The sequence below is a fragment of the Salvelinus fontinalis genome, chromosome 40 (assembly GCF_029448725.1).
Source record: "Salvelinus fontinalis isolate EN_2023a chromosome 40, ASM2944872v1, whole genome shotgun sequence".
Classification (NCBI taxonomy): Eukaryota; Metazoa; Chordata; class Actinopteri; order Salmoniformes; family Salmonidae; genus Salvelinus; species Salvelinus fontinalis.
The window spans coordinates 20,487,670-20,549,395 of NC_074704.1; the positions used below are offsets into that span (position 1 = coordinate 20,487,670).

The 61,726-nt window shown below is 43.7% G+C and overlaps 3 protein-coding genes across 3 annotated transcripts; 1 reads left to right on the plus strand and 2 right to left on the minus strand.

Moving 5' to 3' along the window:
• The first annotated feature begins 3,593 nt into the window (after positions 1–3,593).
• Positions 3,594–37,046, plus strand: LOC129839169 (keratin, type I cytoskeletal 18-A-like). The gene is made up of 10 exons (XM_055906460.1): positions 3,594–3,608; positions 3,892–4,096; positions 10,351–10,433; positions 12,298–12,451; positions 14,446–14,730; positions 17,940–18,074; positions 20,051–20,271; positions 29,619–29,878; positions 31,203–31,305; positions 34,875–37,046. The coding sequence occupies exons 2-10, from the start codon at positions 3,899–3,901 to the stop codon at positions 35,104–35,106; spliced, it is 1,671 nt and encodes a 556-aa protein (XP_055762435.1). The 5' UTR covers positions 3,594–3,608; positions 3,892–3,898; the 3' UTR covers positions 35,107–37,046.
• Positions 37,047–37,126: 80 nt separating this feature from the next.
• Positions 37,127–51,777, minus strand: LOC129839168 (tensin-4-like). The gene is made up of 13 exons (XM_055906459.1): positions 51,723–51,777; positions 47,822–48,091; positions 45,538–45,898; positions 44,985–45,319; positions 44,756–44,851; positions 44,370–44,501; positions 43,712–43,804; positions 43,060–43,137; positions 41,235–41,291; positions 39,555–39,726; positions 39,352–39,420; positions 39,146–39,172; positions 37,127–39,018 (listed from the first exon to the last, which is right to left on the minus strand). The coding sequence occupies exons 2-13, from the start codon at positions 48,078–48,080 to the stop codon at positions 38,886–38,888; spliced, it is 1,812 nt and encodes a 603-aa protein (XP_055762434.1). The 5' UTR covers positions 48,081–48,091; positions 51,723–51,777; the 3' UTR covers positions 37,127–38,885.
• A 3,677-nt stretch (positions 51,778–55,454) lies between these two features.
• Positions 55,455–60,188, minus strand: LOC129839706 (C-C chemokine receptor type 7-like). The gene is made up of 4 exons (XM_055907285.1): positions 60,002–60,188; positions 57,689–57,735; positions 56,843–57,267; positions 55,455–56,438 (listed from the first exon to the last, which is right to left on the minus strand). Exons 1-4 carry the CDS (start codon positions 60,015–60,017, stop codon positions 55,781–55,783), a joined length of 1,146 nt encoding a protein of 381 aa, XP_055763260.1. The 5' UTR covers positions 60,018–60,188; the 3' UTR covers positions 55,455–55,780.
• Between the last annotated feature and the right edge of the window lie 1,538 nt (positions 60,189–61,726).

Sequence of the window (61,726 nt, forward strand, 5' to 3'; positions counted from 1 at the left end):
TGTACTGGCCTGTCTCCTGGTAGCGCATCCATGCTCTGGACACTACGCTGACAGACACAGCAAACCTTCTTGCCACAGCTCGCATTGATGTGCCATCCTGGATGAGCTGCACTACCTGAGCCACTTGTGTGGGTTGTAGACTCCGTCTCATGCTACCACTAGAGTGAAAGCACCGCCAGCATTCAAAAGTGACCAAAACATCAGCCAGGAAGCATAGGAACTGAGAAGTGGTCTGTGGTCACCACCTGCAGAACCACTCCTTTATTGGGGGTGTCTTGCTAATTGCCTATAATGTCCGCCTGTTGTCTATTCCATTTGCACAACAGCATGTGAAATGTATTGTCAATCAGTGTTGCTTCCTAAGTGGACAGTTTGATTTCACAGAAGTGTGATTGACTTGGAGTTACATTGTGTTGTTTAAGTGTTCCCTTTATTTTTTTGAGCAGTGTATATAGATAGATAGATAGATAGATAGATAGATAGATAGATAGATAGATAGATAGATAGATAGATAGATAGATCAGTGACAGGAGAGATGACAGGAGAGATGGACCCAATGCATACAGTAGGCCTTAGTCAGTAGAGAGTTCAAAAGGACTAAGTGACTGAAGCTCAATGGTTCATGATGAATTAAGATTGAAAGTTCACACAAGTGGGTTTTCAAAGGTTTGTGGCCCACCAAGTGAACAAAACATGTTGTTTTCTAACCAGGACCCAGTCAGCAGCCATGAAACGCTGCTCCATATGGTTGTCCTGAAAATTCATTACCAGTTCGAAAAGACATCAATTTTCACAATGTGGTGTAGCTTCGAAAGTAAGCTATAACAACAACATATTTTACAGCAGAGACCTGTGGAGCATTGCAGGAGGACGTAGATAGGTTTTAAATGAGCCATTTGGAAGTTGGGGATAATTAGGTGGCCATGGTAATATGGTAGGCCAGTTTAGGAATTTGGCCCAGACATTATTACCCCTACTCATAAAAAGTGTGATTGTGAAGTATTGTAAATGTGTGTATGTCCCAGACCGTGTTCAACAGTATAATAATGGTTTACTGGTTTACAATGGTATGTCAGGTATGTGGAGCCAAAACGTGACCAGTTACTGAGATCATGCTAAAGCGTTTTACTGCAGTTAATCATTTGAACTGGTTTGGATTAATACCATAATAACCTACAAATCAGGGCTCTAGTCTCAGAGGTTGCATAATGTGATCATGCTCAGACAAAACCCTCTTGGCGTTAACACAGTACTGTGTGCTACAGTGTGTTTCAAATGATACCTACAGGTCCCACTGTTGGTTTAATAAAGCTTAAATGCCTAATGGAATAGGTTAAAAAAAACTGTCAGTTGTCATAATTGCTTGTGCTCTTTTGCTGCAGAAAACATGTAGAGGAATGAATGTACTAGGGGAAACAGGTTAAGGAGTATGAACTAAAGGTCTTAGGTAGCACTGTCAAGATCAAGATCAACACTTGACCTCTATCAGGTATTTACTTGTTTACTTATCCTTGCTCACTGCCTGCTTGCCTGATCCCCTCGGTTAATTGCGTGCCTCAACGTTCCCTGCAAATGTTGTGCGACGAAACTGCTTCCTTGTGGGAGCAACGCACCGCAGTGTCCTGACTGGAACCGGCTGGACCACATTCCCCGTGCGCATTCACTCACATTTTGTGATATGTTGTCCCAGGCACACACACAGAAGAGCTTGCTGCACCGTATTGTTTTCATCCTGTTAACGACGGCACTATCAATCGCCCTCATCATAGACATCAGACCATCAACGCCCTCTGGACCCGGGGGATAGGCTGCGGGCCAGCGCTGCGTGGGCGTGTGATGGTAAGAGCCCTAACAGCCCCGCGTGGCCGCTTACTTCCACCTGCTCTAGTTTTCCCTTTGACATGCTTGTTAGGTCTCACCTGGTTTCATTTTGGTCTGGTGGATGTGTGGGTCTAGCATTTCTCACCTCTCTCTCCTCCCTGTCTGAATAGACTGTCCTATGACTCTCTCTACTAGTATGCACTTGTTATGGACCAAAGCCAAAACCACAGGCACTGACTTATTGAGGGAAACACTTCAATGAGAGAACGTTCTTTTTGCCCATGAAGTGTTTCCACGGGGATATTGTACTATAGACTCTAGACGGACACAGTGTTTGTAGCAGCTTTAAGTGTGACCTCATATTAATAATCCCTAGATCCTGTCTGTGAATGGTACAATGTAGGCGTGGCTGTTTACACAGAAAGGAAGAGAAACCCTTTATTGATCCAACAAGTAAATCCCACAGTCATCTGCTGCCTTTATCACCTAATGAGGTAGATTGAGAGTGCAAAGGACTGGAAAGGACTCGAAAGTGCATACTCCAAGAGAGAGAGAGAGAGAGAGACAAATAGAGATGACTATGAGTTGTGTTACCTTGACTCACATTCCAAACACCCTGTCAGAGCGGCTTAAACTGGATGTTTTATTGTGCTTTTTCCCGTCAGACGTTCACCGGCTTCTTTCGATGCCGCACCCACACCTTAACTACCGTAACCATACGTCTTATCTTACTACCTCACCTGACTTAAAGCTTGTATTGTTATGACGTATGTTCTGGTGCCAAAATGTCTAAGATCTTGGTTAGATGAATTGATCATGGGAATAACATCCTCACATTACTTGAGGTAAAGTCATAAAAAAGTCAGTGAAAGACCGAAAGAAAGCTTGATGGTTGCCATGACGAATCAACACACATTGGTAACTCCTAAACAAGTAGAACATTGTTGTCAACTTCAAGAGGATGAAAAAGTTGTGTCCTTCGAATGTCTGGAAAATGATCTCACTTGCCCCCCCAGACAGACAAACACACACACACACACACAACATGCACACACACACAGATACACACACTCACAAAACAGGCCGATGAGAGGGTAGTGGTAGTCAAGGGAGGAATTGAGCAACCCATGCGACACATCACAAAGTTCAGTGTTTATTACAGGCTGTTTATCTGATGAGTCAGTGGATAGACATTAGTTTCTCACTATTAATTAAAGTGTAGTATTAGTGGATACTAGATATGTTGTTTATACACATACACAAGTGCAAACAAACACACACATACACAAACACAGACACACAAACAGAGAGTGTTGTCACAGTGTGTGCATGAACTTTCCCTCCACACAGGGCTCAGTAATCCTGGATCAGAGAACACAAAGGGCCTCAGAGTGCTGGTGATGTAAGCAGCAGTGTGTCCAGCGAGTGAACCTGGCCCTGTCATGGCTGACCCCATGACAGCTGACACATAGCTGGTGCGAGAGCGATAGCGAGACTAGCCCTAACCCTACCATTCCTATCTGATCTGTCACAGACAGGGGACCGTCTCTGACCTGGGACCCAGTGGGAAAGTGAAAGTTGTTCGAAGCAGTGGAGAAGAATGTGGCCCAGCTCCGTCTAGGAGGGGAAGATCAGGAGCAGCTCGCTGCCGCGACCAGGGACTACTGAGGCTGGTGCTTATCTTACTACTGCCAATACAAGGTGCTGCCTAGCCTGGAGAGAGAGAGGGGGGGGGGAGAGAGAGAGAGAGGAGGAGAGAGAGTGAGGGACGCCACGTTGCCTCACAGGTGAGTATTGCTTGGTAAATATTTACCCAGTAAATTTACCCATGGGTCCGTAATCTCACCAGTATCGGTGGCAGGCAGGGCGCCGCCTGCCAGGGTTGCAAGTGGCTGTGGTGTGGACGTATGCTGAAATTGAAGTGCAAGATGTTTTGGATGGCATAATTGTTTACTGTACGTTTGGGTTGACCCTTTGTATCGGACACTCTCCTGAGTTGGCGAGGCTGTAAGTGTTTGATAATACCCCTGAGAGGTGTCTGTGTGTGTTTTTGGGGTGTACACTGCATAGGAGCATCATGGATTTGCTGCAGGACTCTCGGTGGACCATGCAGGGCCTCAACAGCCGTCTGAAGGGCTTCCTGGAGCAGGTAAACAAACTGCAAGAGGCAAACTGGCATCTGGAGGGCCAGATTGCAGACTGGGGTCTGAGGAACGCCCAGCACCCCCAGGAATGGACGCAGCAGGAAAGGACTGTGGACGATCTTCGTTCCCAGGTGAGACTGCCATCTATTACCTTTTAAATTGGTCCAAACATTGAGCCCTGAGGGACCCCAACTCATTAAACAGTCCATTTGTTTTTCAGTGATTATGCTGAGGTACTGTAATTTCTAGATTTGATTGAGCTGGTGTGTTGTGGCCATACAGTAGCTAGTAGGACTGACTTTAAGAATCTAACTTGTCCTGTATATTATCAGTATATTTTTTTACCAGAGTAGACCAAAGCCGACAAAATGTCTCTGAAAATAGCTTGCAAAGCATTTTTACCTCAACGGTGTTTTCTTGCGTGCAGGGTTTTGGCTTTGACTGAACAAACCGGTTATTAACGATTTTCAGTCCTGGCGATGATTACACTTAATAGCAGTTTAATTAAAACTGGCATATGACAACCCAGACAATGTCAACTGTTACAGAGATTGAGAAGTATGTCAGGACATTTGGAAACAAGCCATCACTCCATTGTCACACACAAGAATGTGGATCCTTATTGCTTTAAAGGCCGTTGCCCTAGTAGACCATTAACACAGGCTGCTGTAATTGTAAGCTCGCTCGAAAGAGCTGATTGGAGGTTTTGCAACCACTCCTTGATTTATGGTCTCTGAATGTGAATGGAGACAAAGGCGAAGAAAGCACCAAGATCTGACCTATTAGTATTGAAGCCAACGGGAGGGTTGACTTTTATGCCCAATTTCACTTTCAGTGAGAGTCTTGCATAAAATATGAGCGATTGCCAGTCCATTGATCAATTTTAGAATAATAGTGAAGACATCAAAACTATGAAATAACACATATGGAATCATGTAGCAACCAACAAAGTGTTAAACAAATCAAAATACATTTTATATTTGAGATTCTTCAAATAGCCACCCTTTTGCCTTGAAGACAGCTTTGCACACTCTTTTGCATTTCTCTCAACCAGCTTCATGAGGTAGTCACCTGGAATGCATTTCAATGAACAGGTGTTCCTTGTTAGAAGTTAATTTGTGGAATTTCTTTCCTTCTTAATGTGTTTGAGCCAATCAGTTGTGTTCTGACAAGGTAGGGGTGGTATACAGAAGATAGCCCTATTTGGTAAAATACCAAGTCCATATTATGGCAAGAACAGCTCAAATAAGCAAAGAGCAATGACAGTCCATCATTACTTTAAGACATGAAGGTCAGTCAATATGGAAAGGAAGACCTAGAGTTACCTCTGCTGCAGGGGATAATTTCAGTAGAGTTACCAGCCTCAAAAATTGCAGCCCAAATAAATGCTCCACAGAGTTCAAGTAACAGATACATCTCATCATCAATTGTTCAGAGGAGACTGTATGAATCAGGCATTTGTGGTTGAATTGCTGCAAAGAATCCACTACTAAAGGACATCAATAAGAAGAAGAGATTTGCTTGGGCCAAGAAACACGAGCAATGGACATTAGACCGGTGGAAATTTGTTCTTTGGTCTGGAGTCCAAATTGGATATTTTTGGTTCAAACCGCCGTGTATTTGTGATATACGGTATGGGTGAACAGATGATCTCCGCATGCGTATTTTCCACCGTAAAGCATGGAGGAGGAGGTGTTATGGTGTGTGGGTGCTTTGCTGGTGATATGGTCTGTGATTTATTTAGAATTCAAGGCACACTTAACCACCATGGCTACCACAGCATTCTGCAGCAATATGCCATTCCATGTGGTTTGTGCTTAGTGAGACCATCATTTGTTTTTCCACCGGACAATGACCCAACATACCTCCAGGCTGTGTAAGAACTATTTTACCAAGAAGGAGAGTGATGGAGTGCTGCATCAGATGACCTGGTCTCCACAATCCCCCTACCTCAACCCAATTGAGATGGTTTGGGATGAGTCGGATCGCAGGGTGAAGGAAAAGCAGCCAACAAGTGCTCAGCATATGTGGGAACTCCTTCAAGACTGTTGGAAAAGCATTCCAGGTGAAGCTGGTTGAGAGAATGGCAAGAGTGTGCAAAGCTGTCATCAATGCAAAGAGTGGCTATTTGAATAATCTCAAATATAAAATATATTTTGATTTCTTTAACACTTTTTTGGAAACTACATGATTCTGTATGTGTTATTTCATAGTTTTGATGTCTTCACTATTATTCTACAGTGTAGAAAATTGTCAAAATACAGAAAAACCCTTGAATGAGTAGGTGTTCTAAAACTTGACCGGTAGCGTATGTATGACATTTCCTCACACTTTCGCCTGGACTAATACCTGGAATATTGATTTCTTTGGAACCCAGGACTCCCTGGAAAACAGTGACAATTGTTACTGAGTGGACTATCCTGGCTAAATAAATCAAATTACCGTAAATGAAAAATGTATGACTTGACATACGCATAACTGATAACATTCTTCAAATCTTCCTTTGACATTAATTCATGATTTATAGTAACAATTGACTTTGTTATGTGCATCTTCCTCAAGTCCGGTTTCAGTCCTAGACTACTGTTATTGTTGTGGGTTTAGGTTTTAAGACCTGGCGCCATCCTCATTCTATTTAGAGGCATTGAATAACAAGCCATAATAAGGAGTACTGGTACCCGTGTATACAGCCAAGTTATCATTACTCATTGTGTATTTATTCCCTGTGTTATTATTTTTCTATTTTTCTCTCTGCATTGTTGGGAAGAGCCTGTAAGTAAGCATTTCACTGGTAGTCTACGCCTGTTGTTTACGAAACATGCGACAAATACTATTTGATTTCATTTGAAATCAATCCGTTAATGTTCAGTTGGAGAAAGTGCCCTGCGGAAGAAAACAAACCGCAAATATCTGGTTTGTACTCTCTCAGGGCTATGAATCATCACAGTCAGAGATGAATAGCTGTCAGGGCTAAGATAATGGAATGGGTAATTGCAATGAAATTATGTTCATAACCTTTGAGGCGGTTGTGTGAGCAAAAACACAACACAAATAAGTCCAAGTTATTCCTGCCTCTCCTCCTTCAGAATGGGTGTGTTGGCCTTGAGTAAGTAGTGTGCTATTGTGATTGGCAAAGGAAGAGTCAACATTGAAACTCTGTTTGCTCAAAATGGCCCTAGGTGGTACAGCAAACATTTCAATATCAAAAATGCAAGGGATTTTGGATAACATTAGTTCCAATTTCATGTGCTCACATTGCAGTCAACGCCAAACATTTATGGTTTATGAGGTCAAGTACTAGAATTACTGTGACAGGCTCTTCGGCTTTAATAATATCTGTGCCACAACTGCTTCAGGCCTTGTCTGTCACGGTTGTCAAAGAAGTGGACCAAAGTGCAGCGTGGTCAGCGTACATATTCCTTTTATTAAGAAAATGACGCCGACAAAAACAATGAACAATACAAAAACAACCGTGAAGCACAAGGGCTATAGTGCCACAAACAAAGACAACTTCCCACAAAGAAAGGAGGGAAAAGGGATACCTAAGTATGGTTCCCAATCAGAGACAACAATAAACAGCTGTCCCTGATTGAGAACCATACACGGCCAAAACATAGAAATACAAAATCATAGAAAAACAAAACATAGAATGCCCACGCCAAATCACACCCTGACCAAACCAAATAGAGACGTAAAAAAATGATCTCTACGGTCAGGGCATAACAGTACCCCCCCCCCCCCCCCCCAAAGGTGCGGACTCCGGCCTCAAAACCTGAACTTATAGGGGAGGGTCTGAGTGGGCGTCTATCCGCGGTGGCGGCTCAGGTGCGGGACGCAGACCCCGCTCCACCATTGGCTCACCTCACTTTGGTGGCACCTCTGGTGTGGGGACCCTCATTGAGGGCCCCGGACTGGGCACCCTCGTTGCGGGCCCCGGACTGGGCACCCTCGTTGCGGGCCCCGGACTGGGCACCCTCATTGCGGGCCCCGGACTGGGCACCCTCGTTGCGGGCCCCGGACTGGGCACCCTTGCTGCGGGCCCCGGACTGGGCACCCTCGCTGCGGGCCCCGGACTGGAGGCCGTCGTGGGAGGCTTCGTGCCATGACTCCTCACTGGAGGCTTCGTGCCATGGATCATCACTGGAGGCTTCGTGCCATGGATCATCACTGGAGGCTTCATGCCATGGATCATCACTGGAGGCTTCTTGCCATGGATCATCACTGGAGGCTTCGTGTCATGGATCATCACTGGAGGCTTCGTGCCATGGATCATCACTGGAGGCTTCGTGCCATGGATCATCACTGGAGGCTTCTTGCCATGGATCATCACTGGAGGCTTCGTGCCATGGATCATCACTGGAGGCTTCTTGCCATGGATCATCACTGGAAGCTTCTTGCCATGGATCATCACTGGAGTGAGGAGACGTATGGGCAGTCTGGTACGTGGAGCTGCCACAGGGCTCACCAGGCTGGGGAGACATACAGGAGGCCTGGTTCTGGCAGCAGGCACAGGACTCACCAGGCTGGGGAGACATACAGGAGGCTTAGTTCTGGGCGCAGGCACAGGACTCACCAGGCTGGAGAGACATACAGGAGGCTTTGTCCTTGGCAGAGGCACCGGATACACTGGGCCGTGGAGGCGCACTGGAGGTCTCGAGCTTAGAGCCTGCACAACCCGTCCTGGCTGGATGGTTATCTTCGCCCTGCACATGCGGGGCGCTGGGACAGGACGCACTGGGCTGTGCAGACGCACCAGAGACACTGTGCGTAGAGCCGGCGCAGGATATACTGGGCCGAGGAGGCGCACTAGAGGTCTGGAGAACAGGGCTGGCACAACCCATCCTGGCTGGATGCTCTCCCTAGCCCGGCAGATGCGGGGAGCTGGGATGTAGCGCACCGGGCTGTGAACGCGCACTGGAGACACCGTGCGTTCCACCGCATAACACGGTGCCTGACCAGTACGACCCTCGCCACGGTAAGCATGAGGACTTGGCTCAGGTCTCCAACCTGACTCAGCCAATCTCCTTGTGTGCCCCCCCCAAAACATTTTTTGGGGGCTGCCTCTCGGGCTTCCTCGCTAACTGTGTACGTCTCGCCGACTCCATTCTCCGGTATCCCTCTTCGCACTGCTCAATTGAATCCCAGGCGGGCTCTGGCACTCTCCCTGTGTCGACCGACCACCTCTCTACCTCCTCCCAGGTTGTCTCATACTTCTGGCCACGCTGCTTGGTCCTTTTATGGTGGGAGGTTTTGTCACGGTCGTCAAAGGAAGTGGACCAAAGTGCAGCGTGGTGAGCGTACATATTCCTTTTATTAAGAAAATGACGCCGACAAAAACAATAAACAATACAAAAACAACCGTGAAGCTCAAGGGCTATAGTGCCACAAACAAAAACAACCTCCCACAAAGAAAGGAGGGAAAAGGGATACCTAAGTATGGTTCCCAATCAGAGACAACGATAAACAGCTGTCCCTGATTGAGAACCATACCCGGCCAAAACATAGAAATACAAAATCATAGAAAACAAAACATTGAATGCCCACCCCAAATCACACACTGACCAAACCAAATAGAGACATAAAAAAGTCTGTCTAAGGTCAGGGCGTAACATTGTCTTAATGAACCCAAATCGTGGAACGTCATCATGTAATAAATCTGACTCACTGAGCTGGTGGCAATCTGACAAGCATGAACAGGTAGAATATTATTGTGCAGTCTTTTCAATGAATGTGAAGTGGCTCAACCTCAAGTGATCTTATTCTCACAGAATAAAGAGCAATTCCAACTGGCTTGTCTAAATTGATTAAAGGGATACTTTAGTTTTTTTTGTGCAGTGAAACCCTTTATCTACTTCCCCCAAATCAGATGAAATTGTGGATACCATTGTTATCTCTCTGTGTACAGTATAATTCTTTCTCGTCTCTGTTCCAACTTCCTTTCTCTGATGAACATTCAAAGGCGTCTCTCTTTATGCTTGTGCTAGTGTGTTAGCCTTGTCCCGTACTCTATGTGCTGTAGCCAACTCTTCCATTGGTCAATGTCATGCCACACAGTATGAGATGAGGCTAGTGTAATACAAGGAGGCAAAAACTTTACTACAGTTGTTCTATTGCGATAAGCCTCACCCGCATGTTTTCACATTAAAAAAAAGACCCCAATTTGATGCAGCACTTGGTAATGTGAACTTCCAGTGTACTGAGGTTTATTCGAATGTGATGTCATGTTTCATTGTGTTTTCCTACCTATTGGACCGATGACGTTACATGGTTCAACAAAGATTGAACACATTCTGAAATCGATCATGTTTTACACGCTTCTCGTCGCATCTTATTCCCTTCCTTGTTATTTTGTCTTGTGTGTGTTGACTGTGTTTTGGTTCTGTAGGTTGGTAATCTGCTGATGGAAAATGCAGAGCTGGTGCTGCAGTCTGACCACATGATGTCCAGGGCTTCTACCATCCAGGCCAGGTCAGTCGTGTTTGGGACATTCTAGGTCAGTCCTAGAATACTATACTAATACAGTAACATATGCCCTCATAGTATTTATTTTCATCATATCTAATGAAAACAAAAGCTATACCATAGCAGTTGTGAATGCCTTCTGGGAAAATCCATCAAATCCTACTCCTACCAATTGCAATCTATAACACTTTAAATGCACCTCTTGAATAACAATCAGGTATTTTATTTTCCCCTGCAGCGATACTTTATAATCACTTCTCTACTGTAGCAGCAGTACAGTCCGCACTCTGTTGTAACTCGCCTAGTTCCCACTATTGCTCAACAACCTGCATACAAATCGCAGCCCGGCTGTGTTGTGCCTCGTCGGCACTTTCCCCATCTGTATTGATGCAGAGTGACACACCAGCCCCTCTGCTACTGCCAGAGAGCTGCGTGCCAAATGACACCCTAATTCTTATTTAGAGCACTACATTTGACCAGGGCCCATAAGGGTACCCATTGAGTGTGGTCAAAAGTAGTGCACTAAATGGGGAATAGGGTGTCATTTGGGATGCAGGGATATCCATTAACCCCTGAAGGGCAAGGGAGGGCAACAGCATGCAGACAGCTATGAGCTATGAATACACACCTCCTCTATTTATATATTGTGTCCTGCTGGCCTTACTTGGGTCACTGTCACAATGTTATCTGCAACTCTGTGTCAGAAGGTTTATATTGTATTTAAAAAATATATATATTATTTGTATACTTGTTGACATTTTACTGCATCGTTAGGCGCTAGTAACTTAAGCATTTCACAGCACCTGCTATAACATCTGCTAAACTGTGTACGTGACCAACCCACTTTGATTTGATGTCCGTGACTGTGACTTTAGCATGTTGGGAAGTGAGGACTATTGCAACTACTGAGTGACTGTTGCATGATTTCTTTCCTACTGTATGATAAGGTATTTTACATAATTATGTCAGAGCTGATGAAGGGTCACTAAAACACATGGGAGCAGAGATTGCAGTGTGCAGTCTATTTACCTTTACCTGAAAACACTTGTATATCTTAAAACATTTGACTAAAGTGGGCTAAATCAGTGTCACACAGAGTGATTCTTGGTAGTCTTAAACAAATCTACTTTGAGACAAAAGTATACACCTCACACACATGGTTATGGGCTTAAAAACAGAAGACACCTGTACCATGTCAGATATAGAGTTTGCATCCCACTATTACACTTTATATACAGTACTTCACAGAAGACTGAATTATAACAAAACCGTTTGACATAGAAACATCATATTTCCGTCATAAATAAATAAAAACATCTTTATTAATTCCGAAATTCTGAAAAATATTAATAACATTACACCCGTGAGGCCTAAGAGGGTGTTTTTAGTCACTGACTGCAGGAAAGGGCTATGCACCTGCTTAGATACAATGGATGTGTGGCTGTAGCGTTTCCCATATACTGTGTCACAGTGTTTACCTACATGTACAGTATGTGTAGCTGTTTCACCACCCGTGTAGGGTACCCTGGCTAGTTGGCCCAGAGTCGGGTACATTCAGTAGCCTTACATTGAAAAACATTTCCCTATGTAACCATCCCCACCTCCTGGTAAAGTATAGGCTTATAGCTGCTTTGCATAGACCACTGTGGTCAAGGCTAAATACAAGTCAATATCACAGACTGAAACATGGAAACAGGGACTACCTGTCCAGTAAGATTTTTCTTATTTTTTATAAGTGTTTTTTTTAAATGTTTTTATTTTTTTTATAAGTGTTTTTCGATTTTAAAACGTTTTAAAACATTTTCCATTGAATGCTCTATTGAATACGACCCAGTTGATATGATGAGATGTGCCGTGTGTCCTGTCATAGATGTGAGGTGGAAGAGAGGCAGACCAAGTGTCTGGAGCAACAGGTGGCTCTGCTGAGGGAGAACAAGATGAGGGTGGAGCAAACCAACGTGCAGCTGGAGGCGGAGCTACACCACTCCATGACAGAGCTGCAGGACATGCACCAGGACTATGTGGTACGGTCTTGTGCCAGTGTCTGTGTGCATGTTGCAAGGGTCTGTACGGTTGCGGACACCTGCATTTGTTCAGTAAAGACATCCGTAAAAAGGTTGAATAAATACTGTAACATTAGTTTGTAAGATAGCCTTAACTTTAGGCTATTTACTGTAAAAGTCATATTGAATTGTGTTTGGTTGCATCAAAAATATCAACATTTAAAGGAGATGCATCTACTGCTTGTATAGTTCCATCTGAGCCACTGGCTTAATCCCATTCTTCAACTTGTATTTGTGGTTGAGTTGGAGACATGAATCCAACACATCATTTGTTAACATGTCGACAAGTTAATAGGCTATTTATTGTATTTCAAAAATAACATTGAATTGTGTTTGGTTGTTAATATCAACATTTGAAGGAGATTTATCTCTTGCTTGGATAGTTCCAGCTGTGCCACTGACTTTAATTCCAGTTTATCTCCAAATTAATAATTGATATGTTGGATTCACGTCTGCATCTCAACCAAAAATCTAAGTTAAAGAATAGGACTGAATCAAGACAAATTTTGATGAATGGGCATTTAAAGTTTGGTTTGTTTTGATTCAGTCAAATTCTTTAACATCGATTTTTGGTTGAGATGCAGACGTGAATCCAACATATCAATGATTCATTTGTAGACAAAAAGGAATAAAAGCCAGACTAAGTCAGTGTTACAGATGGAATTATCCAAGCAGAAGATACATCTCCTTCAAATGTTGATATTTGGTTGCGTTGACAACCAAAAACATTCCAATATCACTAAATATCATTACAATTGAAATCAACAAGAGCTTGAAGCCACTGGCCTATTTTATGGTCTATTTTTCCAATTCTGGGTTGAATTGAAATAATAACAATTTTTTTCTGATACTGGATATAACGTTGAAGATCTGACATTGTTTTAAAGTTGCAAACTGAACATATTTTATACAAGGTTTGTCTATGTTGAAATTTGGTTACCATGATTACATAATCCTGTGGTTAAGGTTTCACCCACAAAACAACAGTTTACGTTGATTACTTTTTTCAAATCCAATGTATTTCCCACGTAGATTCCACTTCACAAAACATCAAAAAATGACATTGAAACAACGTTGTTTCAACCAGTTTGTGCCCAGTGGGAAGTGACTCTGGCAGGGGTTATCCAACTCTATGTCCTGTTCCAATTAGGAGGAAATGCATTTACTTTTTACTGATCAGCATCCAGTGTGTTTGTACAGTATATTCCACCTTTGATAATTCCCACTGTCTCGTTCTTTTTTGAATGTTTATGTGCGGAGGGGAGAGAAAGGTGAGACAAAAAAGAGAGAGAGAGAGAAGGAAGAGAGAGAGAAGGAAGAGAGAGAGACAGAAGAGAGGGGAGACAGAGAGAGAAAGTGAGAGAGAGGGAGGGAGAGGGGGAAGCAAGCGACTGTAAAGAAAGAGCAGCGTCTCAGAACACCTTCTCCTTATTAGCCCATTAACCAGACTTCTGTTTTTCGCACACCTCCCCTGTTGACCTCAGTGGAAAGGCTTGTTAGGTTTTACACCATCCTTTCCATTTCAATGCTTTCCTGTCATCCTCCCACCCTTCTCTCTCTCTCTTTTACTAACCCATTTTTATTCCTGCTGACTAATACTCCCCTTCCCTTCCTCCACTCAGGTCTTTACGTGATCCAGCTTCTCTCTCCCACGCACGCACGCACACACACACACACACACACACACTGTCCCAGACTCACACACACACACTGTCCCAGACAGGCTCAATAACAGACTCCCTCCCCTGCATTGCGTGTGTCTGATCTCACACTGTTCTCTCTCTCTCTTGCTCTCTTCCTCTGCCCTCGTTCTCTCTCTGTTCCCTTTTCTCCTTCATTATCAGATCCATCGCCTCTCGCTGTCACACACACACTCTTGTATACTCTCTTACAGTCATATATCTCCCTGTCTCTCTCTTTTCTCTCTCCCTCTCTCTGGTTGGCTCATTGTGCAGGCAGCCCGTGCTCTGCAGCAGCAGCAGCAGGCCGACTCTTGTGATGCGCTGCTAGTGACGGCCACAGCGTGGGAGGAGGATGGCACAGGGATGGAGCTCTCCCAGCTCCTCGACCGAATCAGGACGCAGTGCGACCGCCTCACCCTCACCGGCCTAAATCAAGTCCCAGATGACCGACACCCCGGCCTGGCCGCCGGCCCAAATCAAGCTCCATGCTCTACTGCCGGGCCTAGCCGTTTTGGAGCCACACTCAGACCCCGAGCCCATGGAGGATCTCTCCCACAGGTACGCAGTGTCCCACTGCCTTCGTCCCTCCCCATCTCTTTATTTCCTTCCTTCCATCCCTCTCTCTGTCTTTCCCTTGGCTCCCTGCCACCTAGTCACACCCTGATCATAGCTCACCTCGGCTGTTTCCAGGCAACGCAGTGACATGTGGTAAGATAAGAGGAGTTGGTTTATTTTGATTTGTTGTACTGAATTAGTGTCGGAGCTCTGAGGTGGTCTGAGGTCTGAGATGTGTTGTTCGCCTCTATTCCTCTTTCTCTCTCTCCTTCTCTTTCTCTCTCCTTCCCTCGTTATCCTCGTCACACACCCCTCCACTTACAGAAAGGTACCCATAGACAATCCGTTACCTCAGAAGAAGAGATTTTTACTACGATATTGAAACGCTGCTCCATACAACCTCTTTAGATATTGATACGTCGTGAACCACAACCGCAGCATTGTAATACACCACTTGTAACGGGCCTCTCTGATCTGTTTACTGCTAAGCCCTTATAAGGCATCAGCTGAGGACAGTAATCTTTTCAGTCTTTGAAACAGGAGCATTTGGATTTCAGTTGAAAAGGATAACTTGCAATTGGCATGTAGAGTATAGCCACCTTCCATAGCTGTTGGTTTCGACAACATCACATCGGATGGGGACAGTATTTCAGGCTTTGAAACAGTAGCATTTTGATTTCAGGGAATATGATATATTTAGCAAATGACCTATAGCTTTCTCTCATAGCGGTGTTGTTTTCAACAATAACGCAGCCAGTCTAGTCAGTTTGGCTTATTACCCATGAGATGATATTTCCGCTCATGTTTCAGGTTTTGAAATAGGAGCATTTCGGTTTCAGTGGAATAGGGGCAATAGAATGAGTCACTCATCATGGCTGTGTTGTTTCCGTCTGGTCGGTTTTACCGTCTGTGGCACACTGGCTGCATCCCAATTGGCACCTTATTCCTTAGTTAGTGCACTACTTTTGACCAGGGCCCATAGGGCTCCCATAGGGCTCTGGTCTAAAGTAGTGCACTTTTTAGGGAATAGGGTTTCCATTTGGGATGCAGCCAGTGACTTTGATGTAACAGGCGTGATTAAGTACCTTGGCCCATGGCTGCAGGCAGGAAGCGCCTGGTACCTAACCAGCGTCTGCTCTACAGAATGACTTTGTTTGTTGCCCTCCTAGTTAGAGCCCCCTTATGTCAGAGTGGACTGGAGTCTGGAGTGGAATACAGCCCTGTTACAGCCTGGTTCCAGATCTGTCGGCGAAGCAGAGTTGACTGAAGCACATACAGTGCATTCGGAAAGTATTCAGACCCCTTGACTTTTTCCACATTTTGTTACGTTACAGCCTTATTCTAAAATAGATTTTAAAAAATGTAATCCTCATCAATCTACACACAATACCCCATAATGACAAAGTAAAACAGGTTTTTAGAAAATTTTGCAAATGTATTAAAAATAAAAACAGAAATACCTTATTTAAATAAGTTTTCAGACCCTTTGCTATGAGACTCGAAATTGAGCTCAGGTGCATCCTGTTTCCATTGACCATCCTTGAGATGTTTCTACAACTTGATTGGAGTCCACCTGTGGTAAATTCAATTGATTGGACATGATTTGAAAAGGCACATATCTGTCTATATAAGGTCCCATATTTGACAGTGCATGTCAGAGCAAAAACCAAGCCATGAGGTCGAAAGAATTGTCCGTAGAGCTCCGAGACAGGATTGTGTCGAGGCATAGATCTGGGGAAGCCAGTCCTCAGTGAAAGGCACATGAAAGCCCGCTTGGAGTTTGCCAAAAGGCGCCTAAAGGACTCTCAGACCATGAGAAACAAGATGATCTAGTCTGATGAAACCAAGATTGAATTCTTTGGCCTGAATGCCAAGCGTCACGTCTGGAGGAAACCTTACACCATCACTACAGTGAAGTATGGTGGTGGCAGCGTCATGTTGTGGGTATGTTTATCAGCGGCAGGGACTGGGAGACTAGTAGGGACCGAGGGAATGATGAACAGAGCAAAGTACAGAGAGATCCTTGATGAAAACCTACTCCAGAGTGCTCAGGACCTCAAACTGTGGCGAAGGTTCACCTTTCAACAAGACAACAACCCTAAGCACACAGCCAAGACAATAGAGTGGCTTCGGGACAAGTCTCTGAATATCCTTGAGTGGCCCAGCCAGAGCCTGAACTTGAACACGATTGAACATTTCTGGAGAGACCTGAAAATAGCTGTGCAGCGACGCTCCCCATCCAACCTGACAGAGCTTGAGAGGATCTGCAGAGAAGAATGGGAGAAACTCACCAAATATAGGTGTGTCAAGCCTGTAGCGTCATACCCAAGAAGGCTCAAGGCAATAACCGAAGGTGCTTCAACAAAGTACTCAGTAAAGGGTCTGAATACTTAGGTAAATGTAATATTTTCCAAATCTAAAAAAACTGTTTTTGCTTTCTCATCATGGGGTATTGTGTGAAGATTGACGAGGAATTTTATTTGAATCCATTTCAGAATCGGGCCTGAGTGGGGGTCTGAATAATTCCCGAATGCTCTGTACATACTGTATGGGACGAGGCTAACTAGCTATTATGTTATCCTTCTTACTGTAAAAGGACTGGTTAAGGTTAACATTTACAATAATTGCCCCTAATACCTTCTTGTTTACACGGTAATTACAGACTAATATTATGATGTCCACAGGTTCGAGGAATCCACTGAGCACAAGCATCAGTTTCATGTTTAACTAACAAACTTGATTCAACGTGTTTGTGCCCTGTGGGAATCTGTGGGTAAAATGATTACAGGTCGATTTATAAAGGTGTGAAGCTTATTTACAATGTTTCATCAAGTTTAAGTCATGGTTTAGAGTTGTTTTACTTTGTGTACCTGCACAGAGTCCTCTGGCTCTGTGCCAATGTGTGTGGATGCCAGTTTTTATGGGTGTGGGTGCCAGTTCTTATGAGTGTGTGCGGGTGCCAATTTGTATGAGTGTGTGTGTGTGTGTGTGTGTCCCTGAGTTCCATGTGAACTGTTCCTGTTTGTGTGTGTCAACATCTATCTCCATCAGAACTTTATTTTCATGTACGTCCATGTGAATGATGTGTGTGTGTGTGTGGGTAGGTGCGTGCATGCGTACTTCCGTGCGCACGTGTAGGTGTATGCGTGTGCGTGTGTGTGTGTGTGTGTGTGTGTGTGTGTGTGTGTTATATGACCTCCTCTCTCCCCCAGCTCAATGCAGAAGAGGCAGCATGGGCCCAGGTGAACCTCGGAGGGACTGCCCTCAGGGAGGCGCGGGCAGAGCTGGCCGAGGCCAGGAAACAGTGGCACTGCCTGCAGGTGGAGATCGAGTCCCTACATGCTCTGGTAAGCACACACACACACATGCACTGACACACACCACTATAAGCTTAGCATTGCGGCAGACACATACAGTACCTTCCTGTCTCTGACAAACACCCATACTGGATCAGTAGAGTATGGCGAACATTCATCTTGATTGATTCTGAAAGCACTATTGGGGATTCTTTCACTCTTATACTCTTGCCTCTTCCCCCTCTACCCCATCCCCTCTCACTCTCTCGTCTGTTCCACCTTTTGTGTCATCCTCTTATCACCTTTTGTCCCTATCCACTCTCTCCTCTATCATATTCCCTCTTTCCCCTCTACACTGTCCTCCCTCTCCATCGCTGTGCTCCACCTTCTCCATCCCCTCTCTGCTCTCTCTCCCCCCTCTCCATTTTTACAATTATTTAATCTCTCTGATCCTGCTATTTCCCCTCTCTCCTCTCCCCTCTCCCCTCTCTCCTCCATCTCCTCTCCCCTCTCTCCTCCATCTCCTCTCCCTTCGCTCCTCTATCTCCTCTCCCATCTCCCTTCTCTCCTCCATCTCCTCTGCCCCCATCTCCTCTCACCTCTCTTCTCCTCTCCTCTCTCCTCTCCCCGCTCTCCTCCATCTCCTGTCTCCTCTCCCCTCTCACCTCTCACCTCTCTTCTCTCTTCTTTCTCCTCTACCCTTTCCTCCATCTCCTCTCCCCTCTCTCCTCCATCTCCTCTCCTCTCCATCTCCTCTCCACTCTCTCCTCCATCTCCTCTCTCCATCTCCACCTTCTCTCCCCTCTCTCCTCCATCTCCTCTCTCCTCTCCACTCTCACCTCTCTCTTCTTTCTCCTCTACCCTTTCCTCCATCTCCTCTCCCCTCTCCTCCATCTCCTCTCCCCTCTCCTCCATCTCCTCTCTCCTCCATCTCCTCTCCCCTCCATCTCCTCTCCCCTCTCTAATACTTCTCCTCTCTCCTCTCCCCTCCATCTCATCTCTCCTCCATCTCCTCTCCCCTCTCTAATACTTCTCCGCTACCCTTTCCTCCATCTCCTCTCCCCTCTCTCCTCCATCTCCTCTCCACTCTCTCCTCCATCTCCTCTCTCCATCTTCTCTCCCCTCTCTCCTCCATCTCCTCTCTCCTCTCCACTCTCACCTCTCTCTTCTTTCTCCTCTACCCTTTCCTCCATCTCCTGTCCCCTCTCCTCCATCTCCTCTCCCCTCTCCTCCATCTCCTCTCCATCTCCTCTCTCCTCCATCTCCTCTCTCCTCCATCTCCTCTCTCCTCCATCTCCTCCCCCCTCCATCTCCTCTCCCCTCTCTAATACTTCTCCTCTCTCCTCTCCCCTCCATCTCCTCTCCCCTCCATCTCATCTCTCCTCCATCTCCTCTCCCCTCTCTAATACTTCTCCGCTACCCTTTCCTCCATCTCCTCTCCCCTCTCTCCTCCATCTCCTCTCCACTCTCTCCTCCATCTCCTCTCTCCATCTTCTCTCCCCTCTCTCCTCCATCTCCTCTCTCCTCTCCACTCTCACCTCTCTCTTCTTTCTCCTCTACCCTTTCCTCCATCTCCTGTCCCCTCTCCTCCATCTCCTCTCCCCTCTCCTCCATCTCCTCTCCCCTCTCTCCTCCATCTCCTCTCTCCTCCATCTCCTCTCTCCTCCATCTCCTCTCTCCTCCATCTCCTCCCCCCTCCATCTCCTCTCCCCTCTCTAATACTTCTCCTCTCTCCTCTCCCCTCCATCTCCTCTCCCCTCCATCTCATCTCCCCTCAATCTCCTCTCCCCTCTCTAATACTTCTCCTCTATCTCCTCTCCCCTCTCTAATACTTCTCCTCTACCCTTTCCTCCATCTCCTCTTCCCTCTCTCCTCCATCCCCTCTTCCCTCTCCCCTCTCTCCTCCACCTTCTCTGCACCCTCCATCTCCTCTGTCCGATCTCTCCGTTTTCACCTGCTCTTTCTGTCCCACATCATTTTCTCCTGTCCACCCTCTCTCCTCTCTCCCCCGTCCTTCCCTTCCCCAGGAGAAAGGTCTGGAGAGTTCCCTCCACCACACCCAGCGTCAGTACTCCAGCCAGCTGCAGGGCCTGTCCCAGGTCATCCAAGGCCTGGAAGGTGAGCTGGAGCAGGTGAGGGGCGGCCTGGCCACGCAGCGAGAGCGCCACGGCCAGCTGCTCAATACCAAGATGAGGCTGGAGAAAGAGATCGCCACCTACAGGCGCCTGCTGGAGCGCGAGGAGGGCAGGTGAGGGGGCTAACGGTCACAGACAGGGGCCATATGTGCCCCAATGGTACAGATCCTGGGGCAGATGTAGCAGAGGAGGTTTGGTGAACTACATGGTGATGAGTAACCTTCCCTGAGATATGACATGTGTAACTGTAACCCCCAGAGCAAAAGGCTTTACTCTAGAATGGAGCAGCTGAGCTAGATTCGATTTCTGGTCAATTATACAGACATAAACTCAGCAAAAAAAGAAAAGTCCCTTTTTCAGGACCCTGTCTTTCAAAGATAATTCATAAAAATACAAATAACTTCACAGATCTTCATTGTAAAGGATTTAAACACTGTTTCCCATGTTCAATGAACCATAAACAATTCATGAACATGCACCTGTGGAACGGTCTTTAAGACACTAACAGCTTACAGACAGTAGGCAATTAAGGTCACAGTTATGAAAACTTAGGACACTAAAGAGGCCTTTCTACTGACTCTGAAAAGCACCAAAAGAAAGATGCCCAGGGTCCCAGCTCATCTGCGTGAATGTGCCTTAGGCATGCTGCAAGGAGGCATGAGGACTGCAGATGTGGCCAGGGCAATAAATTGCCATGTCCGTACTGTGAGACACCTAAGACAGCGCTACAGGGAGACAGGACAGACAGCTGATCATCCTCGCAGTGGCAGACCACGTGTAACAACACCTGCACAGGATCAGTACATCCGAACATCACACCTGTGGGACAGGTACAGAATTGCAACAACAACTGCCCGAGTTACACCAGGAATGCACAATCCCTCCCTCAGTGCTCAAACTGTCCGCAATAGGCTGAGAGAGGCTGGACTGAGGGCTTGTAGGCCTGTTGTAAGGCAGGTCCTCACCAGACATCACCGGCAACAATGTCGCCTATGGACACAAACCCACCGTCGCTGGACCAGACAGGACTGGCAAAAAGTGCTCTTCACTGACGAGTCACGGCTTTGTCTCACCAGGGGTGATGGTCGGATTCACAATTATCGTCGAAGAAATGAGCGTTACATCGAGGCCTGTACTCTGGAGCGGGATTGATTTGGAGGGGGAGGGTCCGTCATGGTCTGGGGCGGTGTGTCACAGCATCATCGGACTGAGCTTGTTGTCATTGCAGGCAATCTCAACGCTGTGCGTTACAGGGAAGACATCCTCCTCCCTCATATGGTACCCTTCCTGCAGGCTCATCCTGACATGACCCTCCAGCATGTCAATGCCACCAGCCATAGTGCTCGTTCTGTGCATGATTTCCTGCAAGACAGGAATGTCAGTGTTCTGCCATGGCCAGTGAAGAGCCCGGATCTCAATCCCATTGAGCACGTCTGGGACCTGTTGGATCGGAGGGTGAGGGTTAGGGCCATTCCCCCCAGAAATGTCCGGGAACTTGCAGGTGCCCTGGTGGAAGAATGGGGTAACATCTCACAGCAAGAACTGTCAAATCTGGTGCAGTCCATGAGGAGGAGATGCACCGCAGTACTTAATGCAGCTGGTGGCCACACCAGTTACTGACTGTTAGGGACGCATTATTCCATTTCTGTTATTCACATGTCTGAGGAACTTGTTCAGTTTACATCTCAGTTATGTTCATACAAATATTTACACATTTGCTGAAAGTATTATTTAAGTTTGCTGAAAATAAACGCAGTTGACAGTTAGAGGACGTTTCTTTTTTTGCTGAGTTTAGATGCACACAGATGAATACGCACCTACTAAGGGTGAGATAGCTGATATGAAGGTATAACGTTATATTGTGAAATTACATTTTAAAACAGTTTCATGCTACAGGGCATATTCACAGCAATGAGCTGGCAGGTCTTTATCCTAAACGGTAAACCTGAACTATCGATAAGAACCATAAAGTACTGAGAGGTATAAAATGGCATGACCCGAAATGAACTTCTGCATTAAGAATGAAGATGGATGAAATAAAGAGGCAGGATAAGCTTTCGTACAACATTAAAATGTCCAAACAGAAATTGTATCACATTGAAGTTCTTAACGAGACGGTAAAGAAATTTGAAGGTATTTTGCTCTAGAAACTTTTTGAGGGCACTATACATTTTAAAGAAAATGGATCGAAAGTGAAGGTTGTGAATCATTAGTCAGTAGGAGAAAGATGATCTCAGGATCTGTGAGGACATGAGGAAGGTTTTAAGTTGCATGAACTCTCCTTCACGTTGCAAATGAACCAAAATGAAGATGCCCCAGTTGCTATTAACAGAACATGAAGACATGCTATAAAAACTCCCCAATGAGGGTCCCACGCCTATAATGACCCATCTTCTGTTTCCCACATTCAGACAGTCAAAAACTTATCACCAAACACATCAAATACATACAGTTGAAGTCGGAAGTTTACATACACTTAGGTTGGAGTCATTAAAACTCGTTTTTCAACCACTCCACAAATTTCTTGTTAACAAACTATAGTTTTGGCAAGTCGGTTAGGACATCTACTTTGTGCATGACACAAGTAATTTTTCCAACAATTGTTGACAGACAGATTATTTCACTTATAATTCATTGTATCACAATTCCAGTGGGTCAGAAGTTTACATACACTAAGTTGACTGTGCCTTTAAACAGCTTGGAAAATTCCAGAAAATTATGTCATGGCTTTAGAAGCTTCTGATAGGCTAATCGACATCATTTGAGTCAATTGGGGGTGTACCTGTGGATGTATTTCAAGGCCTACCTTCGAACTCAGTGCCTCTTTGCTTGACATCATGGGAAAATCAAAAGAAATCAGCCAAGAGCTCAGAAAAACAATTCTAGACCTCCACAAGTCTGGTTCATCCTTGGTAGCAATTTCCAAATGCCTGAAGGTACCAGGTTCATCTGTACAAACAATAGTACGCAAGTATAAACACCATGGGACCACACAGCCGTCATACCGCTCAGGAAGGAGACGCGTTCTGTCTCCTAGAGATGAACGTACTTTGGTGTGAAAAGTGCAAATCAATCCCAGAACAACAGCAAAGAACCTTGTGAAGATTCTGGAGGAAACAGGTTTAAAAGTATCTATATCCACAGTAAAACGAGTCCTATATTGACATAACCTGAAAGGCCGCTTAGCAAGGAAGAAGCCACTGCTCCAAAACCGCCATAAAAAAGTCAGACTACGGTTTGCAACTGCACATGGGGACAAAGATCGTACTTTTTGGAGAAATGTCCTCTGGTCTGATAAAACTGTTTGGCCATAATGACCATCGTTATGTTTGGAGGGAAAAGGGGGAGGCTTGCAAGTCGAAGAACTCCATCCCAACCGTGAAGCACAGTGGTGGCAGCATCATGTTGTGGGGGTGCTTTGCTGCAGGAGGGACTGGTGCACTTCACAAACTAGATGGCATCATGAGGCAGGAAAATTATGTGGATATATTGAAGCAACATCTCAAGACATCAGTCAGGAAGTTAAAGCTTGGTCGCAAATGGGTCTTCCAAGGGGCCTCCCGGGTGGCGCAGTGGTCTAGGGCACTGCATCGCAGCGCTAGCTGTGCCACCAGAGACTCTGGGTTTGCGCCCAGGCTTTGTCGCAGCCGGCCGCGACCGGGAGGTCCATGGGGCGACGGCCTAGCGTCGTCCGGGTTATGGAGGGTTTGGCCGGTAGGGATATCCTTGTCTCATCGTGCACCAGCGACTCCTGTGGCGGGCCGGGCGCAGTGCACGCTAACCAAGGTGGCCAGGTGCACAGTGTTTCCGCCGACACATTGGTGCGGCTGGCTTCCGGGTTGGAGGCGCGCTGTGTTAAGAAGCAGTGCGGCTTGGTTGGGTTGTGTTTCGGAGGACGCATGGCTTTCGACCTTCGTCTCTCCCGAGCCCGTACGGGAGTTGTAGCGATGAGACAACATAGTAATTACTAGCAATTGGATACCACGAAATTGGGGAGAAAAGGGGGTAACATTTATTTAAAAAAAAAAAAAAATAGCTGGCATCATGAAGAAGAACAATTATGTGGATATATTGAATCAAAATCTCAAGACATCAGTCAGGAAGTTAAAGCTTGGTCACAAATGGGTCTTCCAAATGGACAATGACCCCAAGCATACTTCCAAATTTGTGACAAAGTGGCTTAAGGACAACAAAGTCAAGGAATTGGAGTGGCCATCACAAAGCCCTGACCTCAATCCTATAGAAGATTTGTTGGCAGAACTGAAAAAGCGTGTTTGCGAGTAAGGAGTGCTACAAACCCGACTCAGTTACACCAGCTCTGTCAGGAGGAATGGGCCAAAATTCACCCACCGTATTGTGGGAAGCTTGTGGAAGGCTACCGGAAACGTTTGACACAAGGTAAACAATTTAAAGGCAATGCTACCAAATACTAATTGAGTGTATGTAAACTTCTGACCCACTGGGAATGTGATGAAAGAAATAAAAGCTGAAATAAATCATTCTCTCTACTATTATTCTGACATTTCACATTCTTAAAATAAAGTGGTGATCCTAACTGACCTAAGACAGGGAATTTTTACTAGGATTAAATGTCAGGAATTGTGAAAAACTGAGTTTAAATGTATTTGGCTAAGGTGTATGTACACTTCCGACTTGTAGGAAAGCACCCCCTTGTTCCCAAACATTTTCAATTAAATTAAACATCCAAAAGATGGCGCGGGATGAAGAAGGCAGACATTTTATGTGCCCCCAGCCGATTGTGTTTTTTTGTTTGTTTATTTGCGTTGTTTGTAACTTATTTTTGTACATAATGTTGCCGCTACAATCTCTTATGACCGAAAATAACTTCTAGACATCAGGACTGCGATTACTCACCATGGACTAGCAGATTATTTTTTGTCCTTTCACGACTCTGACGAGCTTGACGCGAAGGATATACTGCTTCCTCAGGAACATGCCCCAATCCCTTTGATCTGCGTGTAGAGGAGGCGGAGAAAGAGGGAGCAAAGAGCGGGCTGCCTTCTGAGGTTTCGTAGGCGATCGAATAAACCCCCACTTCCCTCCATTCTGCTAGCAAACGTGCAATCCTTGGAGAAAAAAATTGACGAGTTACGTGGAAGACTAAACTACCAACGGGACATTAAAAACTGTAACATATTATGCTTCATGGAGTCGTGGCTGAACGACGACAATATCAACATACAGCTGGCTGGTTACACGCTGTACCGGCAGGATAGAACAGCGGCGTCTGGTAAGACAAGGGGCGGCGGACTATGTATTTTTGTAAATAACAGCTGGTGCACGATATCTAAGGAAGTCTCAAGCTATTGCTCGCCTGAGGTAGAATATCTCACGATAAGCTGTAGACCACACTAACGCCTGAGAGATCTGTATTCTTCGTAGCTGTTTACATACCATCACAGTCAGAGGCTGGCACTAAGACAGCATTGAATGATCTGCATAAGCAAACAAGAACATGCTCACCCAGAGGCGGCGCTCCTAGTAGACTTTAATGCAGGGAAACATAAATCCATTTTACCGAATTTCTATCAGCATGTTACATGTGCAACCAGAGGAAAATAACTCTGGACCACCTATACTCCACACACAGAGACGCATACAAAGCTCTCCCTCTACCTCCATTTGGCAAATCTGACCATAATTCTATCCTCCCGATTCCTGCAAAAATTAAAGCAGGACGCACCAAGATCGCACAAGATCAATAAAAAAGTGTTCAGATGAAGCAGATGCGAAGCCACAGGACTGTTTTGCTAGCACAGACAGGAATATATTCCTCGATTCCTCCGATGACATTGCGGAGTACACAACATCAGTCATTCGATTCATCAATAAGTGCATCGATGACGTTGTCCCCACAGTGACCGCACGTACATACCCCAACCAGAAGCCATGGATTATAGGCAGGATCCGCACTGAGTTAAAGGCTAGAGCTGCCACTTTCAAGGAGTCGGACTCTAACCCGGAAGCTTATAAGAAATCCCGCTATGGCCTCCGACGAACCATCAAACAGGCAAAGCATCAATACAGGACTAAGATCGAATCGTACACACCGGCTCTGACTCTTATCGGATGTGGCAGGGCTTGCAAACTATTACAGACTACAAAGGGAAGCACAGCCGAGAGTTGCCCAGTGACATGAGCCTACCAGACGAGCTAAACTACTTCTATGCTCGCTTTGAGGCAAAGAACACTGAAACATGCATGAGAGCACCAGCTGTTATGGGAAGACTGTGTGATCACGCTCTCTGCAGCCAATGTGAGTAAGATCTTTAAACAGGTCAACATTCACAAGGCCGCAGGGCCAGATGGATTACCAGGACGTGTACTGCGAGCATACACTGACCAACTGGTAAGTGTCTTCACTGACATGTTCAACCTCTCCCTGTCCGAATCTGTAATACCAACATGTTTAAAGCAGACCACCATAGTGCCTGTGCCCAAGAACCCTAAGGTAACCTGCCTAAATGACTACTGACCCATAGCACTCACGTCTGTAGCCATGAAGTGCTTTGAAAGGCTGGTCATGGCTCACATCAACATCATCATCCCAGAAACCCTAGACCCACTCCAATTTGCATGCCACCCTAACAGATTCACAGATGATGCATTCTCTATTGCACTCCACACTGCCCTTTCCCACCTGGACAAAAGGAACACCTATGTGAGAATGCTATTCATTGACTACAGCTCAGCGTTCAACACCATAGTGCCCTCAAAGCTCATCAATAAGCTAAGGACCCTGGGAGTAAACACCACCCTCTGCAACTGGATCCTGGACCTCCTGACGGGCCGCCCCCAGGTGGTAAAGGTAGGTAACAACACATCCGCCATGCTGATCCTCAACACAGGGGGCCCTCAGGGGTGTGTACTCAGTCCCCTCCTGTACTCTCTGTTCACTCATGACTGCACGGCCAGGCACGACTCCAACACCATCATTAAATTTGCCGATGACACAACAGTGGTAGGCCTGATCACAGACAACGACGAGACAGCCTATAGGGAGGAGGTCAGAGACCTGGACGCGTGGTGCCCGGACAACAACCTCTCCCTCAACGTGGTCAAGACAAAGGAGATGATTGTGGGCTACATGAAAAAGAGGACCGAGCACACCCCCATTCTCATCGACGGGCTGCAGTGGAGCAGGTTGAGTGCTTGAAGTTCCTTAGTGTCCACAGCACCAACAAACTAACATGGTCCAATTACACCAAGACAGTCGTGAAGAGGGCATGACAAAACCTAATCCCCCTCAGGAGACTGAAAATATCTGGAATTGGTCCTCAGATCCTCAATAGGTTCTACAGCTGCACCATCGAGAGCATCCTGGCTGGTTGCATCACTGCCTAGTATGACAACTGCTCGGCCTCCGACCGCAAGGCACTACAGAGGGTAGCGCGAACGGACCGGTACATCACTGGGGCCAAGCTTCCTGCCATCCAGGACCTCTACCAGGCATTGTCAGAGGAAGGCATTAAACATTGTCAAAGACTCCAGCCACCCTAATCATAGACTGTTCTCTCTGCTAAGGCACAGCAAGTGGTACCGGAGCGCCAAGTCTAGGTCCAAGAGGCTTCTAAACAGCTTCGCCCCCCAAGCCATAAGACTCCTGAACATCTAGTCAAATGGCTACCCAGACTATTTGCATTGCCCCCCACCCCTCTCCCCCTCTTTACACCACTGCTACTCTCTGTTGTCATCTATGCATAGTCACTTTAATAACTCTAGCTACATGTACATACTACCTCAACTAACCGGTGCCACCGCACATTGACTCTGTATCGGTACCCCCCCTGTGTATACTGTAGTCTCGCTATTGTTATTTTACTGCTGCTCTTTAATTACTTGATACTTTTATCTCTTATTCTTATCCATATTTTTTTTAAACTGCATTGTTGGTTAGGGGCTCGTAAGTAAGCATTTCACTGTGAGGTCTACACCTGTTGTATTCGGCGCATGGGACTAATAAAATTTGATTGGATTTGAAAATGAGCTTAAAGGATGAAGGAAATTTAAAAAAGGATTCCTCATATTTTATCCCCTTTGTTAATCTGTCAAAACAACTAGATTTACATGTTGAGTCTTCCTCTTTTGTTGAGGAGTGTGACAGATTACTTTCTTTACTGTTGCAGCTGCATAGAGAATCAAACATAATTGCAGGTTGAGACAGAGATGTTCTGGTGGTGAGTCAATATAATTGCGAAACTGTTGGTTACTGGAAATTCCACAGGCTTGTACACGGAGTATACAAAACACTTAGGACACCTGCTCTTTCCATGACATAGTCTGACTAGGTGAATCCTGGGGAAAGCTATGATCTCTTATTTATGTCACTTGTTAAATCCACTTCAATCAATGTTGATGAAGGAGAGGAGACAGGTTAAAGAAGGATTTTTAAGCCTTGAGCAGGGTATGGTAGGTGCCAGGTTTGTGTCAAGAACTGCAACGCTGCAGGGTTTTTAAAGATTTAAGAATGGTCCACCACCCAAATGACATCCAGCCAACTTGACACAACTGTGAGAAGTATTGGAGTCAACATGGGCCAGCATCCCTGTGGAACGCTTTCGACACCTTGTAGAGTCCAAGGGGTGGGGGCGGGGGATGTGCTCTTAATGTTTTGTATACTCAGTGTATTTACTTACATACAGTACAGGCAGACAGACAGCCAGGCAGGAAAACAGGCAGACAGACAGACATGCAGAAAGACAGACAGTAAGACAGGCAGACAGACTCATTTATCTGCATTGTGTGTACAGATATAAGACATTTTTAAACTACCAGATGTTCTGTACCAGACATCCCCACATTCACCTCTTCACCTCATGGCTTTCGATCACTAAGATCTTTAATGAAGATTCCTCTTAACATTTATTACGGAAGATTCCATTCAATTTACAGGCCTAAAGTTTATACTCAATTATCATCACTGAGGCTTTCACAGGCTGGTCACACGAATGCATTCAAGCACAGACAGTTCACGGCCATTATGTTTGTACATCGCAGATTTGTCCCTATATTTAGCACACTCACTCCAGCAGGCCTCATAATTATGTTTTTAGTACCACCTTTTCTTGATCTGGGGGGTACCCCGCATGATCGAGTTTTTTAACCATCCAGGTTGAGTAAAGGTGACGCTCGATGATGCATCCTAGATCTTCTCCCAGTCTATTGGATTTATATCTATGTTCTCAGAAGATCACAATGCACTTGCTCAACTCAAGATGCCAGGCTCTGTATTGTATCAATCTGCTCTGTCATATCATGATTCGGATGTGCTGACCACACTTTAAGATATCCTTCCGCCAGGCAATTTCTTTGAGTGTACGGAAATGGCTAAAGTTATCCATCAAATATGTAGACAGCGTCTAAGACAGCTGCCGAAGGAGTGTCCCCCCTCACAGATTCCATTGAGTCCTACTCACCATGTTTTCTCATCTATTCACAGGTACCCAGGTGGGCGTAACGGACAGGTTATGGGGCTACGGCGCTGGAGGGGCCCCATAAGAGAGCCAGGCCCCATAGGGGAGGAGCCCAAGGAGAATGGAGTGGAGGAGAACGGCCTCAGTGACCCCGCAGTGACCCCTGAGGAGCCACTGTCCGAGCCCCTGCCTGAGAGACCCCAGCAGTGGTCTGTGACAGAGAACAGCCTGAGGAAGAGCCCTGCACTAACGCTGCATAGGCAACAGAGCCTGGTCATCCTTACAGGTGGGTGACGTGGTCAGACACATACACACACAGAATGGTACACACATATTCATGTTAATAGTCATATACACACTCGTATACACACAATCAGGCAGGAATTCCATACACACATTCAGTATGCTAAATACACTATATATAAAAACATTTGTGGATTTGGATATTTCAGCCACACCTGTTGTTGACAGGTGTATAAAATCGAGCATACAGACATGCAATCTCCATAGACAAACATTGTCAGTAGAATGGCCTTACTGAAGAGCTCAGTGACTTTCAATGTGGCACCGTCATAGGATGCCATCTTTCCAACAAATCAGTTTGTCAAATTTCTGCCCTGCTAGGGCTGCCCCGGGCAATTGTAAGTGCTGTTATTGTGAAATGGAAATATCTAGGAGCAACAACGGCTCAGCTGCGAAGTGGTAGGCAACACAAGCTCACAGAACGAGACCGCCGAGTGCTAAAGCGCATAGCGCGTAAAAATCGTCTGTCCTCGGTTGCAACACTCACTACCAAGTTCCAAACTGCCTCTGGAGGCAACGTCAGCACAAGATCTGTTCGTCGGGAGCTTTATGAAAAGGGTTTCCATGGCTGAGCAACCGCACACAAGCCCGCCGCCATTGGACTCTGTAGCATCGAAAAAGCATTCTCTGGAGTGATGAATCACGCTTCACCATCTAGCCATTCCTACGGATGAATCTGGGTTTGGCGAACACTACCTGCCCCAATGTGTAGTGCAAACTGTAAAGTTTGGTGGAGTAATGGTCTGGGGCTGTTTTTCATGGTTTGGGCTAGGCCCCTTAGTTCCAGTGAAAGGAAATCTTAACGCTACAGCATTCAATGACATTCTAGATGATTCTGTGCTTCCAACTTTATGGCAACAGTTTGGGGAAGGCCTTTTCCTGTTCCAGTATGACAATGCCCCAGTGCACAAAGCGAGGGTCATACAGAAATGGTTTGTCGAGATCGGTGTGGAAGAACTTGACTGGACTGCACAGAGCCCTGACCTCAACCCCATCAATCACCTTTGGAATGAATTGGAACACCGACTGTGAGCCAGTCCTAATCGCCCAACATCTGTGCCCGACCAATGCTCTTGTTGCTGAATGGAAGCAAGTCCCCCCAGCAATGTTTCAACATCTAATGGAAAGCCTTCCCAGAAGTGTGTAGGCTGTTATGGCAGCAAAGGGGGGGCCAACTCCATATTAATGTCCATGATTTTGGAATGAGATGTTCGACAAGCAAGTGTCCACATACTTATGGTCATGTAGTGTATGTGTGTGCGACCAATCAAATTTATGTTTGATTTGAGTATGTGTTTTATGTGCAGAGCCAGAGAGAGACAACGATCTGAGGATTTCCACAGTGAAGACCCAGGAATTCCTCCAAGGCAACGTGGTGAGGGAGAGTGCAGAGGGCACTGGCACCGTGGAGTAAGTATTTATCAGACATAGGACTGTTGCGGTGACCGTATTACCGCCACACCTATGCTGAGTACACTGTACCAACCAGGATGGGAACGGCCGCATAAATACTTTTGCTTTCAGAGTCATCGTCGCCCTGGTGCTTAAGCCAGTTGTTTTACTAACTGTCATCTCGTAAACTTTCCTTGACTTTGAATTAGATCATTATCACAATTAACTGTTCAGTAGGCATGTACAATCATTGTGGGTTTGGGAAGGGTTCTCTGACATATCTTTTACTGTAAAAGTCATACAATCATATAGGACCAATCATCAGTTAGAGATACCATATTAGGATTTACCCCAGGTTTACTGTGGCCAGGGTACACTTCACAACACCAGCTTTGTTAAGGAATGTTTGTTTGATTGTTTCTATTCATGTACTCTACGTTTCTAGTTGTAGTCTAGCATGTCCCTCTAATCACTCTGACATCAAGAAGAATGTATTTGAAAATCGAATCAAACACTTCATGAGAGACCATGAGCTCATGTTGCATAACATTTCCATAGGCTATTTAATTGTGTGAGAAAACAGAATGATGGCCTCTATTCAAAATAGGATCCCATCAGCTTGTATAGGCTAGGCCTTCTATATTTTTTTCTCAACTTTCCTAATATTAAGCACATTGCTTCTCTTTACAACAGTATAGCCTACCTGGCTAGCGTTAAAAAAATGAAGCATAGGAAACGTGTCCTCCATTCGCTATTTAAGTGCAGAGAAACATGTATTTTTTCCCTGCCCGTTTTGAGACAAGTGCATAATAATGGTCCATTCTGAATCAAAACAAATTTCACACACATATTATTACGTAAAAAAAAGTTTTGGGATGGTAGTGGTTGCATTAATTTGGAATCTATCACATCCCACAACTGTCCCAGACTATGTTTGGAATGTTTATTTATTGCACATTATAGAATAAGTAAACTTTTGTACAATGGGGGAGGGTAGATTGACATAGACTAGTGCTTTTGCTTGTCGTTAGGCCTACTCATCTTGTTGGCTGACGAAAAGTAAATGTGGACAGTTCTTCCAATATCTTCAAAATGCACCTCGGAATTGGATAAGAATGCATGAAGTTACGTCCCCGATGTGTCTGTCTTCACTTGTAGCCTGTGAGAAAGACCCGATCACGTGATGGAGAGCCATGTGAGTGAGAAGTGCTTCGGAGCACGTAGCACTTAGAGAAAAGGGAATTATAATTATTATATTTAGCCCAAGGGCACAACAGTCACTGGCCGCAAAAGGCATGGATTTTTAAGAGTGCATTACGGTCACACAAAGGGGATGCCGCCGGGAAATTTGAGGCATTATCAAGTGCTTGCCAAATTGTGAATGAGAGACTGATGAAGTGTGTACAGCCTGTGCAAAAAGAACAAAGCAGAGCTCATGCCTTTCAAGCAACTTTTTTTCAAATCATCATTAGAGTGGCATCATGCATCCTTACAATGTATTAAAAATCTAAACATATAGCCCAATGTTTGAAGAACAACTAAAGGTACATTAATAACTAAATTAAGAATATAGGAGTACCTATTTCTTTGTTAACTGCTCAACACAGAATAGCTGCATATGCACACTCCCTCAAATCATTTGGAGAAAATATAATTTCTAGTTTATTCAGCTTTATTCTATTGTATTCTTCATACTATAAAATAATATAAAATAATGCCACGGAATTCTAAGCACATCTTGTCTGCTAAATGAACTAGTGTAGCCCACAGTCATATGGCATAGTCATATGGTCAACTCAGAGGGCCTAACATAAGGTCAACTCAGAGTATGCTATTCTGTTCTTGTGAAATAGACTAAAAATAAATATTCATCATGTTTCTTTATACCTGTCTAAAATAAAGAATGGATTTATTGTTAAAGTGTAGGCTATATTACATGGATGTATTAGACTTTTTAAAGTCGAGATGTTCCAAAGGTCTGCATCAGTGGCTTGTAGGCTATGTGTGGAAGCAAGCAGATGCTAAATGTGTTTAGGTTAATTAATGGTCAGTTACCGTGAGACCGGCAGTTATTTGGTTGACAATCACCGGCTGGCGAAATTTCATGATCGTCACATCCCTTATCAGACCTATTATCAGACCTGCCTGCGGTTATGGAACCGCCACCTGTCCCAGACCTGTTGTTTTTCAACTCTTAATGATCAGCTATGAAAAGCCAACTGAAAATTATTCATGATTATTATTTGACCATGCTTGTCACTTATGAACATTTTTGAACATCTTGGCATAGTTCTGTTATAATCTCCACCCGGCACAGCCAGAAGAGGACTGGCCACCCCTCATAGCCTGGTTCCTCTCTAGGTTTCTTCCTAGGTTTTGGCCTTTCTAGGGAGTTTTTCCTAGCCACCGTGCTTCTACACCTGCATTACTAGCTGTTTGGGGTTTTAGGCTGGGTTTCTGTACAGCACTTCGAGATATTAGCTGATGTACGAAGGGCTATATAAAATAAAATTGATTGATTGATTGATTAATCGTGATTGTTGACCCAATGTCACCGCCTGCTTCAGTCGGTGTGAAAAGTAATCGTTCCTTAGTGTCAGAGAGTGTCAACTACAATGAAGGGAGCAGGGATGCTTTACTTATGTTATTCAAGAGACTATTATGGGATATATTTTCAAACTGTTAAATGAGGTATTCTAAATATAATTCAGGGCACATTTTTTACCTCTTTCGGTGGCAGCTGACACATCTATCACATGAACCACCTTTCCGTGGGTTTTGTCTTTGTTAGACTAATGATGACACCAAGAGACACTCCCATTTTCCCTCCCTTAGCGAACATCTAGTCCGAGAGACAAGATATGCAGACACTCACGCGCACACACACACCCACAGGGAAGTACCTCTGCATGCCTAAGCCAGGAGTGATTAACAGCAGTATATTCAGTTGCGAAATGTGGCATAAATTTGGCATGAGCTCTCGTTCTGGGGGTTGTTGGGAATCTTTCTCATTGAGAGACACATTCCTTAATAAGCTTCTTTAGATGTGGAGACATCGGCGTTTCCCAAGAGGGAGTGGCGTCTGTCATTCCTAAATTCTTTGTGCACACATCAGGTGTTAAAACCGCACGCTGTACCAAACGGGATGGGAACGGCCGCATAAATATTTTTGCTTTCAGAGTCATCGTCGCCCTGGTGCTTAAGCCAGTTGTTTTACTAACTGTGTCATCTCGTAAACTTTCCTTGACTTTGAATTAGATAGTTATCACAATTAACTGTTGATGAGGCATGTACAATCATTGTGTGTTTGGGAAGGGTTCTCTGACATACCTTTTACTGTAAAAGTCCCACCCATACAATCATATAGGACCAATCATCAGTTAGAGATACCATATTAGGATTTACCCCAGGTTTACTGTGGCCAGGGTACACTTCACAACACCACACCAGCTTTGTTTAAGGAATGTTTGTTTGATTGTTTCTATACATGTACTCTACATTTCTAATTGCTGTCTAGCATCTATTGCCTTTTAAAAGCGAACAAATTGTGTTCCAAACCCCCCCCCCCCCCCCTCCCCCTCCTCCAGGACGGACAGGATCGACAAGGTGATTAAGCAGTGGGAGGGCTCCTTCTTCAAGGGGAACCCCAAGCTGCGGAAGAAGTCGGTGTCGCTACGATTCGACCTGCACATGGCGGTGGCAGACGAGGGCTGCGCCCAGACCAAGCAGGACAGCCTGCCCGACGTGGAGGTCCGCCTGGTGATGAAGAGGTCCCGCAGTATCCCCACCATCGCGGCAAATGTCGAGGCGACAGTATAGTCGAGGCAACAGTATACAGTATATGGGTGATATCATCATTGAATTGCCTCCCTCATAAATGTTGTGATCTGGCAACAGCATCCCTACCCTTGACAGTGATATCACCGTGATATCAGCATTGCTTCCCATTGACCTAGGCTGAAGTTGGGAAGGTTAAGACAATTAAGACATTCCATGCGGAAGCGTTCAAAAAATTAACACATTCATGGGACCGACCAGGTCCATTAATAACTATTAGCGCCATTGCTAACTAGCAACACTGGTCCCATGAATTGCAAAGAGTTATGAAATATTATAAACTGGTGGTTCGAGCCCTGAATGCTGATTGGCTGACAGCTGTGGTATATCAGACCATATACCACAGGTATGAAAACATTTGTTTTTACTGCTCTAATTACATTGGTAACCAGTTTATAATTGCAATAAGGCACCTCAGGGTTTGTGGTATATACCAATATACCACGGCTAAGGGCTGTGTCAAGGCACTCTGCATTGCGCATAAGAACAGCCCTTAGCCGCTGTATATTGGCCATATACCATACCTCCTCGGGTCTTATTGCTAAATTAGAATCCTCTTGTACTAACCTGTATATTTTGAACCTAGCCATTGACCAGAGTGGTATTGTTATGCCATCAAAGTTCCTGCAACTCCACTATCACCCACAATCATCATTGTGACATAAGCATTACCAGCAGCCATTTTGCAACCCCCATGACCAAACCATCCACAGAAGACCACATACATGAGGGGTTAATGTGTGTTTCATTTGATATATCAGCATTTCTTAATCATGTGTAAAAGTAGAAAGTCATATTGCCTACTTACGATGTTGCCATCCAAGGCAAATGTGACTAAATGCCATGTTCAAGAGATTTCCCCTGTGGTCAATAATACATGATACCAGTATATAGTACTCACTGTAGTCACCACATTTAACAAATGTATAATCCAACCATCCCTCGGTAACAACTAACACTTTATACAGGTGGTGAAAAATATAAACATGGGAAAAGGCTGAGCCATCAGAGTTGTGGGGCATTCTACTGTGGACTATTTAAGGGTGGTTGTTTTCTTCTCAACTCGCTGTGTGTAAAATGCGAATGGTTTTGCTATGCAGTCATGGATCAACCCAGCACTGACAGTTTGCCTATGGCTGAAACCTGTACTTCGGGCTTTTTCCTTATAATGCTGTAAATCAACTGTAGTCTATATATTATCTATATATGGACAAAGCCAAAACAAAGCAACGAAGTTAGAAATGTACAGTAAAACAAATTAGCTATTTATTTCCCCCCACACTGCTCACTGTGACCCGAAATTGCAGTGAGGCTTCTTCCTGGAGAGCAACCCTCCTGTAGGTTTTCGTTTCAACCCCAGTTGTAACTAACCTGATTCCGTTTATCAACCAGCTAATTATTAGAATCAGGTGCGCTAGATTAGGATATGCGCGAAAACCTACAGGACGGAAACTCTCCAAGGGTTGGAGACGGAGAGCCCTTTTCTAATCTAACCCCGCCTCTTGTATCGCAGAGATATACCCTGGTTTAGCCAGCAGGGGCCGGTATTTGTAAATAGTTGCTCTACAGTATCCCGAATGCTTTATTTTGGTATTGTTGTGTCGTATACATCATATCTATATGACTGATTACACTCTATAAGACAATATCTTTATTTAATTTTTTTGCTATGTTTTTGAGTTGGCACCAAATATATGACGCGAAGATAATACCATTGTGCATTGCAGTTGGTTCCTTCATGTGTACAAATGTTAAAAACAATGATCTTCTATGCAGTTCTTCATGCGCTTGATTTGCTCTGCTTCGTGGAGTACTTGGGACTAAATCTTCTTTTCGTTTTTGGAGCTCTTTAACTTTAGAATGAAGAATTATGCTTTTATCTAACAATGTATTCATTTAAATAAAACACCAAAAACGCTGTCTTTAGTGGGGGTTTTTATCAATATAGAACAGTATATTTCTCTAGTCATGGGTTTTTGTACAAATGCTGCACATTTTTCAGAGATAATGTATTTCCACAGAGTCATATTATTTCATGTATTTCAAGATTCTTTAATGTATTTGGCAGGTATGTGTTTGGGGTATGGGTGCAGCCTGCAGGGATATTAAAGATCCATTACGGGACAAGACACAAACATTCTTGTCACTTTAAGTTCATTATTATCCTAAAAATAAAATAAATATGACAAAATATGAAATAGATACCTTTGTATTCAATACACAATAATATACAACATCTGACAAAATAGATATTGTAGCGACCCGCACAGACAACTAGGGTCGTTACAATATGATAATGTTAGTCCAGGAACAAATATAATTATTGTCATGAAGCATAGCAATAGGCTATACATAATCAAATTACCCATATTAGGGCCCAATTCTAACTTGCATACCCATACATCGCATGTCTGTATTGAGGGAGACTCTGTACTGGGTTTTGTTATTGGAAACGAGACTGAATATTCGTTCGCAGTCTGCATTGCTGTGGAATACGACCAATATCCCCAGCACCACAGTCGATTTCTCTCCAGGCCTGATCCGTGCGCATGTTGACCAGACTCTGCTCAATGGTTGTTGTTGGCAATCTGTCTGCCTATTGGCAATGTCAGCGATATCTTCGTTAGAAGAGTGTTTCAGCCTATGTAAAGGTGCCTATTGTATATCTTTGCAGCTGCATACATCATTTGGATTTTCAAAATTGATACAATCTCAAATCTAGTGCAAAGGCATTTTAGAAGCATTGCCTCTATAGCTAATACCGGACACTCATTCATTCTTCATCGCGCAGTCTTCTAAACTCCCGACTCCATTTAATGCCAAGATGTTTATATGTATTTCTGATTATACTTTTGTGATGCTTTTTGTAACGTGGATCATAATTACAGTTACAGACTATCAGGTTGCGTGAGCCCCGTAATTTATTTACCCTTATTTTATTTAACTAGGCAGGTCAGTTAAGAACAAATTCTTATTTTCAATGACGGCCTAGGAACAGTGGGTTAAATGCCTTGTTCAGGGGCAGAACGGCAGATTTGTACCTTGTCAGCACCGGGATTACGAACTTGCATCCAACGCTCTAACCACTAGGTTACTCTAGCAAAACGCCAATGCCCAAATGTTGCGCGGAAAATACAACTAATGGGACGCAGAATTAAATGTATATCACACTCGCACAAATGCGACCAGTTATATTTCATATATGCATTTAATTTCTTTCACTAGCAAACGCTGGCACTTTAGAGCCCACTGAATGTCCATCTTATGTTCACTAACGTTTACTTGAAACAATTAGTGTTTACCTTTCTACAACACACGGAGTCGAAAAGGCATTTGTCCATGTGTTTACGTGCAGCTGACAGTCGGCAAACCCAGCATCACAACAAACAGGAGGTGGGGCAGACACGGGGTAGCTACGTCGGGAAATTATGCATTAATCTCCATGTCTGTTGACACAAACTCCGTACATGTCTGTGTGTTGCAGCTCGAGAATCGGGATGTTAGATTTACTCAGTGGATTTATTTTTTATAAAAAAATAATAATAATTTAATCCCCCCCCAAAAAACAGGCCCTATTCATTTCTGCGTACTTTTAACTCTGATCTCGAACCTGCATACACGGACAGAAAATTGACACATCAGAGTATCTGTATCAGGTCTGCCTCTGGGCGCCCTCGTTGACGGAAGTGATTTAAAGAGCTTCCAACATCCAGTCTGGTGATATTGTCTTATCTCACCTTCCTATACTGGACAGAGTGGGGTTATGGTTTGAAAATTATGCCCTGTGTCAACTCAATCGTCGGATTACAGGGCTGAAGAGGGTCGTATTCTGCGAAGACGTGGCACACATTCTCCATACCCGCTTCAGTGCCCTTTGCCACTATACCAAATATCCTGGAGGGGAAAAAAATAATCAAAGTTGGATATTAGCCTACATTGTTGTTAGCTTTCATTCACAAATTATACCTATTATAATATGGGCAAATGCATGCTGAAGCTATCTAATAATGAAGAACATTACCTTGCTGGTTTGGAACTCTTGTGCCACCTGTGAAGATAAGTGGTAGAATTTACAGATTAAAACGATGTTTAAAATGGACAGGGAAACAGTCCAATCAGAGTGGACTTTATTTCTGATTTGTAGGCCCCATGTTTTTCCTGACCACATGACCTTACCAGGAAAAACTCAGGGCCCTGAAACACAAGCTTTTGAAAGAATCAACTCACAGTCTCTTGTCTGGATCTTCACCACTGTAGCTGAGCATGTGTGCAGGGTAATGACGTCTGAAGAAAAGTCTAATGGGAACACACACATTCATCGGATTTCATTTAATTAGGAAAGGTCTCACAAGTCATTAACATCATCAGCTGTAGAGTCATTGAACACTCAAAAGAAAATGTAATTCAGAAAAACTCCATAGTTTTCTTACTTTCTCTGGATGTCTGTCAAAGTGACACCTTTGGGTGACACCTTCAGGTTGACTATGGTGGGTGTGATGGTGCCCTGGGCCATCGTGAAGGTGGAGGACACAGCCTTTTGTACAGCACACGGCCCTGTCAACATCTCAGTGGGGATAGCACTCAGGTAGAGGAAATTGCAAGCTAGGGAGAAGACAAGGAAGATCATGAATTCATTTGAGAGAAGAGAAACCAGTGTGGTGCTTTTGATCACAGCTGTCTACTGCGGCATGCAGGAGAGGAGGACAACCACTACATTGTACTGCAGATTTCTACACTTACCAGTCATTCCCTAAATATTATAGGAGTCCAAATGCTGTGTGCAATGTAATCTACTATGACTGTTTATAATGTAGCATAATTGATTTAATGCAAGAAGTTGCAACATTGTTGTAGCTTGTGTTGCACTCATACCGCACCGTATAAAATCTGTCCACGTTAAGCAGATTCCTAATTAATAAGCAGGTGAGGAGTTTTTGTATGGGCTGCAATGAGAGAGTGTTGAATTTAGTCAATATAAACATGAATTGCTATTTTGATACTTGAGGCTTATTTGATCTGATATGAGTTTCATCATGTTTAGGTTGTTACGAGTGTACTGATATAACTGTTATTCACGTGACATCCTGGCAACTTTGAGAAAACGTTATATCAGAGTTGTCCCTGTTGAAATTCGAGACGGTCTATGCATATTGTTAGGCTTGCATAGAATTGCACTCTCCTTTGAACACAGGCGGTTGACGTCAACTCCCCTCATCGAATATTCAAAGTAGTATTTAAATAACTAAATGTATCCACCAATCCAAATAGAGGAATATGTGGAAGCTTGACAGCGCGCCATTCCGCTCTGTGGACAACGAATCCAATTGCCGAGACGAATACATAGATATTTCGTCAATATCCAAATCTCTGGCTGTATCAAGAATACTGAGATGATCCAGATACTTGGCAGGAGTCACGATGGGTCAGGTGATCACCTCACCTTTGATCTTTCTTGGCATGCACTGCTTTGGAATCCCTAAAAAACATGCCACTTCGATTCAAGTGACTTTTTGTAGCAGGTTAGGGAAGCATTTTCGCTAACCTAATTCTCCTAACCAACTACACACAAGTAGTAGCTATATCAAAGTGGCGTGTTTTTAGGGAATCTCTGCATGGCTTACCTGAAGATGTCGTTCGCTGACTTTATACATCTTTAAATATGTTCCAAAAGTATATTACGGGGAAACTAACTATCGTTGAACTGTAACAAGTTCAAGATAACCAATGCAGCAGTTTTCATCCTTTACGGAGAAAATGTGCAGTCAGAGTGCAGTATAACTACAGTATGCTGCAATTCTTTCTGCTAAAATACCAGTCAACTGCATTTACTGTACTTTTACTGCTGTACAAAACTGCAATATTTTTTTGTAAGGGCAAGTTTACTCAGGTAAGCCACTAATATTACAATGAAATGCTGGCTACTATAGCTAGCTAGCTTGGAATACTTCTCTAGCCAGTCACCATTAAGGCCTACCAAACATGTTCATGAAATATGATGTTGTTGCATGTTATTCCTTAGAGACAGAATAATATAAAACTATCTAGCTGATTGGCGAATTGATACCACAATTCGATAACCTAATGATGAACGGTGGGTGCACAATTCTCACCTGTCTTGGTCTTGTCTTCTGGTGCTGACCTTGTTCCCTCCTGTCCTTTGTTCAGATCTGTAGACCAAACAGATACAGTTGAAGTCGCAAGTTTACATACATCTTAGCCGAATACATTTAAACTCAGTTTTTCACAATTCATGACATTTAACCCTAGTAGAAACTCCTTGTCTTAGGTCAGTTAGGATCACCACTTTATTTTAAGAATGTGAAATGTCAGAATAATAGTAGAGAGAATGATTTATTTCAGCTTTTATTTCTTTCATCACATTCCCACTGGGTCAGAAGTTTACATACACTCAATTAGTATTTGGTAGCATTGCCTTTGAATTGTTTAACTTGGGTCAAATGTTTCGGCTAGCCTTCCACAAGCTTCCCACAATAAGTTGGGTGAATTTTGGCCCATTCCTCCTGACAGAGCTGGTGTAACTGAGTCAGGTTTGTATGCCTCCTTGCTCGCACACGCTTTTTCAGTTCTGCCCACAAATGTTCTATAGGATTGAGGTCAGGGCTTTGTGATGGCCACTCCAATACCTTGACTTTGTTGTCCTTAAGCCATTTTGCCACAACTTTGGAAGTATGCTTGGGGTCATTGTCCATTTGGAAGACCCATTTGTGACCAAGCTTTAACTTCCTGACTGATGTCTTGAGATTTTGCTTCAATATATCCACATAATTGTTCTTCTTCATGATGCCATCTATTTTGTGAAGTGCACCAGTCCCTCCTGCAGCATAGCACTCCCACAACATGATGCCGCCACCCCCGTGCTTCACGTTTGGGATGATGTTCTTCGGCTTGCAAGCCTCACCCTTTTTCCTCCTAACATAACGGTGATCATTATGGCCAAACAGTTCTATTTTTGTTTCATCAGACCAGAGGACATTTCTCCAAAAAGTACAATCTTTGTTCCCATGTGCAGTTGCAAACTGTAGTCTGGCTTTATGGCGGTTTTTGGAACAGTGGCTTCTTCCTTGCTGAGCAGCCTTTCAGGTTATGTCGATATAGGACTCGTTTTACTGTGGATATAGATTATTTTGTACCCGTTTCCTCCAGCATCTTCACAATGTTCTTTGCTGTTGTTCTGGGATTGATTTGCACTTTTCGCACCAAATTACGTTCATCTCTAGGAGACAGAACGCGTCTCCTTCCTGAGCGGTATGACGGCTGTGTGGTCCCATGGTGTTTATACTTGCTTACTATTGTTTGTACAGATGAACCTGGTACCTTCAGGCATTTGGAAATTGCTCCCAAGGATGAACCAGACTTGTGGAGGTTACAATTTATTTTCTGAGGTCTTGGCTGATTTCTTTTGATTTTCCCATGATGTCAAGCAAAGAGGCACTGAGTTTAAAGGTAGGCCTTGAAATACATCCACAGGTACACCTCCAATTGACTCAAATGAGTCATTTGATTTTTTGGGAATTTTCCAAGCTGTTTAAAGACAAAGTCAACTTGGTGTATGTAAACTTCTGACTCACTGGAATTGTGATACATTGAATTATAAGTGAAATAATCTGTCTGTAAGCAATTGTTGGAAAAGTTACTTGTTTCATGCACAAAGTAGATGTCCTAACTGACTTGCCAAAACTATAGTTTGTTAACAAGAAATTTGTGGAGTGGTTGAAAACTAGTTTTAAACTCCAACCTAAGTGTCTGTAAACTTCTGACTTCAACTGTACTATTTAATTGCCTGGTTTAGAAATAAAAAGGTTGTCTTATATGTGGAATATGCTATTGTAAACATCATCATAAAATCTATGTAAACATCATCTGTGGCTTGTTGCCTAATAGATTTAGGCTATTCGTTAAAGTATTATAGCATACCATGTGACTGGAGCAGAAGTTTGCAGGGTAGGGCACCTGCAGTGACGGTGTGTTGGAAGACCAGGGCAGACAGACTACCTGCAAGGGGATTTTAAAAAAACAGTCCAATTGTTTTACCTTAAAGTGGTTGAATGTGCATATCAAATGATAAAGTGTTCATGTTGTTTCAAGGAATGTCCACAAGAGGGCATGGGTGATCTTTCTGAGTCATGGCATTGCGTCCGTGCACCAGAGTAGCCTTGAGGATCCAATCCAACGACAAAGCAACCTCAACATCACAAATGTGTTTGAGATCTGCATAGATTATCACAATCAGACTCAACTGTTGTTTTTCTATAGAGTGATTGTTTGAGTTGCGGTACAGCCAATATAAATCTCATCTACTTTAATTCGTTCTTACAGGACATAGGATAGAAGCCCACATCTCTCAAAGCCCTGAAAAGAAAACGTCTCCATCCCTCTGCCTCCCAGTTTTCAGGACACAGACCAGACATGGCTGACTCAAGTCTTGTGATTCATGCTTCTCCTAAACCAGGGTGTGGGCCTTTTATCAAGATTGTTTACCATGAATATGAGCAATCTGTCAAAGAAGTGTGAGATTGATAGATTGTCACACTATGAATGAACAAAGTTGACGTAGCCTACTTCTTACCGAAGTATGGTTCGTGTGAGGAGCCCTTGATACGGACGCCCTTGGCCGACGATTCAATGAGAAAGTGCCTCACGAGCTCTGAGCTGCCCTCCGCTACAATGAAGAAGTCAAGAGTCAGTAAAAGAGACAAGGCAGATAGGCAGTGTAGCATTTACTGAAAATTAATCTGATACTAGATATGACAGTTAGATAACATATGGGCAGATGGCTTTGATTCTACTGTGACTGTGGTATCGTTGATGATGTGGTGTGATAATAGTGTAACATTGATAATAGTTACTACTGATATATATATATATATATATATATATATATACGAAGCCAGGATTTAAACACCATAAAAACATTCCGGGTAATCAAATACTATTGAGTGTTTGCACTGCCACAGAGGTAGACATTATGAGTAATGAGTGGCCTCCGGTTGCACCACAGATTTCAGGATCAACACAGACCGACATTCCCACTCATGTTAGCAGCAGAGAGAGTTAGGTAAGACCTACCAGGTCTTTTCAAGACACACTGGTGTTGATCCTGGCATTTAGTGTGCTTTAGTTGTGTATACTCTGTTTATAGGACGGTGTGATGTAGTGTGTGTGTGTGTGTGTGTTTATTCTGAGCAGCAGTGTTGAATGGTGAGAAGGACGTCAGGATTGTTTACCTGGTTGGCCAGTAGGGGATATATTGACAGGCACCTGGTCCACCTTCATAGCCAGCCCAAAGGAGCCTCTGAAGGACGTGCTGTCTCTCACCACGAAGGTCCCCGGCTCCTTATCTATCACTATGGCCTCGGCTACAATCACACAGGTACCACAGATACAGCTCAGATAGTGCAGGGCTTTCCCCATAGTCACCATTGTTTGTCACTGTTGTGACCAAGTGTTAATAAAAATAATTCATTTTAGTCTAAGATAAGCTTTTGTTTTCTGTTTAAACATACATTTGCTTTGCGTCTTTTTAAAACTTAATAAAGAACATAAAGTGCAACAGCGTACATACAGTTCTTGCCAAATATATCGGCTCCCCATTTCTTCTCAAAATGCTTACCCTGAACTCTGTTGATGTGTGGGCGGAACCAGAACTGAGAGGTGTCCATGACAAACTTCATGGAGTGCTGGTTGCCTTGGAAATGGCCTTGTAAAGCTGAGGGACCATGAAAATAAAATGCACACGCTTTTATTATTGAATACGCACAGATCTTTTCCCAGCAGAGGGCACTGGACTGAGATTTTAGATTTTAAACGGATTGACGAGGATCATCATCATCTGGACTCACAGTGAGAGGGAGATGGCGACGATGGCCTGGAGCTGGGCCTCTGCTTGATCTGTATGTCTGGGACCATTGCCTCTGGAGGTGACTGGGGGCTGAGCTCCCGCTCTGGAGCTCCGTTGACCAACACCACAGGGATGTCTGTCAGTGAACCGGCCAGGGAGGCAGGGCTGCTGTGGATCCCCTGGAAGTGGCCGAGTGGTGATGGGCCGGTCGGCGAGGGCTTGTTGGTGAACGGCCTGGTCAAGGACCTGGACACGTCGCTGTAGGAGCTGGATGTGCGGTAGAGGAGTAGAGACTCGGGGCTGTCGCCTTCACTGTCACTGAGCAAGGACTGATAGCTGTGGAAGAGAGATGAGTTGAAGAGAGAATGTGTTTACGGCACTGTGGAGTCCAGACAGAGGATTGATTGAGCTTTCAAGTGTCAATCTGTGACAACCCAAGTTAGTGTTGCTCTGTGGAGTCATGACTGGTCTAACTTGCCATTATCTTTGCATCAAACTCGGATATTAAAGTCATTTCCAAAAGCATGTATTAACAGAGTGTGAAGGAGTCTGACCTGCCCATCATGTAACTGGTTTCTGAGCCGGGCGACGTGGAGATCATCGAGACGGCACTGTTCCTGTGAGAGTGTGACATGCGCAGGGTGACCGGGGATGAACACATGCCCACCTCGCCTCCCTGCGTTGAGGGCAGCCGCCGGCGGACGACACTTCCACACGGCAGTGGGGGGCGAGAGGAGGCATCAGAGAACACCAGGGAGCTTTGGGGGCTGCACCTGGAGCCAGAAGCAGAGGACAGTGGGATGGGAATGCTGCAGGAGGGGGAGATGGGGGAGAAGGATGTGGAGATGTTCCTCGGAGAACAGCTTCTGGGGACCAGCACACAGTTGGAGACGTCTTCATCTGGAGAGAAGTCATCTGGAGAGGAGAGAGGGAGAACGCCAGAGGAAGTTGGAGCAAATGGTGCTAAATATCAAATGGATAAAGGGAATGGAAAACCTAATAGGTCTATGCAATTTCTTATATTGTTAATGTTATGTTATCTCAGAGGAGAGAGGAAGAACAAACCGAGAGAAGCGTGAGAAAAGTATGTTCAGTTGCTTAACCAGTGAATGAACTGAACTTCCCTATTCGGCGAGCAATAAGTCACACAATTCTTCGGATTTCTAACATACAGTCACTTACGAGAAGTGATCACACACATTCAAAGTTGGATGGTCTTTAATGTTTCCTTCCCCATAATATGAATGAGAAGTGTTGAAATAGTTGTTTTCCTTTGGTCAAAAATCATATCCATTGCGTGCCGTTACAGATAAAATGTATTGCCTTTTCAAGACCCACATCCTCTACAGTCAGAGCAGATTGTGGAGACTCATTTAATCTCATACGTGTACACACTCATACATCCCATTCCTTTCCCTTCAATGGCTTTGTGTCTGTATTAGATGGGCGTGGCTTTATTATGTCAATACTACACTGAGTATACCAGACATTAAAAACATCTTCCTAGTATTGAGTTGTACCCCCCTTTTGCCCTCAGAACAGCCTCAATTCATCGGGGCATGGACTACAAGGCATCGAAAGCGTTCCACAGGGATGCTGGCCCATGTTGACTCCAATGCTTCCCACAGTTGTGTCAAGTTGGCTGGATGTCCTTTGGGTGGTGGACCATTCTTAACCAGTGCCATCAATAAGGGATCATAGCTTTCATCTGGATTCACCTGGTCAGTCTATGTCATGGAAAGAGCAGGTGTTCGTAATGTTTTGTATACTCAGTGTATACCACACAAGTTTTCCTGAGAGACTAAAGACAGAAGGTTGATATTCCTTCACGTCATGCAGGCTTTTACTTGTTCAAGTGAGTCCCAACCCTCCCTATTCAAGTACACCAAGCAAACACTGTGTTCCTGCTGTGAGGGTGAGAATGCAGTACTTTGCCATGGAGAATTTCCTAGAGAAGTTTCAACTTGTCCCCGCAAAAATTCTGGTTGACTGTATGATCTACCCGCCTGCCAGTAACGACGGGAACCTATTGAAATAGATGAGTCTGTTGCCCCATGCCACTGAGGTGAGGTGTCCTGTGGTCAGGGTGAGTGAGACGGGCGGGTCACTGTTATGTAGTGACTAGCGTTAACGTGGAACGGTGACTAGTACCAAGGGGGAGATCCGTTGATGAGTAGGTAGTAACAGTAACTATATCCATCACAATTACTGTGACCTCATTCACTACATCCCACGCCATTTATTCTTTGGTTTTCTAAGAATGAATACTTCTGTATATGGAATTGTGCTCACTTCTGTTTTTTAGTTGTTCAGACCATGTCAGATAGGGACTGTTAAAGGTTGGCTGTATTTAAAGCACCACTGTGTGTCTGCCTCAGATGTTCTGAGTGTGGTATGTTTTTTGGTCTGGGCAGTAACCCCAGACAAATGTACTCTATTTTGTATCATTAAACTGATGTGAAATTATGGGTGGATTTTTACATAGCCCTGGGCCATGGGTACATGAATGGGGCACAATGGAAGTTGTTATTCAAGGTTCTCAGGCTTGGTCTCCAGCCAACGTAACTGCAGATGTTTCTAGCCATGTTTTATGACGGAAAAGTACCCTAGGTCTGAAACCTTTCGTTGACTAAGTTGGACATTTTTCAATTTTCAAAACTGTTGAATTGAATGACGGAAAGTAATTCCGTAGGCGTAGGCCTCCTGACAAAAAATATATGTAGATAAACTACAGTTTAAATAAAGCACGTGAGTTTGTACTGTAGAAAGTAAATAGGCCTATATTATAGCATATGAATAAATATTGGGCTCTGTATGCCCTCTCACTCATTGTCCTACCTGTGTGGAGGCTGCTGGACTGGGACCTCTTGTTGAAGTGCATGGGCTCAAACGTGGGGTCCAGTTCCAGAATGAGCTGGTTCAGGTTATCTAGGGAGATGTCCAGGTCGTCCTGCTCACTGCAACTCCCGTTGGGGTCCATCATGGCGCTCGGACTACACCCCAGAGCCGCCACATGAGCGGAGTCCAGGCAGGTACTCTGACCCACCCTCAGAATGTGATTGGGTATTATGTGGGACATGGCTCCAGCTATAGGCATCTCGTAAATCTCTGAAAGAGACACACCAGTAGAATTTTAACTCACTCTCATATATCTATTGCTGTAAATATCATTCTTAGTACATATTGTGTAAATTCATCCGGTGCATATACAGTACCAGTCAGAAATTTGGACACACCTACTCATTCAAGGGTTTTTCTTTATTTTTACTATTATCTACATTGTAGAATAATAGTGAAAACATCGAAACTATGAAAAAACACATATGGAATCATGTAGTAACCAAAAAAGTGTTAAACAAATCCAAATATAATTTACATTTGTGATTCTTCAAAGTAGCCACCCTTTGTCTTGACAGCTTTGCACACTTGGCATTCTCTCAACCAGCTTCACCTGGAATGATTTTCCAACAGTCTTGAAGGAGTTCCCACATATGCTGAGCACCTCTTGGCTGCTTTTCCTTCGCTCTGTGGTCCAACTCATCCCAAACCATCTCAATTGGCCCAAGCAAGTCTCTTCTTCTTATTGGTGTTCTTTAGTAGTGGTTTCCTTGCAGCAATTCAACCATGAAGGCCTTATTCACACAGTCTCCTCTGAACAGTTGATGTTGAGATGTGTCTGTTACTTGAACTGTAGAGCTAAATATGGGTCTTCCTTTCCTGTGGCGGTACTCATGAGAGCCAGTTTCATCATAGCACTTGATGGTTTTTGCGACTGCACTTGACTGACCTTCATGTCTTAAAGTAATGATGGACTGTCGTTTCTCTTTGCGTTTTTGAGCTGTTCTTGCCATAATATGGACTACCAAATATGGCTATCTTCTGTATATCACCCCTACCTTGTCACAACACAACTGATTGGCTCAAACACATTAAGAAGGAAAGAAATTCCTCAAATTAAGGCACACCTGTTAATTGAAATGCATTCCAGGTAACTACCTCATGAAGCTGGTTGAGAGAATGCCAAGAGTGTGCACAGCTGTCATCAAGGCAAAGGATTGCTATTTGAAGAATCTCAAATAGAAAATATATTCTGATTTGTTTAACACTTTTTTTGGTTTCATAAGTGTTATTTCATAGTTTTGATGATTTCACTATTGTTCTACAATGTAGAAAATAGTAAAAATAAAGAAAAACCCTGGAATGAGTAAGTGTGTCCAAACTTTTGACTGTTACAGTGCTTTTTGGGTTGTTAATTGGATTTGTTCCCACATCCCATATTAAACTTTGATTTGATTTGATTAGCACCGGCGAGATCGCTAACATTAGTGTGTCAATGGGATGAATGGCGGTTATTGCACTGTGTCCGAACTGACCTAAATAGGACAGATGTGCCTACCCTACACTTGACCCTGCTACTGTACAAGTTATATTTACACTTTGCTAAAATGCACATGTATGTATACAAATCTACATTACAGATAAAAATGTTAAGTAACCCAGAGGGGAAAAGTTATTAAAACTGTCTGGTTGTAAGGAACGTCATTTCAACCAGAGTTGCCGACTAAGAAAAAGCTGTCAGTTGAAGGACATTGCAATTTGACAGAACCCAAGTAGAAGCCTCAGTACTAAAAGTTCAGACGTGGTACAGTAGATGATTTACACGTTTGTTTTAGGATTCACAACATATTCCTTTTTCATTGGACTCACACACATTGTTATCTTGACACAATGTCATCTTGAGTCAAAATAAGTTCAAATATCACTCTTCCATATTATGTGTGGACTCCACCCAGCGGTTCCCAGTCTCAATAGACTTGCAGCTGTCCCGTGAACTATAAAAACCCTCCACAAACTTTCATTGTATTGTTGATAGTATTGTCAACAAAGGTCAACTCTTTGTGAACCCAGTGAAAGGAGCTGCATCTAAATATGAGTAATACTTAATTATATGAGACCTGTTTACTGTTGGCTTAACAGCTACTGGCGATTAACAAATACTCATATCCTTCTTTTCAGGTTTTCTGCCTACCAGTTGTTTATCAATACTGTGGTTAATTAGCATCACACATGCAAGGGTATAGGTAAGGGCCATAGTCATTCTGTTTGACCTAGAAGTATGATGCAATCTCTTGTGAAAGTGAAAGGTTTGCTTACAGTGATAGTTGAGATAAAGGAAGCAGTCAGAGGAAGGGTGTGTAGTGCGTAAGAGGGAGATCATAGACTCTACCCCCTCCTCCCCCTCGTCTCAGACAGGGCAAGGCACCCAGTGAGTCACAGGGCCAGAGGGAGTCGCCATGACAACACAGCCCTTGTTGTCCCCCCAACACTTCCATTGCTGATACAGCAATCAGAGACCATACGTTTTCTATCCTGATTTTCCACTGGTATTTACAGCAATTAAAAGATGTGCAGATGTTACATCTAAGAACTGCTTCCTATTTTATTTACTATGCAAATCAGTTAACAAATTCTTATTTACAATGACGGCCTACCCGGGCCAAATCCTCCACTAACCCGTACGACACTGGGCCAATTATGCGCCGCCCTTTGGGACTCCTGATCACGGCCGGTTGTGATACAGCCCGGGATCAAACCAGGGTCTGTAGTGAGGCCTCTAGCACTGAGATGCAGTGCCTTAGACCTCTGCGCCACTCGGGAGGCCTTATAAAGACCCCCTTTAGTGTTGCTGTAGTGTACTGTAGCCTACTATTTCCACATTCCAGACATTGTGAGGAAAGTTGATGCCTGAGGCTCTCCGTTATGTGACACACTTCAAAAACATTCTATCAGCCTTAAGGGCAACACGTACTGTAGTTGCAGTAGCATGAGGTTGTAGCATTAGATTGCGACCCTGCGAAGGACGTCCAATCTCTATGTGTATGTGCAGGTAGCGTGTGCATGAGGTCCCAACCCACCTTCACCACGATACACTTAATACTTATAAGAATAATAGATATACACTACCGTTCAAAAGTTTGGGGTCACTTAGAAATGTCCTTGTTTAAAAAAAAATATTATAATAAAATTGTCCATTAAAATAACATCAAATTGATCAGAAATACAGTGTAGACATTGGTAGTGTTGTAAATGACTATTGTAGCTGGAAACGGCAGATTTTCTATGGAATATCTACATAGGCGTACAGAGGCCCATTATCAGAGCCCCATTATCAGCCTCACATGTCCTCAACTGGCAGCTCCATTAAATAGTCCCCCCAAAACACCAGTCTCAATGTCAACATTGAAGAGGCGACCCCGGGATGCTGGCTTTCTAGGCAGGTGTTGCAAACAAAAAGCCATACATCAGAGCCATACATCATCGGCCAATGTAGATATTCCATTAAAAATCTGCCGTTTCCAGCTACAATAGTCATTTACAACATTAACAATGTCTACACTGTATTTCGTATCAATTATATGTTATTTTAATGTACAAAAAATGTGCTTTTCTTTAAAAAACAAGTACATTTCTAAGTGACCCCAAACTTTTGAACTATAGTGTAAGTCTATTACTGAAAAATCCCTACTTTAGCATTTGTAAAGACACAATTATCTATCCTTGATGGATACAGTACTAATGTTTTTTGATACTCGCTTGCATAAATCTTTTTTTTCCCCAAAGTGTAACAGCAGAAGTATAAGTAAACACATTATACATATTCTAATTAAAATGCATTCGTAATCTCCCTCCGTCCCATTTATGAGATCCTGTGTACTGAAATATAGGTGAGGTATCTTACCTGGTTTTGTTGTTCTCTTGTTCTCAATGTGTAAAGAAAGGGGTTGTTATTATCCCTTAGGTTTCAAAGTAAATGAATCCAAGAGTAGAATGCTTTTATTGGTAGCTCCCGACCCCTCCTACTGTCATCCAGTCAGCCCACTGTTTCACAAGCCCTTGCTTGCAGCTCTAACATTCTGGGTTAGGTCAGATGATGTCATCAACTTGGTAAGCACATACAGTTGTAGGATATTCATTTGAGCCAGCAACAGGAAATATGAATTATATATAATATATATAATATAATTCATGGAGATTTAGAATTTATTTTATTTGTAACTAGAATGAGTGAAATTTAAAGGAGGGGTAGTGTTCTAGAGAACACGGTCGTGAAGAGGGCACGAGTCTAACCCAACTTATCACGAGTCTTATCTTTTCCTTTCAGACAGGATGTAAAGGGATAAACCCTTAATTACAAACAATAGCCTATTGTCATTTTGCTTTTCTGGGTAAGTGACCTCTCCAAGGTCCGTTTTGAAACGAGTAGGTGAATGAGACGATGCCTGGCAATGTCTGACTTTTGCTAATCTCCTCTGTAACCCCATAGTTTGAATGCAAACCATTTATTAACCATGTCATGTGATGTTCTTTTGTCCTGTGGAAGCCTTCAAGGTCACACTTTATTTGGATAGTCCAGATAGTCCATCTGTAGATGCTCTACAGATGATCATACTAGCAACAAACTACCTGTTGATAAGCAACTGCTTGTTATGGTTACGGTTAGATTTAAAATAGGGGTTAGGGCAACGATTCCCCAACTCGGTCCCCGGGACCCCAAGTGGTGCACGTTTTGGTTTTTGCCCTGACACTACACAGCTGATTCAAATGATCAAAGCTTGATGATTAGTTAATTATTTGAATCAGCTGTGTAGTTCAAGGGCAAAGACCTAAATGTGCACCCCTTAGGGGTCCCCAGGACCGAGTTTGGGAAACCCTGGGTTACGGTAAGGGTTAAGCTTAGGTTTAGGTCTAGGGTTAGGGTTAGTAGATAGTTAGCTGAAATGTTACTGGTAGTCTGTAGATAGTCTGTAGAGCATCTACAGATGGACTATACAAATAAAGACTTACAGGCTTCAAATACCCATTGTAACGGCAGCCTTCCCTCTCTTCACGAGAAGAGAGGGTGTAACAGGGATCGGACCAACACGCAGCGTAGCCAGTGCTCAACATGTTTAATAAAACGATACAAAATAACAAAATGTGGCAAACCGATACAGTCCTAGCTGGTGCAGAGAAAACACAAAGACAGGAAACAACCACCCACAAACCCCAACACAAAACAAGCCACCTATATATGATTCCCAATCAGAGACAACACAAAACACCTGCCTCTGATTGAGAACCATATTAGGCCAAACATAGAAACAGACAAACTAGACACACAACATAGAATGCCCACCCAGCTCACGTCCTGACCAACACTAAAACAAGCAAAACACACAAGAACTATGGTCAGAACGTGACACCCATATTGAAGCAAGGTACTGTAAATTGGTGGAAATCTAACATGTCAAATAGCCTAGAAGTAGGGGTTCCCACATGAAAAAAATACTACAGTTTACTATAGAATACTACAGTACTTACTATATAATTCTATAGTAAACTGTAGTATACTGTTAATCAGTTCAGTGACTGCCTAAATTCAACACACCTGGTCTTCCAGGTCAGTTAAACCAAAAACATGAAGTGCCTGTGGCACTCCAGGACCAGGGTTGTCTACCCCTGCTGTAGAATACTATACCACACTGTAGAATCCCTCGATCATGTGTAGTACTTACTATAGAACAGGGCTGCCCAACCCTCTTCCTGGAGATATACCGTCCTGTGGGTTTTCAGTCCAACCCTAATTTAACACACCTGATTCTACTATTTAGCTGCTCAACAAGACCTCAACTAGCTTAATCAGATACGCTAAATTAGGGTTGGACTAAAAACCTACAGGACAGTAGATCTCCAGGAAGAGGGTTGGGCAGCCCTGCTATAGAATGTTGTAATATACTGTAGAATACTATAGTAAATACCAGAGGTGTGGACTCGAGTCACATGACTTGGACTCGAGTCAGACTCGAGTCACAAATATGATGGCTTGCAACTCGACTTTGACTTAAACACCAATGACTCGTGACTTGACTTGGACTTGAGCCTTATGACTCGACCTGACTTGATACCCTCCCCAAGACCAAATATTAAAAATGAAGCTTTTTTAAAAAGTGTGCAGCGCATCAACTCTTCATTTAAAGTATTACAGTTTGAATCGGACAGCAGCTGGTAGCCTAAATCCTGCCTGACGTTGCTGCTGTTCCTTAAACCATTGACATACGTTAGCCTAACCACACAGAGACTGTGTGTGTTTGTGTGTGTGTGTGTGTGTGTGTGTGTGTGTGTGTGTGTGTGTGTGTGTGTGTGTGTGTGTGTGTGTGTGTGTGTGTGTGTGTGTGTGTGTGTGTGTGTGTGTGTGTTTGTTAGTTAAGGTTGGGCGATTGTGTACAAGCCTACATCTCTCGATTGCGCCCCATAGCCATCCTCAATATTCGATCACTATTGGGGGGGTCTTTCTCATGGCTACCCATGTATTTCCATGGAAATATAACGTTTATTTGGAAAGTAATAAATATATAAATATATTTAAAAGCATTCATGATTTGCGTAAATGTAATATACTAACTATTACTCTTGTTAAAAATATGAAATGTTTTTACATTTAGTGAAGAGCACATTATGACTTGTTTAGGACTCTAAACTCAAAGTTTAGGACTTGAGACTTGACTTGATACGTGACAGTCTTGACTTGAGACTTGACTTGATACTTGACAGTCTTGACTTGAGACTTGACTCGGACTTGAGTGCTAAGACTTGAGACTTACTTGTGACTTGTAAAACAATGACTTGGTCCCACCTCTGGTAAATACTACAGTATTAACCGCAGTAATGTCAAAAACACTACAGTCCACAAAAACACTACACTTTTTTTACTATAGTAAACACTACATTATTTAATTTGCATATACCCTGCCCATTCCCCTCCCCTGTATCGCAATTTGTGCCACCATAACTGAGAAACATACATGGCAAGTATAGACCACATATTCATTTCCCTACAGGTTATAGAAAAGAGCAGAAGCACTGAACTAGCTGTTCAGACCCCAGTCCTACCTACATACAGGTTATGAAAAATGTGCCAGTAGGTTTCCTGAAGGAGAAAGCCTCCACTTCTATTTCAAAGATAGTAAAACAAAAACACCTTGTATGCAAAAACTGTAAATACTACAGTATACTACAGTCTACAAAACACTACAGTAAATACTATAGTATACTACAGTCTGCAAAAACCCTACTGTAAATGCTACAGTATACTACAATCTGCAATAACACTACAGTAAATACTACAGTATACTACAGTCTACAAAAGCACTACAGTAAATACTACAGTATAGTACAACCTGTAAAAACACTACATTAATTACTATAGTATATACTACAGTTTTATTTTACTACAGCATTTATACTACAGTATACAGTATACTACAGTAAACACTACAGTAAATACTACAGTAAGTCTGCAAAAACACTACAGTGAATACTACAGTATTTATACCCTAGAATACTTTACTATTTTTTAATGTGGGTTGTTGAACAAGTGGTCACTTGAACAAGGTGTCAAATTATAGTTTAGAGACCAGAGTACACCTTTTTTTATAATTTTTTTATTTACAAGACTTCGGAAATAAGACTCAAAACAACACAGAAATAATACAAAGATATTGAGTATTTACAGTGCTAGTCCTCCACTGGCAGCTATATAACAGGAAAAAATGTAATGGTATAGACTTGATCCAAATAAATTCCTGGTGACGACAAGTAAGCTGCCTGATACATTAAACATAGATGTCCTTTAGACCTTTTAAGTGACCTACAGAACACTTATAAGTAAACATTTGAAATATAATCAGAAATTAACAGGCTGTGCACAAGGTCTTGTCCATGTTGAAAAGGCAATCAGATTAGGCAGCATTGGCAGCTTTAGGGGGAGAAAGTGGTTGTGGTCTCGGTTTCCATGGCGACCGCTGAACTCCTCCTCTTTCCGCAGGTGTACTGGAAGAATCTCTCCTGGCTCATACAGCCCAGATCCTTCAGCAGCTTCAGGAGGTCGCGGCGGAACTTCACCCCGATGAACGCGTACACAAAGGGGTTGAGGCAGCACCTCAGGAAAGCCAGGCACTGGGTGATGTCAGAGGCGTAGAGGAGGCTGTTGTCGTAGATGCACTCCTTGTTGCCCCCCTTAGCCGCGTCGAGAGTGGTCAGCAGCAGTACCAGATTATAGGGCACCTGGCAGAGCAGGAAGACTGCCACCAAAGTGAAGATCACCTTGATGGCCTTGTTCTTCTCAAAGCTCCGGGCCTGGCACAGGGTCTTCACAATGGCGCCGTAACAAAAGGCCATGATTAGGAGCGGCAGAACAAACCCCAGGACCATCTGGCTCACCTGGATGCCCACGCGCACCTGGTCTGAGCCGGCGGTGTAGGGGGTGCAGGTCTTGTTGCTGATGTTGGTGTAGGACATCTCGGGCACAGAGAAGACCAGCGCCATCACCCAGATGACCACAGAGGTCACCTTGCTAATGAACACGGCCGTGGAGCGGTGGCGGTGGGCAGAGACGGCCTTGGAGATGGCGAAGTACCTGTCGGAAAAATTACAAAAAGTAGGCTTTATATAGTAGCCTCATATATCTGCTCATATATACAAATATTTACAGAGATAGGAGCAGATCAGCCTATTAGGTCACAGCAGAGATAAGAGCAGATCAGCCTATTAGGTCACAGCAGAGATAGGAACAGATCAGCCTATTAGGTCACAACAGAGATAAGAGCAGATCAGCCTATTAGGTCACACCAGAGATAGGAGCAGATCAGCCTATTAGGTCACAGCAGAGATAGGAGCAGATCAGCCTATTAGGTCACAGCAGAGATAGGAGCAGATCAGCCTATTAGGTCACAGCAGGACGCACACTGCAACACGTTTCGACCAGGCTTTTATTTAACCAGGTTAGTCTTTGAGAACGCGTTCGCATTTGCAATAACATACCTGTCCACGCTGATGGAGGTGAGGAGGAACATGCCGCTGTAGAAGCTGACCTTATAGATGGTGTGCATGACCTTGCAGATGAACAGCCCCAGCACCCACTCCGTCATGGAGTTGGTCGCCCAGAGGGGCAGCGACACGGCGAACAGCAGGTCAGCGATGGACAGGCTGAGCAGGAACACATCGGTCCCGGTCTTCAGCCGGTTGAAGTAGACGTAGGTACCGATCACCAGGATGTTACCGACCAGACCGAGGAAGCAGATGAGGGAGTAGAAGGTGGGCATGAACCAGGAGCGGAAGTGGCGGTTGGATTCCTTCTGGCATTGCTGGGTCCAATGGTCATAATCCAAGTCATTCTTGTCTGTGGAGTAATCAGTGTACTCAGTGGTGAACTCTGTAGTCATGTTTTCATTCTGAGAGAAGCAATTCTGAAAAAAAGACAATGGGACATACTATAAATCAGGATAATTGATGATTGACCGGTGTAATCGAATGCCTTGAATTCTAATCAAGTGTTCAGGTTCAGGGAACTGGGTCCAAAATGAAGCAGACACAATGTACCCTGCATCTGGCCCCTTGATAAACTGACATGCTTTCAGATGAGTATACCACTTCCTGAGAGGAAGTTGCGCTATACAGTATGCTATTGAATGAAAGACTGTGGTTAGTACCAGTGTAGTGTTTGTGCGTTTCTGTGGGTAGAGTGCGTGTCATGTTATTAAGTGAGTTATCAACATATCATTTAAATGGTTGTCGGGAAAAAATGATATCAAAAGACTGTTAATACTTCATACAAATAATATTGTATGATCTGGTATACTGAAGATTGTGTTCATCCATTGTTCTTACCTCAAAGTAGGTCCAGATCAGCAGAGCGGGTACTAAGATTCGTGTATCTGAAAATCAGATAAGGTGTGGTTAAAGCTCTAGAGTACCTGTTGATCGATAAATAGACTGATATGTTACAGTAGTTGACTATAAGAACAACCTCTGGAAAGAGTTCAATACACGTCTCTTATGATGCTACATAGGAGTCGATGTCCCTTGTTATTAGCATATATTGTTTTTGTAAGTGTCAATAATGAATTTGAGTTGTCTCAACTGTTAGGTATTTAGCTTGTACCGCAGGGTTCCCCAATAAGTGGCCTACAGGCCAAATTCATCCCACAAATGATTTTATTTGTCCCCCTAAGTTTTCTGAGCATAAAGTGTTTGTTGTTGGACTTTAAACACTGGAAAATCACCAGGAAATCAGCTCAAAGTGATTTAAAAAAATAAATAATCTGTTCCCAAATATTCCCATGCATAAATAAAGAGGCATATGTGATCGTATCTCAATGTATTCAAGGTTTGAAATGATTCTTCTTTTGTCAAATACTATATCTGTTTGGGATTTTTGCAGTTAATTTGCAGTGTACAAATCATATGTTCCGGCCCCCTGACCATCCACTCAAGGAAAAATATTCACACGGATGAATGTAATTGAGGACCCCTGTTATACAGTGTGCAACAAAAGACATAGCAGGACATCTGGTGGTAGCAGAAGGGGATGCACCAATTGATCGGTTGTTCAAAGATATCATCCTTCCTGTTTGGCCCTGTCCAGGGGTATCATCGGATGGGGCCTGACCCCTCCTGTCTCAGCCTCCAGTATTTATGCTGCATTAGTTTATGTGTCGGGGGGCTAGGGTCAGTTTGTTATAACTGGAGTACTTCTCCTGTCTTATCTGGTGTCCTGTGTGAATTTAAGTATGCTCTCTCTAATTATCTCTTTCTCTCTTTCTCTCTCTCTCTGAGGACCTGAGCCCTAGGACCATGCCTCAGGACTACCTGGCATGATGACTCCTTGCTGTCCCCAGTCCACCTGGCCGTGCTGCTGCTCCAGTTTCAACTGTTCTGCCTGCGGCTATGGAACCCTGACCTGTTCACTGGACGTGCTACCTGTCCCAGATCTGCTGTTTCAACTCTCTAGAGACAGCAGGAGCGGTAGAGATACTCTCAATGATCAGCTATGAAAAGCCAACTGACATTTACTCCTGAGATGCTGACTTGCTGCACCCTCGACAACTACTGTGATTATTATTATTTGACCATGCTGGTCATTTATGAACATTTGAACATCTTGGCCATGTTCTGTTATAATCTCCACCCGGCACAGCCAGAAGAGGACTGGCCACCCCTCATAGCCTGGTTCCTCTCTAGGTTTCTTCCTAGGTTTTGTCCTTTCTAGGGAGTTTTTCCCTAGCCACCGTGCTTCTACACCTGCATTGCTTGCTGTTTGGGGTTTTAGGCTGGGTTTTTGTACAGCACTTTGAGATATCAGCTGATGTAAAGGGCTATATAAATACATTTGATTTGATTTTGATTTGATAGCATACCCAAATATGAAAAGCATTAAATCTATCATTTTTTTTAAGAGACAAAAAGAAACAAAGAAACAAAAAACGACTTCAAAAATCCCCCTTTGACTCATCACATGATCAGAAAACTGGAAAGGCTAAAACCTTCAAAACAGAAGTGACTCGGTTACAAAACGTGTCATGAGTAAACTGGGGCTGTACCTGCAACAATCTCAGTCTTACAAACCTGGTTCAGTTTCAGTATTTCTATACTCAATTGATTTGAAACACTTAAAAAAGTTCATCAACAGTTAAAAAACGTTAATTTAACAAGGGCAGCAGATGTCAGCGATTCACAGATATTGTGTTATTAATAAGAAGTAGAAGCTCAATTGAATGATTATAGCCTACTGTGGCTATACAGCTGTATGGCTTGTTATCAGCCTTTCTATCTTAGCACCCTACATCACATACACTGTGTTCACCTAACGGAAGCACATGTACTAATTTCGTATATCATTGTCTACATGCATGCAGCAATTGACTGGACACACTGTTTTGCTAATCCTGCCCCGTAGTAGTGCCTTTTTAGTAATTTAATTCAATATAACCCCTACTTATACAATACATATTCATTTATCTATTTATTTATTGGATAAATAAATCTTAGAACAAAATGTATTTATATTCCTTTTGATAAAAGTTGTTATTAGTTGAAAAATTGCAGGAAGCTAATATCCTATGAATAATCAACTATTTTAGATGTTCAAATCAATTTTTGAACATTTCTAAAAATGTATGAAACATCGAATGATGTGCTCACCTTTGACAGCGGTCATGTTGATTGAGAGTTACAACTGCACTTTCTCTCTGTACTCAGGTTGTGAAAGTAGAGAGACAGCCCCGCTAGTCTAGATGAGGCTGTGTCAGGTGCTAGATTCCCCTTTGAACTATAGTATAAAAAAAAGTGCCCCTGGTTTATAGTTAACACCTTTACTCCCCCGGGGTGTCTTGTGAAAAACAATGGCAAGGAATGAGAGTCAATGCAAATGTTGTTGGTTTTACGCATTGTGAAGAACAATTGGAGGTTTCAGAATTTGTATGACAGTATAGAGAGATAGAACTGCCTCCCACTTGTAGTTGGTGATTCATTACCTATTGAACACTGCTGTTGAACTGCTGCATACAGCTATTGCACACTATGAGAGGAAATTAGTGTTCATTTTGTTCAGCACAGACACTCAGACACACCAAAGATCTCAGTGACCGCAATGGTCGAGGGAAAATGTATCGTCTGTTCTATTTTCAACCCACAGTCACTAGAAAGATAACACCATTACACGTGTGTTGTTGACGCTTATTTTTCTTTGTAGTCTACAGTGAAGAAAATGCTAGATCAGTTCATTGAGAACACAATATATAGGTCCTAAATTGGTATAGATTTGGTTTCTCACCTCGCCATTACAACCCCATTACTTATCAATTTTATTTTATTTTTTATTTTATTTCACCTTTATTTAACCAGGTAGGCAAGTTGAGAACAAGTTCTCATTTACAATTGCGACCTGGCCAAGATAAAGCAAAGCAGTTCGACACATACAACAACACAGAGTTACACATGGAGTAAAACAAACATACAGTCAATAATACAGTAGAAAAATAAGTCTATATACAATGTGAGCAAGTGAGGTGAGATAAGGGAGGTGAAGGCAAAAAAAGGCCATGGTGGCGAAGTAAATACAATATACCAAGTAAAACACTGGAATGGTTGATTTGCAGTGGAAGAATGTGCAAAGTAGAGATAGAAATAATGGGGTGCAAAGGAGCAAAATAAATAAATACAGTAGGGAAAGAGGTAGTTGTTTGAGCTATATTATAGATGGGCTATGTATGGGCTATCATCTACAAGACCTAGCAGGGTCTTGTAGATGACCTGGAGCCAGTGGGTTTGGCGACGAGTATGAAGCGAGGGCCAGCCAACGAGAGCGTACAGGTCACAGTGGTGGGTAGTATATGGGGCTTTGGTGACAAAACGGATGGCACTGTGATAGACTGCATCCAATTTATAGAGTAGGGTATTGGAGGCTATTTTGTAAATGACATCACCGAAGTCGAGGATTGGTAGGATGGTCAGTTTTACAAGTGTATGTTTGGCAGCATGAGTGAAGGATACTTTGTTGCGGAATAGGAAGCCAATTCTAGATTTGACTTTGGATTGGAGATGTTTAATATGAGTCTGGAAGGAGAGTTTGCAGTCTAACTAGACACCTAGGTATTTGTAGTTGTCCACATATTCTAAGTCAGAGCCGTCCAGAGTAGTGATGTTGGATAGGCGGGCAGGTGCAGGCAGCGATCGGTTGAAGAGCATGCATTTAGTTTTACTTGTATTTAAGAGCAATTGGAGGCCACGGAAGGAGAGTTGTATGGCATTGAAGCTCGCCTGGAGGATTGTTTAACACAGTGTCCAAAGAAGGGCCAGAAGTATACAGGTATCAATAGGCTTAGATGTTGATGAAATTGCCCATGCCATCTCCGATTGAGTTTACAG

Coding starts and splice junctions, on each gene's coding strand:
- LOC129839168 (XM_055906459.1), bottom strand. CDS start 48,080: ATGCCTATAGCTGGAGCCATGTCCCACATAATACCCAATCACATTCTG. Junction 41,292..43,059: donor ACTTCTGCTCCAGTCACATG/GTATGCTATAAT, acceptor TTTGGTCTACAG/ATCTGAACAAAGGACAGGAG. Junction 39,421..39,554: donor TTGACAGACATCCAGAGAAA/GTAAGAAAACTA, acceptor TGTTCCCATTAG/ACTTTTCTTCAGACGTCATT.
- LOC129839706 (XM_055907285.1), bottom strand. Junction 57,268..57,688: donor TGATCTGGACCTACTTTGAG/GTAAGAACAATG, acceptor TCTTTTTTTCAG/AATTGCTTCTCTCAGAATGA. Junction 56,439..56,842: donor ACCTCCATCAGCGTGGACAG/GTATGTTATTGC, acceptor TTTTTCCGACAG/GTACTTCGCCATCTCCAAGG.
- LOC129839169 (XM_055906460.1), top strand. CDS start 3,899: ATGGATTTGCTGCAGGACTCTCGGTGGACCATGCAGGGCCTCAACAGC. Junction 10,434..12,297: donor GCTTCTACCATCCAGGCCAG/GTCAGTCGTGTT, acceptor GTCCTGTCATAG/ATGTGAGGTGGAAGAGAGGC. Junction 20,272..29,618: donor CTGGAGCGCGAGGAGGGCAG/GTGAGGGGGCTA, acceptor ATCTATTCACAG/GTACCCAGGTGGGCGTAACG.